Source organism: Triturus cristatus, chromosome 12 (genome assembly GCF_964204655.1).
Source record: "Triturus cristatus chromosome 12, aTriCri1.1, whole genome shotgun sequence".
Taxonomy (NCBI): domain Eukaryota; kingdom Metazoa; phylum Chordata; class Amphibia; order Caudata; family Salamandridae; genus Triturus; species Triturus cristatus.
In genome coordinates, this window is record NC_140595.1 from 730,809,347 (window position 1) to 730,881,435 (window position 72,089).

The 72,089-nt window shown below is 47.9% G+C and overlaps 1 protein-coding gene across 1 annotated transcript; it reads right to left on the bottom strand.

Annotated features, from left to right (window-relative positions):
• Positions 1 to 15,175: 15,175 nt before the first annotated feature.
• Positions 15,176 to 47,304, bottom strand: LOC146782614 (lysophosphatidic acid receptor 6-like). Its single transcript, XM_085638008.1, has 2 exons — positions 46,833 to 47,304; positions 15,176 to 17,078 (listed from the first exon to the last, which is right to left on the bottom strand). Exons 1-2 carry the CDS (start codon positions 46,851 to 46,853, stop codon positions 15,981 to 15,983), a joined length of 1,119 nt encoding a protein of 372 aa, XP_085494134.1. The 5' UTR covers positions 46,854 to 47,304; the 3' UTR covers positions 15,176 to 15,980.
• Between the last annotated feature and the right edge of the window lie 24,785 nt (positions 47,305 to 72,089).

A 72,089-nucleotide genomic window follows, 5' to 3' on the forward strand; every position in this document is an offset into this window, starting at 1 on the left:
TGCTCCCATAGGTTTCAATGGGTGCGTAAAAAGTACAAAGTTACTGCAAAGGAGATCTTCCGGGTTAACTAGGAACTTAAGATTTGGAACACAGGCACTAGAGATGTATTACGACACTTGGGCACCGGAGTACCAGCTTTACCTCACCCACAGGAAGCGGGTGCATAGGCCTCAAAGTGCGTCGGGTTTCTTCTATCTGTTCCGTTGAGCCTGGGACAAAGATGCTGCAGGCGGTCGGTCCGGGAGAGATGCGGTGGATCCAAGGGTGGATCGGAGTTGCAGAAGACCTGAAAGCAGAGGGGACAGTGTTCACAGTCACTAGCCAGTGACCGGCGTGGCACCAGGTAGGTGCCAGGCGATGTCGGGTGCAAACAGGTGATGAGGGGTAGCTTGTCTCCGCAGCCACGTGGTCCCTGAAGGTCGACGACGTCCAGGAGTCGGCTCACGAGCTGTCCCACGCAGGCTCTCGCTGTCGGCGGTGTCGGCGACTTGGTCGAAGCAAACAAGCCTTGGCAAAAGCAATTGTAGGAGGATTCGGAAATCAGCTGTTGGTTCTGACCAGCAAGGTCAGAGGGATTGCTCCTTTGGAGAGGAGCAAGGGCCAGTCTGGAGCAACCAGACCAGTGGTGTTTTTCGTAGAGTTCGTCGCCAAGATGGCCACTAGCCAGCGGGCCAGCAACCGGTTAGGCGCGTCGAGTGGCAAAATGCAGAAGGGCCCCACGCAGATCGTGGAGATGCTGGAGGGCTCACCTTTGGTGCAAATGCTGCTCGAGAGTTGGGCTTCTCAGCTCCCAAAGCACAACTTGGAGGGAGCCTCGGTTGTTGCACTTGTCAGCTTGTCGTAGTCGATCCAAGATGGCTGGCTCCACTTGTCTCGGTGCCTCCACGGGTCTCCTCTTTTCAGGGACTGTGGATCGGGCGGTGAGAGGTCTGGAGGTCCAGGTCTTGTCAGTCTCTGGGCTCGGGCTCCGGCGGGAGGCGGCGGCAAAGCAGACGTTGATTCGCTGGATGGTGCTTGCGTTAGCAAGGTGGTCACTCCCTGACCACAGGGGAGATTGGCTTCAGTCCTCTGTGCAGCAGAGCGTCGAAGTTCCCGTCTTCTTCTTAGTGTTAAGTTGATTCCAGGATGTCTGAAGTCTTAGGACACAGCTCCTACCTTTAAGCGGATTCTAGGGGCCGGACTACCTGCTAGGTCCCTCCCTATGGGTGGGACCAGGAAGGGGGGTGGTTACACCCCCAATCCTTTGTCCAGCTCGCCCCAGGCCCGGGACTGGTGTGCCCCAGGACCGGTTTGAACTGGCATATGCACCGAGGCTCCTTGTGAGCCACAGGCATGTCTGGTTTCTTTCAAGCCCTACCTGACCAATACACAAAATCCTGTCTGGGGTGGTGCACGCACCTCCCCTGGCAGGAAACCCTTTGTCCACACCTCCCAAGCTGGAAGGACTCCCAGCAGCAGGAGGGCAGACTTGTGTCTGTGGTGGCAGCATCCATTTTGTGGAGCTGAGGCTATGTCGGATTTTACCCGGGTTTCAGGTACTGTACATGTCGTGTCCCTCTAGAAGGGTGGAATGCTAACCCCGTCGCCAGAATTGGCGAGGGGTTAGTATTCCAATTCGTATGACACCTTACTCGACATGTTTTGATAAAGCCAAACCAAAGATAGCATTTAACCGCGAGGTTCATAATGCACTTAAGAGTATATGGTATGACGATATCTGGAAACAGTAGAAGGAAGTTGTTCCGACCACTGCAGACAGGCTCAGCTCATGCCAGAGCACCATCTCACATGGAACCAAGCACTCTGCCTTCAGGATTGTTAAGGCCTGCCATAGGAGTGACTTATAGGTTACCAGGTGTCCCATTTAAGGTTAGGCATAGGTATACTACACCTAAGTAAGAGGTGATTACACCAACTTACCCCAGCTGAGTGATCAGCCAGTTGTGTCAAATTGTTAGGCCAAGCCTGGGGTGGCATAAGACATGCTTCAGCCCTTGGCAGGCCTTGGGTACACCAATGCCCTGGGTACCTAGTGTACACTGGTACAGGGGCTGACAGGGTGATCCACTTCCAATTGGTTATGCACCTAGGGTGCATAGTTTTAATTTAGTAGAGAGAACAGCAGGCTGGGGGTCTGATTGGCAGGCCCACAGCCTCAATATGTCAAAAACCAGTGAAGCAAAAAGCAAAAATTTGGGGTGACCATAGGATAGCAGACCCTACTCTCCTACACAACCCCCCCCCCCCAAACGCTGGGACATTAAACTAGCCTTGACCAGTCTCGTCTTCATGTCCTAAGTGGAAGTACCTGGAGAGACCATCTGCATTCCCATGGTCAGTACCTGGCCGGTGCTCCACTGTAAAGTCCATCCCCTGTAGGGAAATGGACCACCTAAGCAGTTTGGGGTTTTCACCCTTCATCTGATTTAGCCACAAGAGGGGCTTATGGTCGGTCTGAATCTTGAAGTGAGTGCCAAACAAGTATGGCCTCAGCTTCTTCAGGGCCCACACCACAGCAAAGGCCTCCCTCTCAATAGCTGACCAATTCTTCTCTCTGGGGGTCAACCTTCTGCTAATAAAAGCAATGGGTTGGTCTTGACCATCTACATTAAGTTGTGACAGCACAGCTCCCACACCCAACTCAGAAGCATCTGTTTGGACAATAAACTCTTTGGAGTAGTCAGGACTTTTCAGGATAGGTGCAGAGCACATGGCCTCCTTCAGGTCATCAAATGCCTTTTGACAGCTTACTGTCCACTGAACCTTTTTGGGCATCTTCTTGGATGTCAGATCATTAAGAGGAGTCACAATGGACCCATAGTTCTTAACAAACTTCCTGTAGTACCCAGTCAAGCCCAAGAAAGCTCGAACTTGAGTCTGGGTGGTTGGAGGGGACCAGTCCTTGATGGATTGTATCTTACTCTCCAGTGGTTGAACTTGGCCTCCACCTACAAGGTGGCCCAAATATACAACCTTACTCTGCCCTATCTGGCACTTTGTAGCCTTGATAGTGAGGCCTGCCTTTTGCAGAGCCTCAAGAGCCTTCTTCAGGTGGATCAGGTGATCCTCCCAGGTGGAGCTAAAGACAGCAATGTCATCAAGATATGCTGCGCAAAAGTCATCCAACCCAGTAAGGACTTGGTTCACCAGCCTTTGGAAGGTGGCAGGTGCATTCTTCAGACCAAAGGGCATCACCACAAACTGGTAGTGCCCACCTGGGGTTGAGAATGCTGTTTTGGCCTTAGACTCCTCAGCTAATCTGATTTGCCAATAGCCAACTGTTAAGTCAAATGTGCTCAAAAACTTTGCAGAAGCTAGTTTGTCTATGAGCTCATCTGCCCTTGGAATAGGGTGTGCATCTGTCCTGGTGACAGCATTGAGTCCTCTGTAATCCACACAGAACCTCATCTCTCTCTTGCCATCTTTGGTGTGAGGTTTGGGGACCAGAACCACTGGGCTAGCCCAGGGGCTCTCTGAGGGTTCAATGACACCTAATTCCAGCATTTTATGTACCTCAGCCTTTATACAGTCCCTGACGTGGTCAGGTTGTCTGTAAAGCTTGTTCTTTACAGGCAGACTGTCACCAGTGTCCACCACATGGGTACACCAGTCAGTTTGACTAGGTATCAAGGAAAACATATGTGAAAATGATTGTAGAACCTGTCTACATTCAGTCTGCTGATGGGCAGTGAGGTTGCCTCCAAGGGTCACTCCTTCAACTGAGCCATCTTCAGGGTTCTGAGACAACAGGTCTGGGAGAGGGTCACTCTCTTCCTCCTGTCCCTCATCTGTAGCCATGAGCAAGCCCATGTCTGCCCTGTCAGCATATGCTTTAAGCCTGTTAACATGGAGTACCCTGTGGGGACTCCTGGGAGTTCCTAGGTCGACCAAGTAGGTGACCTCTCCCTTCTTTTCCAGGATTGTATGGGGTCCAGACCATTTGTCTTGGAGTGCTGCTGGGGCCACTGGCTCCAACACCCATACCTTCTGTCCTGGCTGAAACTCAACCAAGACAGCCTTTTGGTCATGCCAAGCTTTCTGTAAGGCCTGGCTTGCCTCAAGGTTTTTGGATGCCTTCTCCATATACTCAGCCATCCTGGAGCGGAGACCAAGTACATAGTCCACTATGTCTAGCTTAGGCTTTTTGAGAGGTAACTCCCAGCCTTCCTTCACCAAACACAGTGGGCCTCTCACAGGGTGCCCAAACAACAATTCAAAGGGGCTGTAGCCAACTCCTTTTTGTGGGACCTCTCTGTAAGCAAACAGAAGGCAGGGTAGAAGGATGTCCCATCTTCGCCTGAGCTTTTCAGGTAATCCTTTGATCATACCCTTTAGGGTCTTGTTGAATCTCTCAACAAGCCCATTGCATTGTGGGTGATAAGGGGTGGTGAACTTGTAGTTGACACCACATTCCTTCCACATAGCTGTCAAGTATCCTAACATAAAGTTGGTACCTCTGTCAGATACTACCTCCTTAGGAAACCCCACTCTGGAGAATACTCCCAGCAGGGCCCTGGCCACAACAGGTGCTGTAGTGGTCCTAAGGGGAATTGCCTCTGGATACCTGGTGGCATGATCCACTACCACCAGTATAAATCTGTGCCCAGATGCAGTGGGAGGATCCATGGGACCCACTATGTCTATTCCCACTCTTTCAAAGGGGACCCCCACCACAGGTAGTGGTATTAGGGGGGCCTTTGTTGTGCCACCTGATTTGCCACTGGCTTGGCAGGTAACACAGGAGCGACAAAACTCCTTTGTATCTTCATTCATGTGAGGCCAGTGAAAGTGAGGGACAAGTCTGTCCCAAGTCTTGTTCTGGCCTAAGTGTCCTGCTAAAGGAATGTCATGGGCCAAGGTAAGAAGGAAGCCCCTAAATTGCAGAGGTATAACCAACCTCCTGGTAGCACCAGGCTTGGGGTCTCTAGCCTCTGAATAAAGGAGCCCTTCATCCCAATACACTTTATGGGTACCTTGAGCATTCCCAGCAGCCTCAGCAGCAGCCAGCTGTCTGAGGGGTTCAAGAGAGGGACAGGATAACTGAGCCTGCCTCAAGTCAGCCCTTGAAGGTCCCCCTGTCCCCAGAAACTCAACCTGATCAGGTTCAAGCTCTTCAGGGACAGTTCCTTCAGGGTCCTCTAGATCAGCTTCCTGGGAAGGCTGATCATCACTCTGAGGAAGGGGGGAAGGCACAGCCTTGACCCTCCTGTTCGTCTTCTTGGTAGGTGCTTGGTCCATTGTCCCAGGATCCAAGACCTGAGGTTCAGTGAGGCACTTTTTGGCCTGTGACCTGGTCACAGCAAGGACATGTGATGATATACCTAACATCTCTGCATGAGTCCTGTACTCCACTTCTGACCATAGAGAACTCTCTAGGTCATTGCCCAACAAACATTCTACTGGGAGGTCTGCACTAACCACAACCCTTTTGAGGCCAGTTACCCCTCCCCATGAGAAGTTAACAACTGCCACACTATGTGAAGTAGTGGCATTGCTGGCATTGGTCACCAGGTAGTTCTCACCTGGTATGTACTGTCCAGGGTCCACAAAGCCTGGTGTCACCATAGTGACACTGGCACATGTGTCCCTGTAGGCTTGAGCCACTTTGTCATTAATTAAAGGAGTCTGCCTGTACTTGCCCAGGTTACTGGGGCTCACAGTCAGGGACAAATCAATGTCCCCATCACAGATCAAGACTGCCTGTGTCAGGGTTCTGTCTAAGTCAGAATCTCCTTCAGTTCCCATAGTGATTCCCACTACACCCTTTGTCTGGGGACCAACACTGCTAACAGTAGTACTGGGAGCAGGTGCCTTAGGGGCAACAGTGTTGGGGGCTCCACCCTTTTTGCAATCACTAGTCCAGTGAGTTGTATTTTTGCAATGATTGCACCAGGGTTTCTTTTGACCTTCTTTCTTCTTTTTGGACTGTTGTTGGGACCCACCCTCCTTAGCAGTAGTTTGGGGCCCTGTTGAAGACTTCTGGTCTTTAGGTTTCTGATCTCCACCCTTTTGGTCTGTTTTCTTCTGATCACCCCCTTGGCCCTGGTTCTGGTTCTTTTGCTTAACCCTGGTTCTGTCCCATTTGTCTGCCTTCTTTCCCAATTCTTGGGGAGAGGTCTGATCTGAGTCAACCAAGTGTTGATGCAGTTGCTGGTTTTGACAGTTATTTAAAATCTGTTCTCTCATCATCAAATTATACAATCCTGTAAAATCAGATACCTTACTTCCCAGCAACCAACCCTCCAAAGCCTTAGTGGCACATTCAACATATTCAGACCAGTCCTGAGTCTGTGTCTTTTGGGTGTCTCTGAACATTAACCTGTACTGTTCAGTGGTTAAGCCTAACCCATCTACCAGAACACTCTTCAGGACTCTGTAGTTTCTGACATCCTCTTCTCTAACAGTGAGGAGTCGGTCTCTGCCTCTTCCTTCAAAGGAGAGCCAGAGGATTGCTGCCCACTGGTCTTCAGGAACCTGCTGTACTTTGCAGGCTCTCTCAAGAGCAGTTATCCATCTGTGGATGTCATCCCCACTTTTGTAGGGGGGCACAACCTTAGACAGGTTCCTATTGTCAAAGACCCTATCTTTGTCCTTAGAGACAATGCTGCCACCAGTGGGTATAGACCCACTCTCTCTAGGTTGCCTAGCCTTGTTCAGTTTTTCTTCCATCAGGGCTACTTCTAGCTCCTGCTTCCTGATCCTCAGCTGGGCTTCCTGCATTCTGGCCTCATGTTCCCTCCTCTGAGGGGTGGTCATCCTTTTCCTGGAGTGACCTTGAGAGCCTCTAGAGCCATGAGAAGCATTGGAGTCACCTGAGCGATTCCTTTGCCTCCCAAGCCCTGTGTTAAGTCCACTGGGGAGATCCAATGGGGTGAACCCATTGTCAGTCCCCAATAGCCTTAGTTTAGCTGGGCCAAGTATAATACTTGGCACTGGGCTAGTTCTCCCTTCATCATCACTACTTTCTGTATCCTCACCACTTTCCTCCCCTGTAGTATGATTCTCATCTAAGGGATGGCTATTGGAACTGGGTACCTCTGTAGTATCTTCAGAAGGGGGGCCTCCTGTTCCTGACCCTAAGGGGGCTAACTGGGAAGCTTTCTTGAGTTCTCTCTGATTCTCATCATTTTGTAAGAGTTCTCTGAGCTCAGCAGAGTTAGGGTTCTTGGGCTGTTTAAGGCCCCTAAGAGTTGCCAAATGCCTGAGCTCATTCTGATTAAGGGTAGCAAAGCTGGATGGTGCCCTCTGGGGGTCACTCTCAACAGAGATGGGTACAGTGGACCCCTCTGCCCCGGCCATTGCTCTTAAGTGTGGGTGGATGTGTTGCAATCTACCTACACTTGGGTTTACCTACTAAACCTATCTAGTAGTTGTAGTCAGGGTATGCTACTCCCTTTGCTCTACAACAACTAAGTTCAGTAGAACTTATGTATATCTAATCTTGTTTTATATGTACCTACAGGTACCTATGTGATCTTTCAATTGGTAACCAAGAGATTACAATGGTAAAACACAGCAAGCTCAAATCCAACCGCTGCTCACCAATGTGAGAAGTTGGCCTGGTATATGATGCTCACTAGTTAAAGTGATCACCTTGTACCATGCCAAGCAACCCTTATGGTGTGGTTGTAAGTCAACCTTTTCGGACTAGCTGCCCTAGTGGTAGCGTAGGCTAAGCAGTCTTTGAGGCTAAACTCGTGAAGCGTGTTAAGCCAGCTGTTTTACCAAATGCAACCCCCTTTTATACCAATGAAAGGACACCACACAGATATATATTCAAAATATATATGTATTTATTTCTCAAAGTGACCCCTAGTCTCTTTATGAGCACAGGAGCACAAATCGTCAAACAAGATTATCACAGAATACACAGAAGTTGCACTTTATATGGATAGGCCCTGGTGGCCACTCGAACCATATACTAAAATAGTGGTATAAGTACCACGAACAGAAAAGGGAAAAGGCCTAAGGCCTCTAGAATCGCTGGGCCTACAAGGAGCTAACGTCAGTTAGTGACCAGGAGGTCCACGGGTGGCGTGTGCAGAGCAAATAGTCACACGCGTGCTCCCATAGGTTTCAATGGGTGCGTAAAAAGTACTAAGTTACTGCAAAGGAGATCTTCCGGGTTAACTAGGAACTTAAGATTTGGAACACAGGCACTAGAGATGTATTACGACACTTGGGCACCGGAGTACCAGCTTTACCTCACCCACAGGAAGCGGGTGCATAGGCCTCAAAGTGCGTCGGGTTTCTTCTATCTGTTCCGTTGAGCCTGGGACAAAGATGCTGCAGGCGGTCGGTCCGGGAGAGAAGCGGTGGATCCAAGGGTGGATCGGAGTTGCAGAAGACCTGAAAGCAGAGGGGACAGTGTTCACAGTCACTAGCCAGTGACCGGCGTGGCACCAGGTAGGTGCCAGGCGATGTCGGGTGCAAACAGGTGATGAGGGGTAGCTTGTCTCCGCAGCCACGTGGTCCCTGAAGGTCGACGACGTCCAGGAGTCGGCTCACGAGCTGTCCCACGCAGGCTCTCGCTGTCGGCGGTGTCGGCGACTTGGTCGAAGCAAACAAGCCTTGGCAAAAGCAATTGTAGGAGGATTCGGAAATCAGCTGTTGGTTCTGACCAGCAAGGTCAGAAGGATTGCTCCTTTGGAGAGGAGCAAGGGCCAGTCTGGAGCAACCAGACCAGCGGTGTTTTTCGTAGAGTTCGTCGCCAAGATGGCCACTAGCCAGCGGGCCAGCAACCGGTTAGGCGCGTCGAGTGGCAAAATGCAGAAGGGCCCCACGCAGATCGTGGAGATGCTGGAGGGCTCACCTTTGGTGCAAATGCTGCTCGAGAGTTGGGCTTCTCAGCTCCCAAAGCACAACTTGGAGGGAGCCTCGGTTGTTGCACTTGTCAGCTTGTCGTAGTCGATCCAAGATGGCTGGCTCCACGTGTCTCGGTGCCTCCACGGGTCTCCTCTTTTCAGGGACTGTGGATCGGGCGGTGAGAGGTCTGGAGGTCCAGGTCTTGTCAGTCTCTGGGCTCGGGCTCCGGCGGCGGCAAAGCAGACGTTGATTCACTGGATGGTGCTTGCGTTAGCAAGGTGGTCACTCCCTGACCACAGGGGAGATTGGCTTCAGTCCTCTGTGCAGCAGAGCGTCGAAGTTCCCGTCTTCTTCTTAGTGTTAAGTTGATTCCAGGATGTCTGAAGTCTTAGGACACAGCTCCTACCTTTAAGCGGATTCTAGGGGCCGGACTACCTGCTAGGTCCCTCCCTATGGGTGGGACCAGGAAGGGGGGTGGTTACACCCCCAATCCTTTGTCCAGCTCGCCCCAGGCCCGGGACTGGTGTGCCCCAGGACCGGTTTGAACTGGCATATGCACCGAGGCTCCTTGTGAGCCACAGGCATGTCTGGTTTCTTTCAAGCCCTACCTGACCAATACACAAAATCCTGTCTGGGGTGGTGCACGCACCTCCCCTGGCAGGAAACCCTTTGTCCACACCTCCCAAGCTGGAAGGACTCCCAGCAGCAGGAGGGCAGACTTGTGTCTGTGGTGGCAGCATCCATTTTGTGGAGCTGAGGCTATGTCGGATTTTACCCGGGTTTCAGGTACTGTACATGTCGTGTCCCTCTAGAAGGGTGGAATGCTAACCCCGTCACCAGAATTGGCGAGGGGTTAGTATTCCAATTCGTATGACACCTTACTCGACATGTTTTGATAAAGCCAAACCAAAGATAGCATTTAACCGCGAGGTTCATAATGCACTTAAGAGTATATGGTATGACGATATCTGGAAACAGTAGAAGGAAGTTGTTCCGACCACTGCAGACAGGCTCAGCTCATGCCAGAGCACCATCTCACATGGAACCAAGCACTCTGCCTTCAGGATTGTTAAGGCCTGCCATAGGAGTGACTTATAGGTTACCAGGTGTCCCATTTAAGGTTAGGTATAGGTATACTACACCTAAGTAAGAGGTGATTACACCAACTTACCCCAGCTGAGTGATCAGCCAGTTGTGTCAAATTGTTAGGCCAAGCCTGGGGTGGCATAAGACATGCTTCAGCCCTTGGCAGGCCTTGGGTACACCAATGCCCTGGGTACCTAGTGTACACTGGTACAGGGGCTGACAGGGTGATCCACTTCCAATTGGTTATGCACCTAGGGTGCATAGTTTTAATTTAGTAGAGAGAACAGCAGGCTGGGGGTCTGATTGGCAGGCCCACAGCCTCAATATGTCAAAAACCAGTGAAGCAAAAAGCAAAAATTTGGGGTGACCATAGGATAGCAGACCCTACTCTCCTACACTGAGGACCCAGTGATGTGTATGAAACCATGATGAGGAGTACATGGGGACAAATTGAAGTGTATTGGACCTTGATGAGGAGTACCTGAGGCCACAGTTATGTGTATGGGACCTTGATGAGGAGTGCCTGAGGACCTATTGATGTGTGTGAGACCATAATGAGGAGTACCTGATGCCCCAGTGATGTGTATGAAACGATGATGTGGAGTACCTGAGGCCCCATTGATGTGTATGAAACCATGATGAGGAGTACCTGAGGCCCCAGTGATGTGTATGGGACCTTGATGAGGAGTTCCTGAGGACCCATTGATATAATGAGACCATGATGAGGAGTACCTGACGCCCCAGTGATTTGTATGAAACCATGATGAGGAGTACATGAGGACCCGTTGATGTGTATGAGACCATGATAGAGAGTACCTGAGGCCCCAGTGATGTGTATGGGACGATGATGAGGAGTACCTGATGCCTCAGTGATTTGTATGAGACCATGCTAGAGAGTACTGAGGACCCATTGATGTGTATGAGACCATGAGAGGGAGTACCTGAGGCCCCAGTGATGTGTATGGGACCTTGATGAGGAGTACCTGAGGACCCATTGATGTGTATGAGACCATGATGAGGAGTACCTGATGCCCCAATGATGTGTATGAAACCATGATGAGGAGTACATGAGGACCCATTGATATGTATGAGACCATGATAGGGAGTTCCTGAGGCCCCAGTGATGTGTATGGGACCATGATGAGGAGTACCTGAGGCCCCATTGATATGTATGAGATCGTGATGAGGAGTACCTGATGCCCCAGTGATGTTTATGAAAGCATTATGAGAAGTACCTGATGCCCCAGTGATGTGTATGGGACCATGATGAGGAGTACCTGAGGACCCATTGATGTGTATGAGACCATGATAGAGAGGGCCGGAAGACCCATTGATGTGTATGAGACCATGATGAGGAGTACCTGACACTCCAGTGATGTGTATGAAACCATGATGAGGAGTACCTGACACCCCAGTGATGTGTATGAAACCATGATGAGGAGTACCTGACGCCCCAGTGATGTGTATGAAACCATGATGAGGAGTACACGAAGACCCATTGATGTGTATGAGATCATGATGAGGAGTACCTGACACCCCAGTGATGTGTATGAAACCATGATGAGGAGTACCTGACGCCCCAGTGATGTGTATGAGACCATGATAGGGAGTAATGAGGCCACAGTGATGTGTATGGGGCCATGATAGGGGGTACCTGAGGCCCCAGTGATGTGTACGGGACCATGATGAGGAGTACCTGAGGCCCCATTGATGTGTATGAGATTATGATGAGGAGTTCCTGATGCCCCAGTGATGTGTATGAAAGCATGATGAGTAGTACCTGACGCCCCAGTGATGTGTATGGGACCTTGGTAAGGCGTACCTAAGGACCCATTGATGTTTATGAGACCACGATGAGGAGTGCCCGAGGACCCATTGATGTGTATGAGACCATGATGAGAAGTACCTGACGCTCGAGTGATGTGTATGAAACCATGATGATGAGTACCTGACACCCCAGTGATGTGTATGAAACCATGATGAGGAGTACCTGACACTAGGCCTGGGCGGTTAATTCCGTGCCGCTCGCGGAATTTGCGGAATTTAGGTAATTTCGCGCTCCGCGGAGAACGCGGAATTGACCAAAATTCTGCTTTCCGCGGCTTCGCAGAATTTTTGCTTGTTTGCGATCTCAAAATGCGTGTTCGCGAGATATTTCCCCCGAGCACGCAAACAGCGGTCGCGAACAGGAAAAAAGCATCGCGAACAAGCAATTCCGCGTGTTCGCAGAATTTCGGCGTGTTCGCGGAGATTTTAAACCATTTCGCGGAGATTTGCGTAACGCGGCTACGCAAATTCCACCCACCCCTACCTGACACCCCATTGATGTGTATGAGACCATGATGAGGAGTACCTGACACCCCAATGATGTGCATGAAACCATGATGAGGAGCACATGAGGACCCATTGATGTGTTTGAGACCATGATAGGGAGTACCTGAGGACCCAGTGATGTGTATGGGACCATGATGAGGAGTACCTGAGGACCCATTGATGTGTATGAGACCATGATGAGGAGTACCTGATGCTCCAGTGATGTACATGAAACCATGATGAGGAGTACCTGACACCCTAGTGATATGTATGAAACCATGATGAGGAGTACCTGACGCCCCAGTGATGTGTATGAAACCATGATGAGGAGTACATGAGGACCCATTGATGTGTATGAGACCATGAGTAGGAGTACGTGACACCCCAGTGATGTGTATGAAACCATGATAAGGAATACCTGATGCCCCAGTGATGTGTATGGGACCATGATGAGGAGTACCTGAGGGCCCATTGATATGTATGAGATCGTGATGAGGAGTACCTGATGCCCCAGTGATGTGTATCAAAGCATGATGAGAAGTACCTGATGCCCCAGTGATGTGTATGGGACCATGATGAGGAGTACCTGAGGACCCATTGATGTGTATGAGACCATGATAGAGAGGGCCGGAAGACCCATTGATGTGTATGAGACCATGATGAGGAGTACCTGACACTCCAGTGATGTGTATGAAACCATGATGAGGAGTACCTGACACCCCAGTGATGTGTATGAAACCATGATGAGGAGTACCTGACGCCCCAGTGATGTGTATGAAACCATGATGAGGAGTACATGAAGACCCATTGATGTGTATGAGATCATGATGAGGAGTACCTGACACCCCAGTGATCTGTATGAAACCATGATGAGGAGTACCTGACGCCCCAGTGATGTGTATGAGACCATGATAGGGAGTACTGAGGCCACAGTGATGTGTATGGGGCCATGATAGGGGGTACCTGAGGCCCCAGTGATGTGTATGGGACCATGATGAGGAGTACCTGAGGCCCCATTGATGTGTATGAGATTATGATGAGGAGTTCCTGACGCCCCAGTGATGTGTATGAAAGCATGATGAGTAGTACCTGACGCCCCAGTGATGTGTATGGGACCTTGGTAAGGTGTACCTAAGGACCCATTGATGTTTATGAGACCATGATGAGGAGTGCCCGAGGACCCATTGATGTGTATGAGACCATGATGAGAAGTACCTGACGCTCCAGTGATGTGTATGAAACCATGATGATGAGTACCTGACACCCCAGTGATGTGTATGAAACCATGATGAGGAGTACCTGACACCCCATTGATGTGTATGAGACCATGATGAGGAGTACCTGACACCCCAATGATGTGCATGAAACCATGATGAGGAGCACATGAGGACCCATTGATGTGTTTGAGACCATGATATGGAGTACCTGAGGACCCAGTGATGTGTATGGGACCATGATGAGGAGTACCTGAGGACCCATTGATGTGTATGAGACCATGATGAGGATTACCTGATGCTCCAGTGATGTACATGAAACCATGATGGGGAGTACCTGACACCCTAGTGATATGTATGAAACCATGATGAGGAGTACCTGATGCCCCAGTGATGTGTATGAAACCATGATGAGGAGTACATGAGGACCCATTGATGTGTATGAGACCATGATGAGGAGTACCTGACACCCCGGTGATGTGTATGAAACCATGATGAGGAGTACCTGACGCCCCAGTGATGTGTGTGGACCTTGATGAGGAGTACCTGAGGACCTATTGATGTGTATGAGACCATGAGAGAGAGTGCCCGAGGACCCATTGATGTGTATGAGACCATGATGAGGAGTACCTGACACTCCAGTGATGTCTATGAAGCCATAATGAGGAGTACCTAACGCCCCAGTGATGTGTGTGGGACCTTGATGAGGAGTACCTAAGGACCCATTGATGTGTATGAGACCATGATGTGTAGTACTTGGTGCCCCAGTGATGTGTATGAAACCATGATGAGGAGTACCTGACACCCCAGTGATGTGTATGGGACCTTGATGAGGAGTACCAGAGGACCCAGTGATGTGTATGTGACCATGATGAGGAGTACCTGATGCCCCAGTGATGTATATGGGACCATGATAGGGAGTACTAAGGCCCCAGTGATGTGTATGAGAAGATGATGAGGAGTACCTGAGACCCCAGTGATGTGTATGGGAACATGGTAGGGAGTACCTGAGATTCCAACACTGTGTTTGAGATTATGATGAGACTCCATTCAACTGCATGACACAATGATGTTGAAAGAGTGAAACTCCACAGATGTGTTGGGACCTTGGTGAGCAGTAGGCGATGTTCCATGGATATAAATGAGGCCATTAGAGGGGTAGGTGAGACTCCTTTGACGTACATAGGACAATGGCGGGAGGAGTGAAACTCCATAGAAGTAAATAGGACCATGGTGGGGAATGATTAAGACTCCATTGAAGAGCATAAGACCATGGTGGGGAATGAGTGAGACTCCATGGAAGTATGTAAGACAATGGTGGGGAATCAGTGAGACTCCATTGATATGTATTGAGTATTTAAAACTTCATTTAAGTACATGACACAATGATGTGAAAAGAGTGAGACTCCATTGACGTGTATGAGCCTCTAACAGGGAGTAGGTGAGACTCTATTGATGTGTAGGAAGCCATGACAGGGAGTGGGTGAGACTCCGTGGATGTGTATGGCGCCGTGAAAGGGTATAGGTGAGACTCCGTTGATGAGTATGAAGCCATGACAGGGAGTAGGTGAGACTCTGTGGATGTCCATGAAGGGAGTAAGTGAGTCTCCATTGAAAAGAGGATACCACAGAAAGGGGGAACAAATTGCCACCTGCCAATGACTTATGTAAAAATTGAAATATCTCGCTATAATTTAATGGATTCAACCAAGTCTGGCATGGATCAAGAATTAAAAAAATTAATTTGATCATACTATTTGTCTTTTTACAATTTATTGGATCATTGAAATATCGTATCAAAAATGCAATATATAATAAATAGTCAATATAATTGTAAGTGTGCCGAAAACATATAAGAGAATTCTTCTTTTTTTCTTTTTCTTTTTTCTCTCTTTACCCCTTAATATTCTCTCTTTCACCCCACAACATTCATGTTCAGTCACTCAAACCTCAGTCAAGAAACTCACTCATCCCACACTATATTCAAACCACTTAAGGTGAAAGTTCATATGTACATCAATATGGACAACAGGAATAAAGACAGAAGTGACACATGGCAGTATTGATGCAGAACTGGGGAATGAGTAAATGTCTTTTACAGCGTATGCGGCCAGTGCTGTGGGCAATGGATGCGACTCAATTACATCACATGAGAGGCGCAGGCAGGAATACGTCTCAATCCAAGTGCTTCAGTCAAGAGATGGGAGCTGGAGTGAGACCCCCATCAATGCCCTGAAGTCCAGAGCTGTGGCCATTGTGACACTTAGTTCATGCTCCATTGAGGCAGACCCAGTGCCCTTCTCAAGAACATCAAAGGTGAGGTAGAGGAGTGCTGCCCCCTTATGGTGAGTCCTGCCCTCCCCTTTATCCAGTGCTTGGGAGGGGTCTGTGGCTTTTTCTTGGTGACCACCGAAGGCGCAGTAGAGGAGTCATATTGGTTGGTTTCATCATGCAACCAACCCTATCAGACTGCTTGGCAGGAGTCTTGCCATTTGTTGGATGACCACCAAAGATGCGGTACAGGAGTCCTATTGGTCGGTGGCACCATGCCTGCTACCCTATCAGATTGCTTGGCAAGAGTCTGGCTCTTTGCTGGAGGAGTTCGACCGCAGACCTGGTGTTAACCGAGTCAAGGAGGTTATGGTCTTGCTAAGCTGGGATGACGTTAGCCTTTTTCCACAACACGAAGGCCTCCACTTGAACTTCTCAGCACCGAAGTAGTAGACTAGAGGGTCCAGGCAGGAGTTGAGGCTGGTCAGTGCCATGGTGACGCGACGTGCCTTGTAGGTGAATTGGATGAGTCCGCAGCTGGAGAAGACATTGATGCGCCGCAAGGTGTGGATTAGCTGGATCACGTGATACGGGACAAAGCAGATGAGAAACACAGCGAGCACAACCAGGATGGTGCGTAGCGCCTTCTTCTTGGCCAACTGAGAGCTGTTCCGTGGCCCGGAGGTATCCAAAAGTTTCCGGGCAATCAAAGGGTAGCAGATGCCGATTACCAGGAGGGGCAGAATAAAGCCCACCACAGCAGCGAAGAGGCTGACACCGGAGATACGCCCCTTCCAGGAGTCTGAGGAGAAGTTCTCCAAGCAGGCAATGTTGCCATTCTCGAACTTGCTTGTGAGTGGACCTTTGAGAGTCAAGTACAAGATGGCTCCCCCCAGAATGACCCAGATGACCACAGAGGCAATAATTCGGTAGAGCGGCTTCTTGAGAGAAAGGGCCTTGATTGGATGCACCACGGCCAGGTACCGATCCAAGCAGATACAGGTCAAGAACAGTGTGCTGCCATAGAGGTTGGCAAAGAAGAGGGAGCCAGTGATCTTGCAGAGGGCCTCTCCAAAGATCCAGTTGTTGTCCAGGGCATGGTAGACGATTTTACATGGAAGGGTCAGGACAAAGATGAGGTCAATGGTGGCCAGGTTGACCATGAAGACGTTAGCCGGGGAGGTGGTGGTCTTGGTGCTGATGAAGTACCACAGAGCGATGATGTTTCCGACCAGTCCCAGGATGAACACCACGCTATAGATGATAGGGTACATGAGATACTGGAAGTCGGCGCTCTCCACACATGCCGTTTCATTGGTGGTGGTGTTTAGGCTGTCAGACGTGAACCAGCTCTCGGAGTAGGGCATTGCGGACCAGTCTGAGGGATCCTGGAAAGGAGAGACAAATAGAAGATTACACAGTGGAACATCTCCCTTCAGCATCAATGACAGGGCATCTTCCATGGTAACCCATGGTCAACAGTGCTTAATTTGTTTTAAAAAAAAGTAGGGCCCTTGTCAGGAAGCCACTGCAGCTTGCACCACCCATTGCCCCAACCAGGGCTGCCAATGACAAGACCAGCTCAACTACTAACCATCACACTCCTATAAGTGACAGCTCAGACTATTCCAGGCCCCCAAAGCTATATGAAAGACTTGGACAGTAGATATTTAGTAATTGTGCTGTATTTTTTTTATTATTAAACAACTGTTGGTGTGCTCATCCCTAAATTAGCTAAACAGCACCACCATGTGGCAGATTGTAATAAACGCTGGTTTTGACAATAAAGTGCCAGTGCTAAGCACAGGAAATCACTGGCTCAAATTAGGCACTTGTGGAATAAACCAATCAGATCACACAAGGCAAGCAGAGGATTTTTTTTTTTACCTCATGGACTCTATACTTCTTCTTTTCCTTTGCTTGGTGTATAATCTCTACTTATATATATATGTCTGATTAAAAAGAGCTTGTTATGTCTACCAAGCAACAACTTTTTACTAATACAGTAACATGAGGAGGGCTTTGGCTATGCTAGTTGCATTTCAGCTGCCATGTTTCTGTCCATCAAATGTGTCACTTCCTGCTGTGTGCTCTCTGTCTACAGGGGAAAGGGAGAGAGCCTGTGAAAGAGAAACAAAGGGGCAGATGTACAAGCACCTTGCGCCACTTTTGCGTCACTTTTAACATGGGAAAAGTGACGCAAAAGTGGCGCAAGGGGCTTGTAAATCTGCCCCAAAGAGTGCAGCCAGGAGCAGTGGAAAGCAGTGTGCAGCAGCGTGGTTTCTTTCAATATAATTTAGGAAAATCTTGAAAGAGTACATTTGTGGGAACGATGGCAAGGAAGCAGTTGTTTCACTGCAAAATAGACACAGCAAAATAGTTCCACTAAGCCCATCTACTCTGCCAGTTCATCAGAGAGTGACAACGCCATAGATTGTAATGAAACGCCTGATATATGTCTGCTGGTCCACAATGAATCAAATGGCTACCTTTGAAACTAACATTATTTATTAAATGTTCCGTGGCAACACAAAGCGCAGTAAGCATGCCCTGTACCTTCTGGAATACACACAACATCCTTAAAAATGTTGCTCTTCACAAATAATTCCCTTACACAAACAAAACATGAATACATTGAAATTCTCAACATAAAACGCCTTTCTAATGTACTGAGAGAGCCTGGCCTGCAACCGTGGTGAGCGCGCGTGCTGAGGCAGCTCAGGTGAACGAGTTTTGGAGTTCCAAGTAAAATTACATTTTGCTGCTCAGGTGCTCGTTTCCCCATCCCCACACAAAGCCTTTCAATTGCTGCCATCTGGGGCCTTTGTGGGACACTGATCCCTGGCACCCCAACACTGGCAGCGCACAGACTTGGAGCTGTGAAAAGGGTTTCTGGACTATAACGTTTGGTTCCTCTCGGCGGCTTCACCCGCAGCCTCTTAGTCCGGTGCACATATGAGTGAAATGAGGCCCCTGCCCTTGCCAATAAGTAAGAAAATGCCATGAAACATGTCGGCCGTTCTGTGTAAAATGGTCTAACACATGGCATGGTTTTTAATATCATGAATGTGGGCATTATCAATTAAAGACTAGTCACTAGAGGGCCTGCACAACTCATTTTTAACATTTGTTCTTGTGAGGAAGACGCTTCTCCTCCCTCTTAGGGATAATATTTTTATCGCCTCCTTGTAAATATGCCCCTAAGTTTTGGTTTTTTTTGCTTGGGTGCATTTCCAATACAACTTGGGGTGGGATTCCATACATTGCACCAATACTAGTGCAATTTTGAACCGTCACTTTGGGGATGTATATGCTACACTCGTATATTGGTGCAGTTCTGTGCTGACTTTGGCATCACATCGACGTGTTAAATAAACAGACATTTGCACTGACTAACCAGGGCAAAAGACGGTGCCCGGTTGCTCAAGCACCAGTGCAATGTATATAACTAGCGCCTGGGGTCTAGCTTCTTGTGCGCCAACCATAATGTCCCTTGTGGTGATGGGAGTCACGGTCTACGCTTTATGTGGGAGGCGCGAGGGCATCCTGAAGACGTCACAGAGCAAGCATGCAGGCGTGGAGTTGAAACTGTGCTCGAGGGTGCCTATCAGCGGGGTTTCTATGCACTTCGGGAGGTGAGAGGTCATGTCTCTGCTGAGAGCCAGATGTGGTCTAGCCTACCGGGAGACGAGGATATTTCACGACGACAGATGCTTGTCTCAGAAAGGTGGGGTGGGCTGGGACAGAGTCAGTCACGGGCACTCACGGTTGCCTCACGAGTAAAGTGCCGCGGCTGGCATCTGGGCATGACTTGCATGTCACATGCTTCGATCCCAGCAGAGTGGGTTCAACCCTTTTTCCTCACGAGGTAAATATAGTGGGTGATATCAATACCTCTTATGTGCAGTGCTATGAAAGCGCCATATTGAGCCAGCAAACACTTAATAAAACAGGTTCTTTTGCAATTCTTTGGTTGCACAAGAGCACAGAACCGCATGAGCAGGCCTCGTCACGTGCACAGTGGCTGGCGAGGGCTGGCACTGTACAGACCCAGTGGTGGAAAGACGTGCCTGCGGGGGCTGGGTGTGCCCACCTTCCAGAGGGTACCGCGGGCGCCTCCGAAGCAGAACTGGCTCAGTGCGAGTCTGTGCAACCCCCGTGCCTGCTCAGAGCCTGGCAAGCTGCGGGCAATGTGGGGTGCGGCCCTATATGTACAATCGTTACAAGTTGTTGGATTTAATAGAAGCCGCCTCTGGCTTCCTCCCTGCGCGAGGCCAGGTGCGAAGGCGCTGTCCTTCATCCTTCCCGCCATCATGTGTGTTAGAGGGTGGTTTCCATCGCAGTGGGAGGCTGGGAGTCCATGCCAGCTTTTCAAGGTGACCTCGAGTGACAAATGAGTGACTGTCGTTCATTTCTTGAATGCAAATATCTCATGGATTTCCTGCAAATCGGGCATGGATCCCACTGTCCTGGACTTTCGTTGGACCCCGCCATAGAGATCTGTTTGATGTAAGGCTCACCGGTATTAATGTTTTTTTAACCATTTTCACGCTTTCCCCAATCGCAGGAGCATGACTTCGGGTAACACGCCTACATCTTCACCACACACTCCCTCTCATTCTTACCTTGATCACACAACGCTTTTCACTGTTTCACTGCACATCTTTCAGCATTCTGGCCGACATATTTATTGGGATTGTTTTAACATTTTTTTGGGGCATATTAACAAGGGCCGGCGATAAATATCGCAAAGCGCGCTTAGCGCTTGCATATTTATCGCCGGCTATCTCTGGAATTTTTCGCCCTGTTAGAGCGTTATTAACAACGCGCATCGCCGAGACGATAAAAATTCCAGAGATAGTGTGGATATCGCCGTTTTCCATGGTGGAAAACGGCGATACCCTTGATAATAGGTGCCTGTGGTCTTAGCCACAGAATCCACCCCCCCATGTAAAGTATGCCTTAGTCAGGAATTTAACAGACGTTAAACTCCTGCGTTAAGGCATACTTAACGTGCTTTAAAAAATCGCTACCCTTCCTTGTTAATATCGCGAAGCTGCCTTCGCGATATTTTCCCTGGTTGGTTTCACAGCCACGCCTACTTTGCATCTCATTAGCGATGCAAAGTTAGGCGTGCTGGAAACGGGTGCTAAGTCAGCAAGACATGCTGATAAGGCGATGAAATTATCGCCGCTTTTCACCCGAAAACGGACGCTTAAGCGGCGATAATTTTATATCGCCCCTTTATTAATATGCCCCATAATTTCCTGAACGGCGCTTTTCTCAAGCAAGTTAGGGGCATATTTACAAAGGCATTATCGGCGCTTTAGCGGCACTTTTTGCCACTAAAGCGGCGATAATTTCATCACCCTATTAACAAGGCGGCGCTAACATGGATTAGCGCATGTTAGCTGCCGTTTTTGTAACGCCACGCATCTTAGCGATATACATCGCTAATGAGATGCACTGTAGGCGTACCTTCCCGTAACACCATAACATAAGGTGGAGAACAAGACATCACCTTATTTACAACGTGGCCCCGGAACCACGAAGCAATGATGAAAGCCGCGCTAACCACGGTTTACGCCGGATCCTTACGCCTAGTCAAAACTTGATTTAGGCATGTTTTGAATGGGAGGTGGATTCTTTGGTTACGTCCACACTCTCCAATTATCAAGCTTTTCATTAGCGTGATTTCACACGCTAATGATGAATATCGCCGTCTAGCGCAGGTTTGTACATCGCCTGTGAGCAAGGCATTGTAAATATGCCGCTAACACGGCGATGTAAACCAGCGATAGGCGACGATATTCCAAATCACGGTAAGCGTGATTTGCAATGTTTAAAGCGAAGCGTTGTTAATATCCCCCTTAGTTCCTTTTATTTTTAATAAACTGTTGAGGCTGCTGAGAAATCCCTTTCTGTGTATGGGACAAGACACACTTATTTATTTTAATGAACAGCAAGTAAACTAAAGGTAATCAAGATGGAGAGACAATGGTTGTATGACTTGAAAAGAAGCCCGTGCCCTCACGCCTGCTGCTGAAATATTGAGATATTAGAAAAGCGTTGAAAATGGGCATCACTACAGAGGCGCGTGTTTTACAGAGTACGCAAATCAACAGGGAAAGGACTTCTTGCCAATAAAAACTCCTGCAGTTTTTCCAAAAGGCGCTCAACGTTGGCGCAGTGAAAAGCGATGGCTTTAGGTTGGCATTAGTTTATTGGGAGGTGGTGGCTGAGGGGTGTGCTCTGGTGGCCGAGTTACATTCTAGTCCGTGGCCCTAAAACATAAATTATGCAAAAGTTGGTCGCACACTGCTCGTCACACCAGCAAGTTGCCCCAAAGGACTGTGGTAAATGTAGTGGCGACGGCGGGTACGCCTATGCCACGATGTGTAAAAAGAACAGTATGTGTTGCGTTAGCCATCCCTGGACACGTGTTTCGAGGTAGTTGCCTCTCGTCAGCAGGGAGCAGGTCAGTGTAAAGGGGTGCCGTGTGGACTGCCAAAATGTAATTAAAACAGGTCAAGTACCTCTCATGGCGCGCAGGTGCAGATCCAAGGCTCGTCAGCCCGTTGGCTCAAGGGAGCCGTAATAAATTATGCAAAAGTTGGTCGCACACTGCTCGTCACACCAGCAAGTTGCCCCAAAGGACTGTGGTAAATGTAGTGGCGACGGCGGGTACGCCTATGCCACGATGTGTAAAAAGAACAGTATGTGTTGCGTTAGCCATCCCTGGACACGTGTTTCGAGGTAGTTGCCTCTCGTCAGCAGGGAGCAGGTCAGTGTAAAGGGGTGCCGTGTGGACTGCCAAAATGTAATTAAAACAGGTCAAGTACCTCTCATGGCGCGCAGGTGCAGATCCAAGGCTCGTCAGCCCGTTGGCTCAAGGGAGCCGTAATAAATTATGCAAAAGTTGGTCGCACACTGCTCGTCACACCAGCAAGTTGCCCCAAAGGACTGTGGTAAATGTAGTGGCGACGGCGGGTACGCCTATGCCACGATGTGTAAAAAGAACAGTATGTGTTGCGTTAGCCATCCCTGGACACGTGTTTCGAGGTAGTTGCCTCTCGTCAGCAGGGAGCAGGTCAGTGTAAAGGGGTGCCGTGTGGACTGCCAAAATGTAATTAAAACAGGTCAAGTACCTCTCATGGCGCGCAGGTGCAGATCCAAGGCTCGTCAGCCCGTTGGCTCAAGGGAGCCGTAATAAATTATGCAAAAGTTGGTCGCACACTGCTCGTCACACCAGCAAGTTGCCCCAAAGGACTGTGGTAAATGTAGTGGCGACGGCGGGTACGCCTATGCCACGATGTGTAAAAAGAACAGTATGTGTTGCGTTAGCCATCCCTGGACACGTGTTTCGAGGTAGTTGCCTCTCGTCAGCAGGGAGCAGGTCAGTGTAAAGGGGTGCCGTGTGGACTGCCAAAATGTAATTAAAACAGGTCAAGTACCTCTCATGGCGCGCAGGTGCAGATCCAAGGCTCGTCAGCCCGTTGGCTCAAGGGAGCCGTAATAAATTATGCAAAAGTTGGTCGCACACTGCTCGTCACACCAGCAAGTTGCCCCAAAGGACTGTGGTAAATGTAGTGGCGACGGCGGGTACGCCTATGCCACGATGTGTAAAAAGAACAGTATGTGTTGCGTTAGCCATCCCTGGACACGTGTTTCGAGGTAGTTGCCTCTCGTCAGCAGGGAGCAGGTCAGTGTAAAGGGGTGCCGTGTGGACTGCCAAAATGTAATTAAAACAGGTCAAGTACCTCTCATGGCGCGCAGGTGCAGATCCAAGGCTCGTCAGCCCGTTGGCTCAAGGGAGCCGTAATAAATTATGCAAAAGTTGGTCGCACACTGCTCGTCACACCAGCAAGTTGCCCCAAAGGACTCCCTGCTGACGAGAGGCAACTACCTCGAAACACGTGTCCAGGGATGGCACACGCCACGCATACTTGCATTCACACTCGAGCATAGGTGTATCCGCCGACGCTGACCTTCAGGGACCATTTTCATTGGGGGAACACGCCTGGTAGGTGTAGCAGTGTGCGACCAATCTGGTTTAACTTTATATTCAGGCTCCCTTGAGCCGGTGGAGTCGACGGACTCATGGTTACGCACCTGCGCGCTACGAGAGGTACTAGACCTGATAACGATTTTAGCAGCTTACACAGCAACCCCACACATTTTCCTACTCCCTGCTGACGAGAGGCAACTACCTCGAAACACGTGTCCAGGGATGGCACACGCCACGCATACTTGCATTCACACTCGAGCATAGGTGTATCCGCCGACGCTGACCTTCAGGGACCATTTTCATTGGGGGAACACGCCTGGTAGGTGTAGCAGTGTGCGACCAATCTGGTTTAACTTTATATTCAGGCTCCCTTGAGCCGGTGGAGTCGACGGACTCATGGTTACGCACCTGCGCGCTACGAGAGGTACTAGACCTGATAACGATTTTAGCAGCTTACACAGCAACCCCACACATTTTCCTACTCCCTGCTGACGAGAGGCAACTACCTCGAAACACGTGTCCAGGGATGGCACACGCCACGCATACTTGCATTCACACTCGAGCATAGGTGTATCCGCCGACGCTGACCTTCAGGGACCATTTTCATTGGGGGAACACGCCTGGTAGGTGTAGCAGTGTGCGACCAATCTGGTTTAACTTTATATTCAGGCTCCCTTGAGCCGGTGGAGTCGACGGACTCATGGTTACGCACCTGCGCGCTACGAGAGGTACTAGACCTGATAACGATTTTAGCAGCTTACACAGCAACCCCACACATTTTCCTACTCCCTGCTGACGAGAGGCAACTACCTCGAAACACGTGTCCAGGGATGGCACACGCCACGCATACTTGCATTCACACTCGAGCATAGGTGTATCCGCCGACGCTGACCTTCAGGGACCATTTTCATTGGGGGAACACGCCTGGTAGGTGTAGCAGTGTGCGACCAATCTGGTTTAACTTTATATTCAGGCTCCCTTGAGCCGGTGGAGTCGACGGACTCATGGTTACGCACCTGCGCGCTACGAGAGGTACTAGACCTGATAACGATTTTAGCAGCTTACACAGCAACCCCACACATTTTCCTACTCCCTGCTGACGAGAGGCAACTACCTCGAAACACGTGTCCAGGGATGGCACACGCCACGCATACTTGCATTCACACTCGAGCATAGGTGTATCCGCCGACGCTGACCTTCAGGGACCATTTTCATTGGGGGAACACGCCTGGTAGGTGTAGCAGTGTGCGACCAATCTGGTTTAACTTTATATTCAGGCTCCCTTGAGCCGGTGGAGTCGACGGACTCATGGTTACGCACCTGCGCGCTACGAGAGGTACTAGACCTGATAACGATTTTAGCAGCTTACACAGCAACCCCACACATTTTCCTACTCCCTGCTGACGAGAGGCAACTACCTCGAAACACGTGTCCAGGGATGGCACACGCCACGCATACTTGCATTCACACTCGAGCATAGGTGTATCCGCCGACGCTGACCTTCAGGGACCATTTTCATTGGGGGAACACGCCTGGTAGGTGTAGCAGTGTGCGACCAATCTGGTTTAACTTTATATTCAGGCTCCCTTGAGCCGGTGGAGTCGACGGACTCATGGTTACGCACCTGCGCGCTACGAGAGGTACTAGACCTGATAACGATTTTAGCAGCTTACACAGCAACCCCACACATTTTCCTACTCCCTGCTGACGAGAGGCAACTACCTCGAAACACGTGTCCAGGGATGGCACACGCCACGCATACTTGCATTCACACTCGAGCATAGGTGTATCCGCCGACGCTGACCTTCAGGGACCATTTTCATTGGGGGAACACGCCTGGTAGGTGTAGCAGTGTGCGACCAATCTGGTTTAACTTTATATTCAGGCTCCCTTGAGCCGGTGGAGTCGACGGACTCATGGTTACGCACCTGCGCGCTACGAGAGGTACTAGACCTGATAACGATTTTAGCAGCTTACACAGCAACCCCACACATTTTCCTACTCCCTGCTGACGAGAGGCAACTACCTCGAAACACGTGTCCAGGGATGGCACACGCCACGCATACTTGCATTCACACTCGAGCATAGGTGTATCCGCCGACGCTGACCTTCAGGGACCATTTTCATTGGGGGAACACGCCTGGTAGGTGTAGCAGTGTGCGACCAATCTGGTTTAACTTTATATTCAGGCTCCCTTGAGCCGGTGGAGTCGACGGACTCATGGTTACGCACCTGCGCGCTACGAGAGGTACTAGACCTGATAACGATTTTAGCAGCTTACACAGCAACCCCACACATTTTCCTACTCCCTGCTGACGAGAGGCAACTACCTCGAAACACGTGTCCAGGGATGGCACACGCCACGCATACTTGCATTCACACTCGAGCATAGGTGTATCCGCCGACGCTGACCTTCAGGGACCATTTTCATTGGGGGAACACGCCTGGTAGGTGTAGCAGTGTGCGACCAATCTGGTTTAACTTTATATTCAGGCTCCCTTGAGCCGGTGGAGTCGACGGACTCATGGTTACGCACCTGCGCGCTACGAGAGGTACTAGACCTGATAACGATTTTAGCAGCTTACACAGCAACCCCACACATTTTCCTACTCCCTGCTGACGAGAGGCAACTACCTCGAAACACGTGTCCAGGGATGGCACACGCCACGCATACTTGCATTCACACTCGAGCATAGGTGTATCCGCCGACGCTGACCTTCAGGGACCATTTTCATTGGGGGAACACGCCTGGTAGGTGTATCAGTGTGCGACCAATCTGGTTTAACTTTATATTCAGGCTCCCTTGAGCCGGTGGAGTCGACGGACTCATGGTTACGCACCTGCGCGCTACGAGAGGTACTAGACCTGATAACGATTTTAGCAGCTTACACAGCAACCCCACACATTTTCCTACTCCCTGCTGACGAGAGGCAACTACCTCGAAACACGTGTCCAGGGATGGCACACGCCACGCATACTTGCATTCACACTCGAGCATAGGTGTATCCGCCGACGCTGACCTTCAGGGACCATTTTCATTGGGGGAACACGCCTGGTAGGTGTAGCAGTGTGCGACCAATCTGGTTTAACTTTATATTCAGGCTCCCTTGAGCCGGTGGAGTCGACGGACTCATGGTTACGCACCTGCGTGCTACGAGAGGTACTAGACCTGATAACGATTTTAGCAGCTTACACAGCAACCCCACACATTTTCCTACTCCCTGCTGACGAGAGGCAACTACCTCGAAACACGTGTCCAGGGATTGCACACGCCACGCATACTTGCATTCACACTCGAGCATAGGTGTATCCGCCGCCGCTGACCTTCAGGGACCATTTTCATTGGGGGAACACGCCTGGTAGGTGTAGCAGTGTGCGACCAATCTGGTTTAACTTTATATTCAGGCTCCCTTGAGCCGGTGGAGTCGACGGACTCATGGTTACGCACCTGCGCGCTACGAGAGGTACTAGACCTGATAACGATTTTAGCAGCTTACACAGCAACCCCACACATTTTCCTACTCCCTGCTGACGAGAGGCAACTACCTCGAAACACGTGTCCAGGGATGGCACACGCCACGCATACTTGCATTCACACTCGAGCATAGGTGTATCCGCCGACGCTGACCTTCAGGGACCATTTTCATTGGGGGAACACGCCTGGTAGGTGTAGCAGTGTGCGACCAATCTGGTTTAACTTTATATTCAGGCTCCCTTGAGCCGGTGGAGTCGACGGACTCATGGTTACGCACCTGCGCGCTACGAGAGGTACTAGACCTGATAACGATTTTAGCAGCTTACACAGCAACCCCACACATTTTCCTACTCCCTGCTGACGAGAGGCAACTACCTCGAAACACGTGTCCAGGGATGGCACACGCCACGCATACTTGCATTCACACTCGAGCATAGGTGTATCCGCCGCCGCTGACCTTCAGGGACCATTTTCATTGGGGGAACACGCCTGGTAGGTGTAGCAGTGTGCGACCAATCTGGTTTAACTTTATATTCAGGCTCCCTTGAGCCGGTGGAGTCGACGGACTCATGGTTACGCACCTGCGCGCTACGAGAGGTACTAGACCTGATAACGATTTTAGCAGCTTACACAGCAACCCCACACATTTTCCTACTCCCTGCTGACGAGAGGCAACTACCTCGAAACACGTGTCCAGGGATGGCACACGCCACGCATACTTGCATTCACACTCGAGCATAGGTGTATCCGCCGACGCTGACCTTCAGGGACCATTTTCATTGGGGGAACACGCCTGGTAGGTGTAGCAGTGTGCGACCAATCTGGTTTAACTTTATATTCAGGCTCCCTTGAGCCGGTGGAGTCGACGGACTCATGGTTACGCACCTGCGCGCTACGAGAGGTACTAGACCTGATAACGATTTTAGCAGCTTACACAGCAACCCCACACATTTTCCTACTCCCTGCTGACGAGAGGCAACTACCTCGAAACACGTGTCCAGGGATGGCACACGCCACGCATACTTGCATTCACACTCGAGCATAGGTGTATCCGCCGACGCTGACCTTCAGGGACCATTTTCATTGGGGGAACACGCCTGGTAGGTGTAGCAGTGTGCGACCAATCTGGTTTAACTTTATATTCAGGCTCCCTTGAGCCGGTGGAGTCGACGGACTCATGGTTACGCACCTGCGCGCTACGAGAGGTACTAGACCTGATAACGATTTTAGCAGCTTACACAGCAACCCCACACATTTTCCTACTCCCTGCTGACGAGAGGCAACTACCTCGAAACACGTGTCCAGGGATGGCACACGCCACGCATACTTGCATTCACACTCGAGCATAGGTGTATCCGCCGACGCTGACCTTCAGGGACCATTTTCATTGGGGGAACACGCCTGGTAGGTGTAGCAGTGTGCGACCAATCTGGTTTAACTTTATATTCAGGCTCCCTTGAGCCGGTGGAGTCGACGGACTCATGGTTACGCACCTGCGCGCTACGAGAGGTACTAGACCTGATAACGATTTTAGCAGCTTACACAGCAACCCCACACATTTTCCTACTCCCTGCTGACGAGAGGCAACTACCTCGAAACACGTGTCCAGGGATGGCACACGCCACGCATACTTGCATTCACACTCGAGCATAGGTGTATCCGCCGACGCTGACCTTCAGGGACCATTTTCATTGGGGGAACACGCCTGGTAGGTGTAGCAGTGTGCGACCAATCTGGTTTAACTTTATATTCAGGCTCCCTTGAGCCGGTGGAGTCGACGGACTCATGGTTACGCACCTGCGCGCTACGAGAGGTACTAGACCTGATAACGATTTTAGCAGCTTACACAGCAACCCCACACATTTTCCTACTCCCTGCTGACGAGAGGCAACTACCTCGAAACACGTGTCCAGGGATGGCACACGCCACGCATACTTGCATTCACACTCGAGCATAGGTGTATCCGCCGACGCTGACCTTCAGGGACCATTTTCATTGGGGGAACACGCCTGGTAGGTGTAGCAGTGTGCGACCAATCTGGTTTAACTTTATATTCAGGCTCCCTTGAGCCGGTGGAGTCGACGGACTCATGGTTACGCACCTGCGCGCTACGAGAGGTACTAGACCTGATAACGATTTTAGCAGCTTACACAGCAACCCCACACATTTTCCTACTCCCTGCTGACGAGAGGCAACTACCTCGAAACACGTGTCCAGGGATGGCACACGCCACGCATACTTGCATTCACACTCGAGCATAGGTGTATCCGCCGACGCTGACCTTCAGGGACCATTTTCATTGGGGGAACACGCCTGGTAGGTGTAGCAGTGTGCGACCAATCTGGTTTGGCCCTAAAACATAAGTTCAAACTCCATCTTGCCACGTCAACAAGTTGTGTGATCCTGAGCAAATCACTTTATTTCTATCTACCCCAACTTACTTCTCTGCTAAAAAATAGTTTGCCTAGAGACATTTAATGGTATTTATTTTGTTTAACTTAACTGTTGGACTTGCAGAAGCATATCTTCATACATGATTAGACAATGTGATGCCACAGTCTGCCCCTAGGGTGCGGATGTTTGTCTATTTGGCACAGTAATCTGTGGGCGGGGCCTTGGCACGTGAAGAGGCTGCTGCAGGCCAAGCCTTCCACTGAAAGCCACGGGCTAGGGTGAAGGGGATGGCCCCTGACAGCCGCACACATGCTGGGTTTCAGTACTCCTGGGTCCGCCTGGTACTGGCACACCCCAGCCCTGCAACCCAGCACTGCTCGGGGAGCGACAGAACACACATGACGTACAGCTACAAAAGATATTAAAGGCTCCTGGCATCGCTCCACTATAAGAACGACGGGGCATATCAACAAGGCGGCGCTATAAAATTATCGCCACCTTTGCATCCGTTTTCGGACGAAAAGCGGAGATAATTTTATCACTTTATCAGCAAGGTCACGCCATCGTGTAATTTCTTGCCTTAGCGCCCTTTCCCGTAACGCCCACCTTTGCATCTCTAATGATATGCAAAGTGGGCGTTCCGTCCCAAAATAACTGGAGAAATGTCGCTAACCGACATTTCTCCAATTAACAATGGGCACGCTAACAAGCATAGCGATAAGAAAAGTAGCGCTAACCTTGGTTATCACTACTTCCCTTATGCCTGCTTTTCCTTTGACTAAACAATGTTAGCCAATGGGTGGTGGATTATAAGGCTGAGACCACCCAGCACTTTCAACAAGGATATCGCCGTTTTCCATGGAACATCGCTGGAAAACCAGCGATGTTCCATGGAAAACATCGCTATCACAGGAATAATTATCGCCATTGCACTATGCGTTGGTAATACAGCGCTAGCATGGCGATAATTATCTGCGATAGCCGGCGATAAAATTCCTCACGTTAAGGGCGGCCAGTGATAATTATTGCTACCGCTTGTTGATATGCCTCGACATTCCTCGTTCCAAATTTTTTTTAAAAACTGCAGAATAATTTAACTTTAGTCTGATTATTGAATAAAACCGAAAAAAGAACGATCTGGGAAAAAAATCCTAATTTTCCCTGGTGTAATTATAACTACACCAGCGATATTCGCAAAATTCCAGAATTTTGAGTTCTGGGAAAAGTCAGGTGCACCTCTCGCGAGATATGTCATCGAGACTGCTTTAGTCTAAAAAAAGGCCCGGCTGAGCCATTTTCTGCGTAAACCGGGCTCCCGCCAGTATCTCGCTCGACCTTTTTTAACGCAAGTGCTGTGCTCGCTGAAGTAAAGTCTTGCGAGATACCAGCAAACTACTGTACTGTCACCGGGGCACCTTTCGGCACAGACGGGGGCGTAGGGTAGGGGGAGGTGCATTGTCACTACCCACAGCTACTCAGACCCCACCTGGTATTTAACATTTTCCATTGTGCACCTTATTTACTCAGCGCGGCCCTTTATTTTATCCCCCTTTCCCCTTTCAGTTTTAGCAACTCAAAAGATATTATCAAGACGACCCCTCCCACCCCCGCTTCTAATCCATGCAGTCAAAGACTACTGCATTTTCCATTCCGCCAACTCTGATATGATGGGCCTTGAGTGATATGTCAATCTGAAGATTTTGAATGTATAACAAGGGCGATAAACAAAGCTGGGAGCAGACCTCTGGAGCTGAGGTTGAAAGGAAAACTGAGGGGCATATCAGCAACAACCGGCGATAATTATCGCCAAGCGCACTTAGCACTAGGATAATTATCGACGGCTAACGTGGATTTTTATCGCTGAGATAGCGTGCTATTAGCAACGCTTATCTCAAAAGCGATAAAAATCCTAGCGCTAACTGCCAAACGTGAGATTATTGCTGGAAACCCAACGATAATCTCACAAAATGTGGTGTTAGCTTGTTGATAGGGCCTCACAAACTTAGCCATGATATCCTCCTTCCATAGGATATCATGGCTAAGTCAGTCCTGAAGCAGGCGTAAGGAAAGTTGCGATAACAGGGGTTATCGTTACTTTTCTTGCCGCTATGCTTCATAGCGTGGGGCTTGATGATAGGAGAAATGTCGCTTAGCAACATTTCTCCTGTCATGTCAGGTCAGGAACGCCCACTTTGCATCTCATTAGAGATGCAAAGCTGGGCGTTAAGAATTTGTGCACTGAAGCAAGGTTTCACGTGTTAGCATGACCTTGCTAATTAGGCGATAAAATTATCGCCGCTTTTTGGCCGAAAACGGCCACAAAAGAGGCGATAATTTTCTATCGCCGCCTTGTAGATATGCCCCTGAGTTAGTAGAAATGTAATATTTAAAATGTCTTAAGTTCCACACAGGAACCAAAAAGCATCACACTTTCCCATAGGAAAATGAGCAGGGATGCACACAATTATGTGAAACTTCGGGGAAATTACTCGAAATGATGCGAAATTACATAAAATGCCAATCTGGCGCTCAGCCCTATATTTTTGCGTGGAATGGGTCAACGCATCCATTTTCACATAATTAAATAAATACAGCGCAATTACACGATATGACTAATATCGGGAAGTTTGCGTAATGACTGTGACACAACTGTCTGAATTTACTCAAATTACGCTTCCTACTCTTGATTTCGTCCAGGCCCAAAAATAACCTGAATAGTCTGATGTTCGCGAATGGCAAGACCAACAAAGATCATGAAAGGACATATTTGTCATCCGCATCATTAAACCGACCTATTCTGCAAGAAATAAGCAAAGTTTGGTAAACCTTGGAGGCCATCGGTGTTCCATGTACCCAGATCTTTAAGTGGGATGAAAAAAACTTTGTGGGGGGGGGGGGGTCTCTCAAAGGGGCGTGGCCAATGTAATTAAGGGCGTGGCTTAAAAACACATAATCTAAAAAATAAAAATATGTGCTTATCAATATCATAGGGTGCCGCCCGACTTGTGTTTTGCGGTTTCTGTCGTTGCATCCAGATATATCATATAAGTAACATCATACCTACAACAAGGCAGGACTATTGGCTTTGTCAATGGTTGTTAGTTGCATAAGACAAATAAGCAGCAACTATGGCTTGTATATAATATTAAAAACACTTCCACTTAAAGCCCTGCTGACACCACAACCGTGTTGCTGCGCCTGAGTTTCAAAAAGAGAAGGGAAATTGAGAGAGAAAATGACTCTCTTTAAAGGATTCCCTTCCCCTACATGGCTCACCTGGCATGACGTCATGGTAACTTCTCCACGAGTGAGAAGTGAGCAGTGTGAGCACCGCACATCGATGTGCCTGCTGCCACTGCGCATGGATGTGCTTGTGGTCACTGCAGTCCGGAAAAAAACGGACTGCCTGTCATGGCACAAAACAGAGCCCGATAGAGACCCGTTTTGAGGCCCCCTTAAAAAAAACTGCCGGTGCTCAGACCCGGTGAGACCCGGCCCACTTAAAGCCGTGCATGTACCTAACCCCAGATTTCATGCCAGGCTTTCACAGGGCAGAGGATGTCACAATCTTGCTGCCACTTGACATTCAACCGAGGATTTGGCTGACACCGGCTCAGAGGAAGGCACAATGGGTGAAAACACATTACACAACATTATCCGTACAGTGCCAGGGAGCACACAATGAAAGCAGCAACCCCAGGGAGGGGGCTGAAGAAAGCCGAAAACAGGTTTGTGTTACCGCAGATGCGGTGCGATACAAAAAGCGCCTAACAAAGCACGCCGATCTGTTACTCACGTGCAGGCCATGCTCGTGTGTGTGTGTAAGTGTGCCACTCGGACAGAACCGGACTGAAGGTCTGGCCACGGCTACTGACAGGGCGGAGAAGCAGGCCTCTCATGCCAGCACTTAACGCCTGCACCTCCACAGTAGCGGCATCACCTGGGTAGACATTTAAGCCCTGGGGTGAGATCTCCCAACCCCACATCATGCACAACACATTCAAACCCAACCTCAACATCACACCACATCAGTGAGAGCACTGCCATCAGGAATGCAAAGATAATAGCGTGCACACAACATCCTAACAACAAACAAATACCACCGCAGGCTTCGCTCCTCTCCACATAGTCTCAGGGATTGGAAGACCTCAACCCAAGGAGACCTCCAGGATGAAAATCACAACCAGATGTTAACAGACACACAACATCCAAAGAATCAAATATATACCACAGCAGGCATCACTCCTCTCCACATAGTCTCAGGGGTTGGAAGACCTCAAGCCAAGGAGACTACCAGGATGAAAATCACAACCAGAAGTTAACAGAAACACAACATCCAAAGAAGCAAAGAAATACCACAGCAGGCATCACTCCTCTCCTCATAGTCTCAGGCGTTGGAAGACCTCAAACATGGAGACTACCAGGATGAAAATCACAACCAGAAGTTAACAGACACACAACATCCAAAGAACCAAAGAAACACCACAGCAGGCATCACTCCTCTCCTCATAGTCTCAGGGGTTGGAAGACCTCAACCCAAGGAGACTATCAGGATGAAAATCACAACCGGAAGTTAACAGAAACACAACATCTAAAGAACCAAAGAAATACCACAGCAGGCATCACTCCTCTCCTCATAGTCTCAGGCGTTGGAAGACCTCAACCCAAGGAGACTACCAGGATGAAAATCACAACCAGAAGTTAACAGACACACAACATCCAAAGAACCAAAGAAACACCACAGCAGGCATCACTCCTCTCCTCAAAGTCTCAGGGGTTGGAAGACCTCAACCCAAGGAGACTATCAGGATGAAAATCACAACCGGAAGTTAACAGAAACACAACATCTAAAGAACCAAAGAAATACCACAGCAGGCATCACTCCTCTCCACATAGTCTCAGGGGTTGGAAGACCTCAACCCAAGGAGACCTCCAGGATGAAAATCACAACCAGATGTTAACAGACACACAACATCCAAAGAATCAAATATATACCACAGCAGGCATCACTCCTCTCCACATAGTCTCTGGGGTTGGAAGACCTCAACCCAAGGAGACTACCAGGATGAAAATCACAACCAGAAGTTAACAGACACACAACATCCAAAGAACCAAAGAAACACCACAGCAGGAATCACTCCTCTCCACATAGTCTCAGGCGTTGGAAGACCTCAACCCAAGGAGACTATCGGGATGAAAATCACAACCAGAAGTTAACAAAAACACAACATCCAAAGAAGCAAAGAAATACCACAGCAGGCATCACTCCTCTCCACATAGTCTCAGGGGTTGGAAGACCACAACCCAAGGAGACCTCCAGGATGAAAATCACAACCAGAAGTTGGCACCCAGGGGAGCAAGGAACGCATGGAGATCCAGAGCGACAGCACAAGCGACCACCTACCATAGGAGCATAAAATAAACACTACCACCTACCTAACCTCAAACAATAGCAACATGAAATACACACAACCACCTGATTAAACGCAAACAAGAGGAACATATAATAAACACAACTCTCTCCCCAACTTTAAAGAATATGAGCATGATATACGCACAACCACTTACTGAACCTCAAACAATAGGAGAGTGAACTGCACACAACCAACTGATGAAACGCAAACAAGAGAAACATAAAATATACACAACTCTCTCCTCAACTTCAAAGAATATGAGCATCGAATGCGCACAACCACTTACCGAACCTCAAATAGGAGCGTGAACTGCACACACCCACCTGATAAAACTTTACGAATAGAAGCATGAACTGCATGCAACCACCTACCGAACCTCAAACAATAGGAATGTGAACTATTCACAACTATCTCCCAAACTTTGAAGAATATGAGCATGAAATACACACAGCCACTTGCCAAACCTCCCACAATAGAAACTGAAACACACACAACCATGTCCCGACCATTAAAGAATAGGAGCATGAAATACACCCAACCACTTCCCAAGCCTCACACAATCGAAACATGAAACACACACAACCATGTCGCGACCATCAAAGAATAGGAGCGTGAAATACACACAACCACTTCCCAAGCCTCACACAATCGAAACATGAAACACACACAACCATGTCCCGACCATTAAAGAATAGGAGCATGAAATACACACAACCACTTCCCAAGCCTCACACAATCGAAACATGAAACACACACAACCATGTCCCGACCATTAAAGAATAGGAGCGTGAAATAAATACAATTAGTTACCATGCTTCAAACAACAGGGGCATGAATACACACAACCCGCTACCAGACTGCAAACAACAGGAACACAAAATACACTGAATCATCTGACAGACCCCAAACAGCAGGACAGTGAAATACACAAAACCACCGGTTGAGCCTCAAAAAGAAGAACCTCAAAATACGACCACCTACCGAACCTCAAACAGCAGGAACACGTAATACACACAACTACCTCCTGTACCTCAAACCATAGGAGCACCAAGTGCACACAACCACCTGACGAGCCTCAAAGATAAGTAGCACGAAATGTACACAGCTACCTCCTGAACTTCAAACAATAGGAGACGAAATTCACAGAACCAACTGGAGCTTAAAATACACACAACCATCTGCTGGCTCCAACAGCAGGAGTGCGAAATACATCCAATCAACGCCCGAATCTCAAACAGTCTGAGAATAAAATAAACACAACCACCTACCGCATCTCAAACAATAGGACACAAAATGACCACCAATGAGCATGAAATACACGCACCCACCTAGCACGTCCAAAACCCTAATGGGCACGACGACCATTTACTGAACCTCAAACAATAGGGGCACGAAATGGAAACAACCATCTACCAAATCAAACCCCTATAGAAGTAAGCAATCTTCAACCGGTAGGAGCATTAAATGTACACTAGACTGATGGGGGGAAACGCTTCCAAGACCAGACAGAGCAATTCACCACACAGGCCCTTCCATTCCATAGGAAAGGGCTACTTTCTGGCCTACACTTTGCCAGGCTTGAAACAGTCAAAAAGACACAAGTGTCCGTTAAACACAATAGACTTGTTTTTCTGAAGGCATTGTAACATAACGCATTTCATCCGCAGATTGAATGCATTTCCCAGTGGTCTTTACAAATCTTCAGAACCTGCTAACAGTAAGAAGACGCGCTATAATATGATTTAAACCCCCCGATTCTCTGTTCCTTTTACGGGCGGGAAGCAGGAAGGGAAATACAACACAGCACTCTGAATTTGGCTGTTTTTTTGCGTGTGGTATACAGCACTACCAAGTGCTTCTTTACGCTTTTTGGATTCGTACGTATTTGGCAACACTTTGAGTTCCAGGCACTTTGCACAACCCGCACGGGTGTAGCACAGATGTTTACATTTGATGCACTGCCTTGTGAAGCATGTGCAACTCTTAAGATCCTTAGAATCGTCGTAGGGGTCTTATAAGTAACTTGTGAAAAGGGGAAGTTTGCGAAAGCCGAAAACGGCCAGTGCTCTGTCCTATGTTATTGATGCGCGTCTATTACATGAAGCACGGTTCTGTGTGCAGCCAGTGCAACGGTGAAGGATGGCTCTACACTTTATAGGTGTGCTGTGGGCAATGCATTGGACTGTGTGCAATGTCCCCACCACAGCTCCACACCAGTATCCACAGCTGCTGCCCACCCTTGTTCTAAGCAGTCCCCAGCTCTGTCTGTGCTCTCACACACTGATGGCATTGGCGTATGTGGTAAGGCCGCCTCCCACTGGCAGGTGTAAGGCGCTTTCAAGAGATTTGTTCAACGTCCAGATGGATGAGTGACCTGCGATGACTGAAAAGAAGGGCAAGTCTGTGGTATCACCCGTCCCACATATGTGGTATTCCTGGCCACATTTCTGTGGCATCCTTGGCCACACAGCTGTGGTATCCCTGGCCACATAGCTGTGGTTTCACAGGCCACATATCTGTGGTATCGTTGGCAACATAACTGAGGTATCGTTGACCCCATAGCCACATAGCTGTAGAATCTCTGGCCACATATCTGTGGTATCACTGGCCACATACTGTGGTATCCTAGGCCACATAGCTGTGGTATCGTTGACCCCATAGCCACATATCTGTGGTATCCCTGGCCACATAGTTGTGGTATCCTTGGCCACACAGCTGTGGTATCATTGACCCCAGAGCCACATAGCTGTGGTATCCCTGGCCACATAGCTGTGGTATCGTTGACCCCCATAGCCACATAGCTGTGGAATCTCTGGCCTCATATCTGTGGTATCACTGGCCACTTATCTGTGGTTTCACTGGCAACATAGCTGTTGTATCCTTGGCCACATAGCTGTGGTATCGTTGACCCCATAGCCACATAGCTGTGGTATCGTTGACCCCATAGCCACATAGCTGTGGTATTCCTGGCCACATAGCTGTGGTATTCCTGGCCACATTGCTGTGGTATCACTGGCCACCTATCAGTGGTATCACTGGCCAGATATCTGTAGTACAGCTGGCCCCGTATCTGTGGTAACACTGGCCGCATAGCTGTGGTATCACTAGTCACATAACTGTGGTATTATTGGCCACATATCTGTGGTATCACTGGCCACGTATACGTGGTATTGCTGCCCATGTATCCATGGTATCACTGGGCACATATCTATGGCATCGCTGGCCATGTAGCCACATTTGATAAATTAGAATTCTTCAAAATCTTGGCCAGCTCAGCACCCATTTTCAACCCTAATGTTAACTCTATGGAAGAGAACATATCGGACTGGCTATTGCTGGCTTCTAATGTCCATGCACCACTCACCAAATTTTCTTGTGCTCGCCATTCAGATGCACACAAATGGTTTACCGCTGAGCTAAAAAAACTAAAACTTGAGCTCCGTCAAAAAGAGAGAAAATGGAGGTTAAGATACTCCATTGAAGGTAAACTGCAGTTTGTGCTAGCCCGTACAGAGTATAAAAAGCCATACTGGACACCAAAGCAGCCTATTTCTCAGCCAGAATATTAAATGCTCATAATAAGTCAAAAGAAATCTTCATGATAGTTAATGACCTCTGTAATGGTGAGAGAATACTCCCCAGTCAGACGCCTACCCAAGAGCTATGCAACTCCTTGAACGATTTCTTCCTGGACAAAATTTCCATTATCAAAGCTAGCATTCCCACCAGCGTCAGTACGGAACACTTGGACAACATGCCAACTAATTCTGCCACCATGGCTCATTTCCCAGTCATATGTCCTCAGATATTATCTGATTTAATGACCCGTGTAAAATCCGGGTCCCCTAATGACTGCTGTCCTCCTCAGGTTCTGAGGGTTGTCTTTTCTGACCTACCTCATAACGTGCTTCCCTTTCTGAACGAGTCTCTTGTTCAGGGCAAGGTCCCCAGAGCCTTCAAGAACGCAATTGTGGTCCCTCTATTAAAAAAGCCAGGGGCTGACCCTCTGAATCCTTCTAACTATCGTCCTATTTCTCTCCTTCCCTTCTTGGCCAAGATCCTAGAGGCCCACGTGGCCAGGTGCCTTTCTAATTTTATTGAAGAAACAGATCACCTAGAGCCACACCAAGCTGGCTTTCGGCCCGCTCATTCAACTGAGTCTGTGATCCTTGCAGTATTGGACACTCTGAGAGCTAATTCAGACAAGGGCATCCCCCAGGCCTTGGTGCTCCTGGATCTGTCGGCTGCGTTTGACACGGTCGATCATAGAATCTTGATGGACCGTGTCGAGCAGGCCGACATACAGGGCCCCGCATATAACTGGATTAAGTCCTTTCTTGAAGGCAGGACACAAGCGGTCCGATTTGGCCCTTTTACCGCCTCTAAGCTTGCTACCACATGCGGGTGCCACAGGGCTCGTCCCTATCCCCACTTCTATTTAATCTCTATCTCATGCCCCTGATCCATTCATAAAAAAATAGAAAGATAACTACCTTTAATTATGCTGATGATCTTCAGCTTGTCTTCAACTTGGATTCTCCTGACTCTGTCCTTGAATTTCAAGCTACCATGCTTCACATTCAGCGTTGAATGGACCTCAACCATCTCAAACGCAACCCGGGCAAGACGGAACTAGTATTGCCTGGGAAGAGCGAGATCTTTTGGGGCCCACATTATTGGCCGATAGAATTAGGTTCCCCCTCCATTCCCTCTCCCTCTGTGAAAAGTTTGGGGGTCACCATAAATGCAGATCTTTCACTTAAAGGACAAGTGGGAGCAGTGGTCTCCACCTGTTTTCTCCAATTGCGTAAAATCCGGAAGATCGCCCATTTGCTGACCCACTCGGCACTCATACAGCTTGTGATAGCCCTGGTTCTCTCGAGTCTTGACTTCTCAAACTCTATTTATCTTGGCCTGCCCCTGTTTCTACTCAAATGCCTACAATTAGTACAGAATCAGGCTGCAAGATTAATTTACAAACAACTTAAATGGCAATCTGCCAGACCATGGCTATCCAAACTTCACTGGCTTCCAATTGCCCAACGTGCAGCTTTTAAGACAGGGTGCTTGATCTTTAAGGCATTGCATGGCAGGAGCCCCACATTCATTAGTTATATGATTGTAAAGCACACCCCACTTCGTAACTTACGGTCTGCTCATCTTCAACTACTGACTACCCCTGCCATTAAACTCAAACGTCAGGGATGCTGTAGGTTTTCCTTCCTCGCCCCTAAATTCTGGAACTCTTTACCTCTAGCAATCAGGATGCGCGACAACCTGCTGGGGTCAGAAAGGCACTTAAGACCTGGTTGTTTGAGCAAGCTTATGCATAGTCCTTGCTCCGCAACACTATCCAAGATTAGCCCCATGAAACCTCCTGGTGACCGTGCGCTCTACAAGTTTCTGATAACATAACATCTGTGGTCGCTGGCCACATATCAGTGGTATCACTGGTCACATACCTGTGGTATCACTGGCCACATACCTGTGGTTTCAAAGGCCACATATCTGTAGTATTGTTGGCCACATAGCTGTGGTATCGTTGACCCCATAGCCACATAGCTGTGGTATCGTTGATCCCATTGGCCCATAGCTGTGGAATCCCTGGCCACATAGATGTGTTATCACTGGCCACATGTCTGCGGTATCACTGCCCACATATCTGTGGTATCACTGCCCACATGTCTGGGGTCTCACTGCCCACATATTTGTGGTATCACTGCCCACATATTTGTGGTATCACTGCCCACATATCTGTGGTATCACTGCCACATTTCTGTGGTATCACTGCCTGCAGATCTGTGGTATCGCTGGCCACATATCTGTGGTATGGTATCAATGGCCACATATGGAGGAGTGGTATGGCTCACTGGTTAGAGGCAGCAGACCCGGAAGCAGAGGACGGCCCGGGACCAGGGTTCAATTCTCGACGCGGCAGGGTCGTGGACCATGGCCAGCGGACTCGATAATTCTCGCCTCGGTGCCAACTCTAACCAGGGATCACACTCGGCAACTCTGGGCATTAGCTTGCCTCATCTCCACAACGGCCCCCCACATTCGCCAGGGATGCCTGGTTTCACCTTGGAGATACCCTGGAGGGACCATCTCACAGGGATAACCAGGACGGGTTCCCCAGCGGTCTAGAGCGCCACTACGCCTCAGGGCAGCAGTGCGCTTTACAAAAACACATCACATCACACATCACATATCTGTGGTATCACTGCCCACATGTCTGTGGTATCACTGCACACATATCTGTGGTATCACTGCCCACATATCTGTGGTATCACTGCCCACATATCTGTGGTGCCACTGCCCACATATCTGTGGTATCACTGACCACATATCTGTGGTATCACTGACCACATGTCTGTGGTATCACTGCCCACATGTCTGTGGTATCACTGCCCACATATCTGTGGTATCAGTTTCCACATATCTGTGGTATCACTGCCCACATATCTGTGGTAACACTGACCACATATCTGTGGTATTACTGCCCACATATCTGTGGTATCAATGGCCACATGTCTGTGGTATCACTGCCCACATATCTGTGGTACCACTGGCCACACGTCTGTGGTATCACTGCCCACATATCTGTGGTATCAATGGCCACATGTCAGCGGTATCACTGCCCACATGTCTGTGGTATCACTGCCCACATGTCTGTGGTATCACTGCCCACATGTCTGTGGTATCACTGCCCACATGTCTGTGGTATCACTGCCCACATGTCTGTGGTATCACTGCCCACATGTCTGTGGTTTCGCTGTCGTAACCTTGTGGTGACCCGTGATATTCTTATTTGAGGTTGAGTTTGGATTCAGCAAAGAACGTGTCGTTGCCTCGTTTTGGAGAAGTGGAGTGCGTCAGCCAGAACCAATGCAATGTTGTAATGACGTTACAAGAACACGGCTTTGGGACCGGAAGTTAGATAAACCTCGACGTCCTTTCTGTGGCCCGGATTTCTTCCCTTGTGTTGCGTGCTCCTCGGTGCAAGCTCGGTGCAATGGTTCCTCTCAGCAGATTCTAAAAAGTATTGGGAAACAGCAACTAACCAGAGACAATTTCTATAGCGTCAGCACCAAGAACGCCCTTTTCTCATCAGCACCAAGACAGCAGGTAACAAACTGGAGGGGTGTGTGCACCTCATCAGAGCCTGGCTGCCCTCTGAAAGAAAGGAGGCATCAAAGAATGATATCCATATATATTGCATATACTCGGAACCCCAAATACCCCTACTTCAACCCACACACTAGCTACTCGTGAACATCTGTCTATGCTGCAGCAGAGCCTCCACAATATGAGAGCTCAAGAACAGACACCATCCTCAACTGGACACAATGCACCAGACGATCACTCCTCAACTGGACACAATGCACCAGACGTTCACTCCTCAACTGAACACAATACACCAGACGATGACTCCTCAACTGGACACAATGCACCAGACGATCACTCCTCAACTGAACACAATGCACCAGACGTTCACTCCTCAGTTGGACACAATGCAACTGACGTCCAGTCCTCAGTTGGACACACTGCACCAGATGTTCACTCCTCAACTGGACACAATGCACCAGACGTTCACTCCTAAACTGGACACAATGCACCAGACGTTCACTCATCAACTGGACACAATGCACCAGACATTCACTCCCCAACTTGACACAATGCACCAGACGTTCACTGCTCAACTGGACACAATGAACCAGACGTTCACTCCTCACCTGGAAACAAAGCACCAGATGTTCACTCCCCAACTGGGCACAATGCACCAGATGTTCACTCCTCAGTTGGACACACTGCACCAGACCTTCACTCCTCAACTGGACACAATGCACTAGATGTTCACTCCTCAGTTTGACACACTGTACCAGACTTCCACTCCTCAGTTGTACACAATACACCAGGCATTCACTCCTACACCGAACACAATGCAGCAGACGTTCACTCCTCAACTGGACACAATGCACCAGAGGTTCACTCCTCAACTTGACACAATGCACCAGACGTTCACTCCTCAACTGCACACAATGCACCAGACGTTCACTCCCCAACTGGACACAGTGCACCAGACATTCACTCCTCAACTGGACACAATGCACCAGACATTCACTCCTCAACTTGACACAATGCACCATATGTTCACTTCCCAACTGGACACCATGCACCTGACTTTCACTCCTCAACTGGACACAATGCACCAGACGTTTACTCTTCAACTGGATGCAATGCACCAGACGGTCACTCCTCAACTGGACACAATGCACCAGACGTTCACTCCTCAGTTGGACACAATGCACCAGACGTTCACTCCTCAGTTGGACACACTGCACCAGACGTTCCCTCCTCAGTTGGACACACTGCACCAGATGTTCAATCCTCAACTGGGCACAAGGCACCAGACGTTCACTCCTCAACTGGACACAATGCACCAGACATTCACTCCTCAGTTGGACACACTACACCAAACGTTCACTCCTTAGTTAGACACACTGCACCAGACGTTCACTCCTCAGTTGGACACAATGCACCAGACGTTCATTCCTCAACTAGACACAATGCACCAGACGTTCACTCCTCAGTTGGACACACTGCACCAGACATCCACTCCTCAGTTGGACACAATGCACCATTCACTCCTCAACTGGACACAATGCACCAGACATCCACTCCTCAGTTGGACACACTGCACCAGACGTTCACTCCTCAACTGGACACGATGCACCAGACGTTCACTCCTCAACTGGACACAATGCACCAGACGTTCAATCTTCAGTTGGACACACTGCACCAGATGTTCACTCCTCAGCTGGACACACTGCACCAGATGTTCACTCCTCAACTGGACACAAGACACCAGACGTTCACTCCTCAACTAGACACACTGCACCAGACTTTCACTCCTCAGTTGGACACACTGCACCAGACGTCCACTCCTCAGTTGGACACACTGCACCAGACGTCCACTCCTCAGTTGGACACAGTGCACCATTCACTCCTCAACTGGACACAATGCACCAGACATCCACTCTTCAGTTGGAGACACTGCACCAGACATTCACTCCTCAACTGGACACAAGGCACTAGACGTTCACTCCTCAACTGAACACAATGCACCAGACGTTCACCCCTCAGTTGGACACAATGCACCAGATGTTCACTCCTCAACTGGACACAAGGCACCAGACATTCACTCCTCAAATGGACACACTGCACCAGATGTTCACTCCTCAACTGGACACAATGCACCAAACGTTCACTCATCAGTTGGACACAATGCACCCGAAGTTCAGACCTCAATTGGACACACTGCACCAGATGTTCACTCCTCAACTGGACACAATGCACCAGACGTTCACTCCTCATCTGGACACAATGCACCAGACGTCCACTCCTCAGTTAGACACACTGCACCAGACATTCACTCCTCAACTGGACACAATGCACCAGACGATCATTCCTTAAACTGGACACAATCCCCCAGACGTTCTCTCCTCAACTGGTCACAATGCACCAGACGTTCACTCCTCAACTGGACACAATGCACAATGCACCAGACGTTCACTCCTCAACTGGACACAATGCACCAGATGTTCACTCCTCAGTTGGACACACTGCACCAGACGATCACTCCTAAAATGGACACAATGCACCAGACGTTCACTCAGTTTGACACACTGTACAAGACTTCCACTCCTCAGTTGGACACACTGCACCAGACCTTCACTCCTCAACTGGACACAATGCACTAGACGTTCACTCCTCAGTTTGACACACTGTACCAGACTTCCACTCCTCAGTTGTACACAATACACCAGACATTCACTCCTAAACCGGACACAATGCAGCGGACATTCACTCCTCAACTGGACACAATGCACCAGATGTTCACTCCCCAACTGGACACAATGCACCAGATGTTCACTCCTCAACTGGACACAATGCACCACACGTTCACTCCCCAACTGGACACAATGCACCAGACGTTCACTCCTCAACTGGACTCAATGCACCAGATGTTCACTCCTCAACTGGACACAATGCACCAGATGTTCACTCCTCAGTTGGACACAATGCACCAGACTTCCACTCCTCATTTGGACACACTGCATCAGACGTTCACTCCTCAACTGGACACAATGCACCAGAGGATCACTCCTCAACTGGACACACTGCACCAGATGTTCACTCCTCCACTGGACACAATGCACAATGCACCAGACGTTCACTCCTCAACTGGACACAATGCACCAGAGAGAGTGCACTGTGATATAACACTCCAGGTGAGCCCTCAATGCACCAGCAATGGTGATCTGAGATACAACACTTCAGATGAGAACTCAAGAACTAGACAGAGCGCTGCAGATATAGCCTCCAGATCCGGACACAATGCACCAGAGAGGGTTTGCTGCGACATAACACTACAGATGAGCCCCTCAGAATATCATCAGTGGTGCTGCCCATTGTCCGTGCGTCCTATTCCCAAGTACGTACTGCGCATGCCGCATGTGATCAATAAAAAAGCATACCCAGAGGTCATGCAAATAATGCCCTATGCATGTCTTGCCTTGCACATGATAAAATCATGTCTGCTTGTGATCTCTGTGTGAACCACAGCATGCCACCTGCTAACCATGTCCTATAGGTTCTGCGCCTCTGTAGGTTCTGGTCACAGAACATGTGTGAAGGCCTTGTCCCGTGTGACCTACATGCAGATGGGCCTGCGTCCATGTGCAGTGTGACAGGACATACCCTCTGCACACAGCATACAAAGCATGGTATGCATAACTTAAACCGCTCTATGTAACCCTCTGTGTTTGCTAGTCTGTCTACACAGTTAAAAACTGATTCATGCCCGTCCTACCTGGCTGTTAAGCTATCCATTCACCCCCTACCCATCCATCCATTCCTCCATCCACCCCCTCCCACACACACACACACCCATCCACCCACGTGTCCACCCCCGCTGTTCTTCCCATGCACGTGGTACCAGTGACAGCTAGTGGTGTGTCCTGCATGTAAATAATACAAGAGCTGATACAAATATCAGAGCGGGTGTGGAACAAAACCTCGTTTTAAATGCTACAATTCTGAACACCTTATAACATCTTTAATTTACAGCGTTTACAATACATAAATGAATCCCCTATTGTAAGACGAGAAATTGTGAAACATATCATAGCGTTGCACACAAACGGCCTCTGATGCCGCACATCAAGCATTGCTAATTACCGTCTCTATAATCTAGAGGGTTTTAGCGCTTTTAGGAGCGCGCCGTCCCTTAAGCACTATGGTGCATATCATGTCCCTGCGCTGCCGCCCCACAGAACCCAGTGAACCCAAGCGAAGGGAACCCCAAGTCCAGAAACGGTAGAAAGCCAGGTAGGGATGTTTCCAGAAACCCTAAGCCACGCATCAGGGGACCACGAGACAGAGCTGTGCAGGGAACCACTGGAAGCGAAAGTTGAGGACACAGGGTAGGACATTATGGGATTCCAAGAAAGAAGAACGAAGGGGACGCCGGGAAGAGCAGTCTGGGAGACTCCAGGAGTGTGAGGAAACAAGGCAAGAGGAATTTAGGACATTTCGGATGAAGGTGAGTGAATCGAGGAGTCTGAAGAAACGGGGAGAGGGGCGTTTGGAGAACAGGGGAAGTCGTTTGTACTACAGGCTGAAGAGCTTTGGAAAGTATAAGGCAGAGGAGTTTGGGAGAGGAGAGCCCAGGTACAGTGGTAGGGGGGTGGGGTCCGTTGTGTCAGTGTGGGGGCTGAACCCAAAGGACAGCACAGACCCCCTTCATGAACTGAGCATCAGAGGTCGAGAGATGCAGTGACAGACTCACCCTGGTTGTGAGATGTGCCATGGTACCCAAGGGTGGAAGTGGTGGCACTGGCTCAACCGGGCCCTTGATTAGACGTGCCAGTGGATGCTGTGATTTTTGTCCAGCCTCGCCAGTCGTAGACGGGGTCGTTGGTCAGGATTGCCACGGAGGCAGTGGTCCCTTGGTGAGAATGACCAGCCGTGGTTTTTGGCCCCCCCTTCAGCTGCCTCAACGGGGCAAGTCGTGGTCTCTGGTCACTGGCACGCACGCTGGCCAGTGGGGACTGGTGTGTAGCCTGGTACCAAGAAGACTTTCTTTTATAGCTCAGTGGACAGGCGGGCCAGTTGGTACTACTGGGCAGCCTCGTCGCAGTCGGTGGACAGGCTAGCCACTACTGGGGTGGCTCGCAGTGAGAGCAGCCGTCGCCGATAGTCGCGCTCTGTCGCCCTCGGCTCTCCTCTCCCTCTGGCCCTCGCTCGGTGAAGGGAGCTCTGAGGAGCGCGGGCTGGAGGGAGGTTTAAAGAGCTGGCAGAGGCCGCAGCCTCCTCCCCCGCACCGCCCGCTGGGCGGAGGGGCCGGGCCTGCCAGGGCTCCCTCCTCACCTCTCGCATCACCCTCACCCCAGCCCTCCTGACAGGAGGGGCGCCCCCTACGTCCGCACTCTCGGAATGTGTGTGACCCGGAGCGGAGGCTTGGAATTCCCCCAGTGATGCATGGTGGCTCCCCCAGACATGGGGCCGGTCCCTCGCCGACCCTTCCCGGCAAGAGGGACGGAGGGGAGGGACGCTTGAGAGTGAAAGGGGGCAGCGAGCAGGCAGAGGGGCAGTGTGGGGGAGAATACAAGTCCGAGGTGAGGGAGGAAGGACAGGGGAGACAAAACAGGGGACAGACAGAGCAGGGACCTAGCAACAATGGGTGCTGTTCGTGAAGCGCGCGAGCTGCCTCGCTTCGAGGCGCTTGCGGTGGGCTTTAACATGTAAACATAGCGTAAAAGTGCAGACTTGGCTTAACAAGTCACTATTAAAGATTCAGTTTAGCGCCGTTGTCGACTAGTAGCGCTGTCGGACTGTGCACCAGGTTCAGACAGACACGACATTCACAATAGACCACGTGGGACTTTCCCCAACTAGTTGGAGTGGAAAGCGAGCAGACAAGACCCACGCACGTGCGCGCTTCCCTGTGCGAGACATGCACCCGAGTGTGCGCCTCATTTGATGCTCTCAGCTGTTTGTGTACTGTGATTTAAGAAGATTCCCTTCTCGGCCTGGGGAAAGAAGATTTGGGACATCAGAAGCCCTGGGCGAGGACATCGGGAGGTGAAGAGAGGGATGCACGATCACTGCCTACTCTCAAACAAGCATTGGCATAGCCAATAAGTCTCGCCTTTGGGTCCTTATAAGTGTTTAGCCGTGCAACAGTTGATGTTGTTACACCAAGGGTATTGTGCTGCATAACTAAACACTTATAAGGTCCCAAAGGCGAGACCTATTGGCTATGCCAATGCTTGTTATTAATGCACCCGATTCCTGCTTTTGCTGATTTGTTTTTACAGATACAGTCCGAACAACACCTGTTTCTCTGTATGTCTTTCTTTGTAAATAATGTAAAGTAATTGATAATGAGCCTTCTTTCGGGTCATTTCCAATGCGGTAAGTCATCACTGCGAGACCAAAGGCTGTGCCCACTGTCCGAGAAGGGACTTTAAAAGGTTTCCTAGTGAAGCTTTACACAGCTGCAGACATACATATGTTTACACTGTACTGCATTTTTTTTATACCCGGGATGCACCGTGATTTGGCTTCTTCTAACACTAAAGCCCAAAGGGTACCCTCTGGCACAGGTGCCATCACAAGCTAAATCGAAGTGTAAATATACTAACTGCTGTTTCACTTTTTCTTAAAACATGAATTAACTATGGATCAATGTACGTTAAACATTAAACAATAAATATGGATTACTGCCGATGGAAAAGTTTAAAGAGTAAATCCCTTAAAACCGTGAATCCTACTAATAATGTACTATGGTGGTGTATTGTTCTATTTTATAGCTGTAAACAACTTCTGATAATGGTGAAAATAAATGAATGCGCAGAGCGCTTCGTGTAGTGTTTATTCCTTCCAATATCCTCAGTGGACAACCAGAGATTGCTACTCAGTGCTGAAATCGCTCAAGCTTTAAGAAGCTATTAGGAGGGGCTCTAGCGCGAAACTCCAAAGGAGGCCAGCAGCAGGACTGTTACCTCCCTCCCTGCAGCGTCAGAGAAGCTGCAATGACTTTCAATCTGTTTGACAAATCCTGCGCCGTTCTCCCTTCTTTGCCATGTGCCTGCAGTGCCAGCTGCTGATTGAGGCATCCAGTACACGGTGGCAGTACTACCTTCATGGCACATCGAGTGCCACGGGGTATGATTAACTAGTATGTTAACCACCACGCCACATAGAAAAGATTCTATTTCCAGAGTGCTGCCGATCGTGTGCACGCGGGGCCTCTTTTTCTCTAATGCAGCCCTGCCGCTAATCAAGGTGTGGATGCAATTCCTTGCAAACTTACCCCTGGTTGTTTTTACTGCGACACGTACAAAAGTGTGAAATGAAATAATATATGAGTCTGGGTCTAAATGTGGGTTATTGGCTCCGAGTGACAATAAACAAATGAAGTACAGGAAAGACGGGGAGGCGAAACCACTGAAGAAATATACAAAGGCATGTAATGTACGTTTGGAAGTACACTTTTAGTAAACCAACCAGCTACCATATTCCTCATTTTGTTCTGTACTTAAATGAAGGAGCATGGTCCCAACGCTTCTATCGGTTAAGTTGCATTGTAAGACAACACCTTAATTTGTGGCAGTGCTGCGAAAGCATTGCATTTTGACCCGGGCGAGTTATCCTAAATTTAATTGAATGAAGGTGGGGATGAGGGGTCGACTGTTAGAGCTGCCTTTAGACAAATACCTAAAGATAGGGGGGTTAGGGTGCGCCCAGAGGATGAGCTGGTGGAAATCTGTGTCTGCTGCTGAGACGTGACCGGTGGGGCTTACATTTGGTCTCCTTGTTTTGATGCAAATGTAGGATCAGTGTCCCGAGTGTCTTAGGCTTAAAGCTGCCTTTAATTTACGCATTTTACAGCTCCCATGAGGTGCGTGAGAGGAGCATTTTGACCGTGGTGATTGGAGTTAATAATCACTTTATGTAGGTTTTGAGGGTCCGACCGCAAGAGCGGCGTTTCTAACACGATGCGGCTGTTGAAGTTGCATTATATTTGAAGGAGATCGTGCCGTTCGGAGATGTGCATAAAGAGTGTTTCTAATCTTCTGAGCTACATGTAATTAAAGTGAACATGTATTCCTTAGAGGGACGGAAGCTGCTTATGAGTTTGCTTTTGTTGAAGGGGCGTGACGGGAGACGCTTGAACCTGGCTGCACACTTTCTTCTGTACTGAAGCGGAGCAGCACGAGCATTGCATTTTGAACCGGGTGAGTTCTTTTTATTAAAAATGAATGAAGCTGGGGAGTAGGGGCCGACCGTAGGAGTTGCATTTTGGGTAAAAACGGAAGATAGGGGGTTGGGGTGCAGCCAGAGGATCAGCTTGTGTAAATGTGTGTGTGCTGCTGACACGTGACCGGCGGGGCTTGCATTTGCTCTCTTTGTTTTGCGAAAAATGTCGGAGCAGTGTCCCGAGTGGCTTAGGCTCCAAGCTGCCTTGAAAGTACGCATTGTACAGCTTGCGGAGATGCGTGAGCGGAGTATTTATAACGTGGTGATTGGAGTTAATAATAACTTTCGGTAGGTTTGGAGGGTTCGACTGGAAGCGCTGCGTTTTTAATACGATGCGGACTGCTGAAGTTGCATTATATTTTAAGGAGATCGTGGCGTTTGGAGGTGTGCAGAGAGAGTGTTTCAAAAAAGCCCCTTTTCCAACAAGCAGGAAGTGGGATAAGGGAGGGGGTGGCAAATGGTGTGCACTTTCGCAGCCGCTTTGATGTTCTCAGTGGCCGCGCGGCTCACTGAGAACATCAAAGCGGCCAAGAATTGATCACGCAGGCTGCCAAATTGTGCGCGCGCCCGGCGCACATGCACTGTAGTTGGCAGCCTGAAAGCACTAGTTTGCACTTCCAAAACCCCCGTTTACAAAAGCTCTCGCGAGGACAGCGCTAAAGCGCTGGCTCAGGCGAGACCTAAAAATGAAACGGAAACGTTTAATTTTCCTTTTTGAAACGCAGCCCGTTTTTCCCCTTAGGAAAAAGGGTGCATTAAAAAAAAGAAAAGTTACTTTATTTAATAGCAAACACAGACATGGTGGGCTGCTGTCCCCAGCAGGCCACCATCCCTGTGTTTTTAGCGATTCCCAATGTGTCACAAATTGCGACCTACCTCATGAATATTGATAAGCTCGGTCAATTCTGACCCCATTTGGAATCAATAAATGTGTCTGAAACACATTGGTACATCACATTTTTCAACTTCCTAATTGCAAGTCGAAAAAAAAAATTCGCTATTAGGAACTTGCAAAATCTGAATGTGGCCCTCAGTTACCTTAATGAAGAGCCCCATCAGTGATTTCGAGGTAATACCTGGGACCACCGCATCCTATGAAATCTAACATCATTTTCAGCATACATTTGATAAAACATCGGGAAGCATAGTCCCCACAACGTTGCTATGAGTGCACCGAGAATAATGGATACATCATATTTAGTCTTCAATTTATACATGGCCAACCTATTATTATATATGGTACAACATTCTACTCTATGAAACCATGTACAAATGACATTTTTTTTCTCTACTGCTCACTATGGTCTGATTGACTTGTAGGTGTTTACACATTTGGGGTGATGAAAAATGCAACATGTTGTCGTAAAATAATTTGGACATGATCAAATAGTTTTACCCCGCTAGCAAGGTTGGATCTGTGCTCATGCTTCAGTTCGGCCACATGTGATATCTTCTTCTCTTTCTAGCTTTGCAGGAATAGCCAATAGTTGGCCAAAACATATTCTTCCACTTTTCTGTGTGATAATATTTATTTATTTTGAAAAGAGCGCATTGGAGTGGGGAGGCTCCCTTTTGGGTATGTTGATCAGGTTGTCCTGGAGACACAACCTTTGTGTAAAGTGATGTTTCTCACAGCTGGAAGCACTGGGACTTACTCCAAGCTGCAGCGCCCACAACAATGGCACAATGAACTGTGAGATCTCCATGGAACAGCAAATCATGGACAAACAAAGGGCAGGCCTAGAAATTGCCTTTCCTTGGAAAAAAACAGAAACTACAATCCCTCACCGCTGCCATCCACCTAATAAAAGCGCATCAGAAAACACGTCTACATCTCTTTGGTAAACAAAAGGCCTCTTGGAATTTCTAAAGTTTGCCTGTTCTCGTCCTCCTCACGTCAATCTCTCGGTCTCCTCCCTCCAGCTTTAGGAATATAGGCAGGAAACGTCCACTGTCTGAAAAGCTCTCCTCCCTCCCATCCTGTGGCAATCTACACAAGGGGGCTTCCAGAAGGAACCCTCTTTGCTTCGGTAATTAATACTGTGAGATAAACTTTATTGGCAAGCATCAAAAGACATCAGATCCAGTATTCTCAGATTCTCCCTTTCGATGTTTGCATTCAGTGCTTGCATGCCTTACCCTGGATATTCCCTTGTGTTGCTTTTATCAGCCTGAAGCTGATAATTTCCTATATATACGTCCAGCCATAACTTTATATTACCAATCCCTGAGCTGAGCAGATGTCCTTGCTGAGGCTGTGGTCTAATAGCGGTCTGTCAGCGGACAGAATGTTCGCCTGATTGCAGGGCCATCTAAGAGTACATTAATAGAGCACTATTTCACATGTAATAATGTTTCTTACTACAAGTTTGCATCCTTTGAGTGCCCGCTGTCTCAAAAAACTACTCTGTGCCAATAAAACCCTGCATGGAACTTTTGACCTTGACTAAAAAGTTTTGATTGTCCCCTCTCCTTTCTATTGAACTGACCCTCGCCTTGATTTCCATCTTCTGCATGCCTCTTCCTTCTCGGTACAGCCTACTCTAAGTCATGTGCATGTTTGCATTAATCTATAATATTGCATTTCTGCAAATTGCCCTCACCTCACCTCAAAGAACACAACCTGTCCCCTTTTGAAAGTCATACCCTTCAATCTAGCAGTTTATAATCTCCTCTAGCTCATTTACTAATAAAACTAACCATTTGCATGACCTCACATAACCCCCATGTATGGCCACACGTAGCTCCTAGGAATTTAATCCATCGCAAAGACATGGCAGTAACGTATGGAGGGCAGTGCTTACTTTGAGCCAGTGGTTTCCGATGCTCGGCACCAGAACTTAATTATCAACCCCGGCACTTGTGACAGTGTGCCACATGGTGGCACTGTCTGCCTAATTTAGAGATGACCTCACTAACAGTTAATTATTTATCCAATATGCACTAAAAATGACTTTTACCTGCTGCCTAAGACATTCTTATTGCTTTGGAGGCCTGGAATAGTCTGAATTGTCACACGTGTAGGAGTGTGATGGTAAGTAGTTGTGTTGTTACTATCAGTGGATGCGCTGTCAGGGGCTAAGGGTGGTGCAAGCTGCAGTGGCCTCCTAACCAGAGCCAAGGAGCCTATTTTTTCTTTACAAGTTAAGCACTGTGGGTCTCTTTCTGAGCACAAGACTAATCCCAGTAATCAGCAACAACCCACAGGCGCTGGACTAATCACTAACCTTGAGTCCCAGAGCACCATGCTGCCCGGCGTAAAGTACTTCAATGCCTTGTCAGAGATAGTAAGCTTTATAGAAGGAAATAAGGAAGTAGAGAGAAAGTATTAGGTACGAGGAAGAGATAAGGGTAGGTAAAGAGGTATGAGAAAGAGAAGAAGTTTGTAGGTAAAGAAGTAGGGGAAAAGGGAGAGCAACAGGAAAGAAGAAGGTGTGAGAAAAAGCACGGAGCAAGATGAATTATTAACAGCTATAAGAAAGAGACAGGAGAAGACAAGATTTGATGAAGTATGAGAGAGAGCGAGACAGACAGAAGAGATATGGAAGTTTGGGAGTGGCTGGCAAGGAAGAGCTAAGAAAGAGACAGAGTTAAGTACTGAAAGAAGTAGGAGGAATGAGAAAGTCAGAGAGGAGGTGTGATGGGAACAAGTTAAAAAGGAAGAGAGGAAGTATGAGAAAGAGAGGTAGAGAATGTAGCGACAGGACACACATTCAAGTGAGGTAAGATGCTCTATTCACACAGTAACCCCAGGACGCAGCCGCGATCCCCAATGTTCTACAGTCTCTTGCGCAACAAATCTAAAACAGGAACAAAGAGCAAGAACACCTTGTACTCAAGCATACACTACATATGCCCTTCCCTTAACACTGAAAAAACACAATGATAAGAATATAATTTACTAAGCAAAAGCATAAAACACGTGTACAGTGGAAGGGCGTGGCTTGACGAGCCAAGATGGCAGTCGCACCTTGAGTGCGCTCCCGGACCCCTCCGCCATCCGCCCGTGATCCGCCCAACATGAAAGTCATCTGACCTTATTTTCGCTGACTAGGTGGTCGTCACACCTCCGGCTGCACCCCTGGCTGTTCGAATTAGTCTGTGGGGTGCTTCCATGAAGAAGATTGATCGTTCAGCAGCGATCGGCCACTAAGATGGCAGAGCGCTCGCGCTGACTGGCGCGTTCTGCGGTCCCCGGACCTCTTGGGCTGTTCTGTGGCCTGTGCTGAGTGGATGAGCCGTGGGGGGCTCCCCGAGATTAGGGAGGCCTGAAGGTGGGCCGCGAACCCCGAAGCGCTGTCCGCGCTCCCTCTCACTGTGGTGCCTGTCTGTGGGCGTGCGGCTTTGTGGGCCTGGCAGGTCTATCGATCAAGCGGAGCCGCGAGGAGCCTCTTGGTAGGCCCTCCTTGCTGGAGACTGCTGCTGCCACTCCCCGGGGTTCCACAGCGGAGTGCAAAATTCGACCACGATTTCCCTTGTTCCCTGTACCACCACTTGAAACTGTAGTAAGGGGAGCAGTTGCCTTAGGAGCAGTGGTGGTTAGAGTTGAATTCTTGGCCTTCGGACAATTGGCATCTTTTGTTCAATGGGTCTTTTCTTTACATAAGTAACACCAAGGTTTCTTTTTGCCTTTTCCCTTGTTGGATTGTGACAGCTCCCTCCCCTTCCCGAATGCAGGTTTATGGGGCCCTGATGAAGACTTGTCATCTTTACCCTTGTCCCCACCCTGATCTGAAGTTTTAGCATCTTGCTTCTTTTGGTCACCACCATGGTTCTGGTTTCTCCGCTTCACCCTGGTTCTTACCCATCTATCTACCTTCTTGCCCAATTCTTGGGGAGAAGTCAGATCAGAGTCAACCAGGAATTGATGCAACAACTGATTTTGGCAATTAATAAGGATCTGCTCCCTTATAATCAAATTGTACAATCCCTTGAAATCATTCACTTTGCTGCCAAACCACCAGCCTTCTAGAGCCTTAATGGCATTATCCACAAAGTCTACCCAGTCCTGATTCTGTGTCCTCTCAGTGTCTTTGAACTTAATCCTGTATTGTTCAGTGGTTAAGCCAAACCCATCAATGGGAGCACGCTTCTGGACTGAATAATTGTCGGCATCCTCTTCTCTAACAGTGAGGAGCTTATATCTATCTTTGACAGCAAAGGAGAGCCACAAGATAGCTGCCCACTGCTCTTGAGGGACCCTCTGAACTTTACAGGCCCTCTCTAAAGCAGTTATCCATTTATGGATGTCATCCCCAACATGGTAGGGAGGGACAATCTTGCTCAGGTTTCTATTGGCAAAAGAATGTTCTTTAACTCTGGGGACTTTGTTGCTGCCATCATGGGACTCTAGTCCCAACTTTGTTCCAGCTCTCTGGACTTCTAGGGACTCTTTGTCCAGGGCCAATTGCTGTTGCCTGAGCCTAAGCTTAGCTTTCTCAGGTTCCAGAAATAGGTACTACATGTCATAAGAGTGTTCCCTCTTGCTAGATACATAGGTCCCTACAGACTGTCCGGAACGATTGGACTCTGCAGAGGGAGATCTAGATCTCATTGGTAAATTCTGCACTCTTCCAGAAGGGGTGAAGAGGGTACCTTCTAGGCCTTCTTCAAAATCTCCCTGAAGATCTGAGTTGTCCAGGTGGGAACCAACTTGTTCCTCCTGGCCAGGGTTTGAGTCTAGGTCATAAAAGGTGTCACCTCCTGACCTGACCTCATTCCCTGTCCCACCCACACTCTGCTGTTCATCTGACCCAGGGGTCTTCCTAAGGTTATCAAGAAGTAATGTCTCTATAAGACGTGGATTGTTGGCACTTCTCCCTGTCTTCAGCCTTCTAGAGGCACACAGGGCTTTCAATTCTTGGAATAAAAGCTCACTGTACCTAGAGGGCAGAGAGCCACTGGCATCTCCTTTAGAAGACATACTAAGTGTGGTGAGGTGTTGCACCTACCTAACCTAGTGGGAACTAAACTCTCTGAGGTTGAAGAAAGGGTGTCCTAGACCATTGACTTACCCAACCTTAAGCTCAGTAGAACTTACTTAGTCTTAGCTAGTATTATATGTACCCAGTACTTAGTGGTTTTCAATACAAAGATTTATCTGGGAAAACAATGCAGGCTTGAATCCCGACCACTGCACACCAATGTGAGAAGTTGGCCTGGTATATGATGTTCACTAATTAAAGTGGGCACCTTGCATTAGTCCAAACAATCCTTATGGTGATTGAAGAGGTCAAAGATAGCCTTAGAAAGAATCCAAATGGTAGCTGTGGAGAGCAACCTTCAGGCTTAGTCTTGAAGGAATGTTAAGCAGCTTGTTTGACCAGAATGCAACCTTATTGTATTGGTTAAATGTAAGGAGAACCACACAGTCGTTATAAAAATATGTATTTATTATTATGACACCTTAAATACCTCACAGTATCTGCTCCATGCAAATAAACACAAAGCACACAATACTGTAGCATAGAAACAATCGTAAGTAGCACTAATACACAGTGGGCACCAGGGGAGACCAAACCATATACTAAAATAGTGGTATATGAACCACGACGCAAGTCAAGACAATGTCTAGAGGATTTAGAATTGCTGGGACCCCAAGGAACCACCCAAGGTGAGTAAGTAGGGACCCCACGGAGGATGGATGCAGTGTGGGAACACAACAGCGTGCAACGTACAATTCAATGGGAGAGTCGTGGTTGCAGTTTTACAGTTTAAGGACCCTTCCCAGTGGATTACAAAGAAACCCTTTGGAACCTAGAAGGTTGGAGAGCCACCCTACTCGGGGATACCAGAGTTACGTATCCCAGGGAAGCCGGGTGCATAGGGTCGAAGTGGTGTCGGAAACCACTGTCGATTTCAATAGGAAGCTTCAAAGAAATGACACTGCTGGAAAGAAGAAAAGTGTCCGGTGGAACCCACAGGTGGATTCTTGATGGAAGGAACCTGAAAGCAGAGGGGACAGAGTCTGGGTCACTCAGGAGTGACCAGGGGCTCGGTAGACGAATGCCCACCAATGTCGGGTGCTTCAGGTGTGATGATGGAGACCTTGACTCTATAGCTGCAGGGACCAGGAGATGTCGAGGACATCCAGGAGACAGATACGAGCTCTCCCATAAAGTATGTTGAGTGCTGAGGGGTCGGTGTCCGGCGTTAGCACCAACAAGCCTTGGCAGTGGCAACTCACAAAGAAGGTCAAAGAAGGTTACGGTCTGGCCCAGCAAGGACCAGGGGACTCACCACAGCAAGGGGAGTCGGGGCAGGCCTGGAGCAACTAGGGGAGCCCAAGAAAAGCAGTGTTGTCCCTCAAATGGATCCACAGGCCAAAGGCACAGGAGTCACAAGGCGACCTCTAGCAGTTTCACAATCTAACAGCTTCCAGGGCACAGAGTGCAAGGAGGTCAAAGCCCTTTTTACAAAATATGCGCACTGGTTGGGGCTATTGATAGTCCAATGCACTTCCTTGGAGAACACCAACAAGTATATGCACTTGCAAAAGTACACGGTGCACAGGGGTTCAAGTTATGCAGTCCCCATGAGGGATGCTGGCCTCAGACTTGATGAGAGGGTAGCTCAACCTCAAGGAACATTGGACCCCACCTCATGTGTTGCTTGACCCTTCAGAGTCTGCAGGAGCTCAGGATCAGCAGACCAGTCAGTTGCATTACTGTGCCTGCAAATGCAGGGGAGTGACTCCTTCACCCCAAGGGAGATACCTTCAGTTGTCCTTGATGCTCCATAGGTCCTGCTCAGAGCCTGTATAGAGCACAGGCACAGACAATGCTTTAGACGGAGAGGGAGACGTAGTCGGGCCCAGTTGAAGTCCAGAGTGTCCAGATGGTCGAAGGTCAGTAGTTTTATGACCAGAACCTTGTCCTTGTCAAATCTAAGGTCCTACAACCAGGTAAGCCCTTTTGTACCCACGGGAGAGGGTTGGACAGATTCAGGGGACCCTCCCAGGAGAGGGTCAGGACAGTGGGGAGGATACGCCCATGTCTTTTGTCCAGTTTTGCGCCAGAGCAGGAGCCAACAGCTCCCAGGGCTGGTTTGAACTGGACTATGTACAGGGACATCAAATCTGCACCCTCGTGCAGATTTTTAAGCACTTTGTAAATGCACCCTATGAGCCCCAATACACTAAATCCTGTCTGGGAGGTGGTCACACCTCCTTGTGACAGGATGCCTATTGTGCTTCCTTCCCCTGCTCATGCTTGGCTCAGCAGCAGGAGGGCAGAAATATGTCTCTGGTCGGCAGCAACCATTTTGTGCTGTCTCGCTCGAGAAGGCTGGTACTGGGAAGACCAGAGACCCCACAAAGCTTACTTCAGAAGGGTGGAATCATCCTTCCCATACCAGTTACCGGTGTGGAGGTATGATTCCAAGGTGTTTGATACCAAACACGACATGGTTTGTTGCAGCCATTTTCGAGATAGCGTGTTATGCGAGCATATAATGCACCTCTACCTATATGTCTGGCTGCGTCACCGACAACCCCAGAGAATGGTCTCCGAAGGCTGCAGGGGCGCTCTGCTCATGCAGGGGCACTCTCTCACATAACACCCAGCACCCTGCCTTCAGGATTGTCGAGGTTTGCAAGAGGGGAGACTGATAGGTTTTAAGTGTAATGACCTATAGATCTAGAGTAAACCTATATCTAAAGTAAATAGTGCATGCACCATCTTACAAAGGCTGCAATGTCAGGCCTGTAATTCCATTTTGCACGGCCTCTCATGGGTGGGCAAAATACATGCTACAGCCCATGGGAGATCTCTGGGGTACCTATGCCCTGGGTACATGTGTACCATATACTAGGGACTAACAAGGGTACCCCCAGTATCCAATCTGGAGTGTACCTAAGTACATGGCATAACATTCTAAGGAGACAGCAGATAGACTGAGGTCCTGATTAGCAGGATCCTAGTCAGACTAGTCAAAAATAGTGTAACATCAAGCAAAATGTTGGGGTAACCATAAGAAGCAGATCTTACTTTCCAACATCATCATATTGGCATCCCTCCTGCTTTGGGTCAGTGTGCGGAGTGACATTGAGGCAAGTTTAAACAGGGCAGTAATAGTGGACTGCCGTAGCCAGGATAAGGAGCTCTCTGGCCCTTGGCTGATGTATATCAGCAAAGCTTTTGCTGACATCGGTCTCGCTGAATTGTTTAGTCCCCTGATTCAATTATTAAATCCGATTAGAGAGCGGTTACGTTTAGGTACGCTGAATGTACTTCCTTGCATAGAATCCAAGAAGCTACTATTAAACAAAGTGATTGTAATTACTATTGTACTCTTGTGACAGGAGACCCTTCACTGTATCTTACTCTGAGGCTTAAGCATTGGGAGAGGTCTCTTCTTTTCAGATTTAGATCTGGAACAGTCTTGCCTTTTACAAGCTTTTCTGAGGAGGCCAAGGTGTGGGATAGCTGATTGCCCCCTTACCCTTGTAATGGTATGCCAGAGGAATCCCTGTGGCATTTTACACTTTTTAGCAGCTTTTATCACAAATTTGTTCAGCTGTATGTTAAACCCACACTGCAAAAGTTAGCCTTTCAGAAATGTGGAGAGGCTTTTATCTAGCTTCAAACGCTACACAGCCCGGACATTTGTTATAGTGTGTGCTGTTTTCTGAAAATGCCCATATGTTTCAGAAAGTGTACGGAGGAGAGTTAGGTGGGCAAACCTGATTTTTGCTGGGTTATGTATTTTATCTGTAGTTCATCATCATGCATGAATTGTTGGATTTTTTCATTGACTTATTTGGGTTTTTAATATGAGCATAATGATAATGTTATTTAATGGAATAGCTGTTGTTCATGACAATTGTTTTAAAGCTATAATGTACTGTTGTGTTTTATCTTGTATTTTTATGATTTTTTTCTAAAAATTGAATAAAGATTTAGAACTGAACGGAACTGACTTGTTTAAAATTTTGTGGCAGTAAAGAAAATGTGTGCTATCAAAAACTTTTTCTTTCTCAGCAAAGCGTTATGTAAGAAATATAGTTTATCATTATGCAAGATGGTCAAGGATGAATGTTCATGAATTGGAGTGTGAGCGTTCCTTCTGGTTGATGAATGGATTGTATGTTATAAACAGTAATATTGGTCAATCATTAGAAGTAATTTTAGACTTGTATGGATTACATTGTAATTGTATAATGATTTGTAAAATTAGATTTTTGTTCGTAAATATATTTAAGCAATTTTGGAAAAAAGTTTTAAAAAGAAAACATTTTCTAAAATATTTTATTGTTTTTTTGGAGCCCTGATGAAGCTCTCAGTGTCAGAGAGTGAAACATGTTGCGTGCTAGCTGTTTTTCGCAAAGAAGATAAATAAAGGATTTCACCAACACTGTGAGTTGGGTATTTCTGGAAGAGTTGGCTCATTGAATTTATGAATGGACTGATTATTATGAAATTTAATACAGGGTTGTTGCCTCTCCATTAGTGAAATACATATGATGTTTTGGGACTGGGACAGTTGATTCTGGAAAGTGGGCAATCATTTCATTTACGGATTGAGAACTTATTAGGGGATGCAGCTGTTCTGCCCTAACTGTCCATTTATTTGTGACATTGCATAAACTATCAACGACATTATCCCCCAATTACCAGAGATATATATCCACCTAACTAGACTTAATGACTTGAACTTAATGACTTGATTCCATGCCTCCTCATAACTCCCCCTCCTTTCAGAACTTCCAGAAGAACAAGCAACACATGTTCCATAGATGCAACAGTTACCAAACCTTGATCATCACTGCCATGAGCTGGAAACTGAGGACCAGGGCTCCCAACCACTCTTACTCTGGAAGAGGCTGCACAATGAGTGGCAACTTGTAACCGTGGTCCCATCCTCCTCCATCCACAAACATGTAGGCAAACAAGAATTCTCCCCAGCTTCACCTACTTTCCCCTTGCACTTAGACAATCTGCTCAGGTGCCATAATTTCCCATCACTTAGTTTGCACCCGTCATGAAGTTTACAACTTTCAGTTGCTTCGATCACTGCGGAAAATTATGCCTCTTCTCCCGGCACAAGCCAGGGCGTCGATAGTCAGGTGCACGATACTCAGTCGCCTTGACTATTGCAACGCCCTGCTCCTGGAGTCTCCAGTCACGATGATGGACCGACTACAGCGAATTCAGTCTGCCGCCGCCAAGCTGGCTCTTGGCTGGACGAGGAGGGCCTCGGCCACAGCGGCTCTGGCTGAGCTACACTGGCTACCCTTAAAACAACGAGTGGCCTTCAAGTCCCTCTGCATTGTCTTTAAGGCTCTGCATGGACTTGGACCCAAACCTCTGCAAGCCCTGTTTCTGTGGTACACTCCTGCCAGAGACCTACGTTCATCCTCTGCCTGTCTGGTAAAGGTGCCCAGATTCAACAGAACCAGAACAGGGGGCAGATCCTTCAGTGTTGCAGCGGCCAAGCTGTGGAACAGCCTGCCCACTGACATACGTCAGATATCACAGCTTCTTCCATTCAGGAGACGTATCAAGACCTGGCTCTTCCCCAAATAAATTGTCCGTCTGACTGTTCTCCCGGTTATCCGTTAACAGAGTAATTTCCAGCGCCAGGAAGCCTGCAAGGTGTCAGTCGCGCTTTACAAATTCTCAAAATAAATAAATAAATAAGTTGTTTAGAAAACCTGCTGCCCCTTTCTCAGATTCACTGCCTCCTTCACACAAACCAAATCTCCTGTTTCCAACTTAATCTCCTTCATGTCGTAAAATTCTTTGAGCTTTCCTGATGTTCTCCTTAACAACGTCTGAGAACCAGTCTTTCTGCCTTTACACAGTCTTCCAATAGACATTGTACTTTGCATAAAGCACCCTTCCGTCTACCACCTGGTAAGTACTGTAAAATCAGTTACAGGACACGCTTGCAGGGCATAGTGTGCTTTACAAATACACATAACATAATATGTAAGAGCAGGGGGTCACACAGTTGGCTTGAATTTTTTCCTCGCTTCATTCTTCCAAGACTTCCCACACTTGTTGGCCAGTTAGATAACCCCCATGATTATTCTGTTTAAATCTCTGTACAGCACCATTCCCAGCCGAATGTTAGAGTGAGGTATTTTTTGTGTTTACTACCATTCCGAGCAGAGAACTTACTGGTCACCTCTGAATTGAAACATGGTCAAATGTCACTTAGAAACAACTTAGTCAACTCTTCCCGTTTAAACACCTCATTCAAAAATAATTTAAGACTGTTCCTAAATTAACGTTCTTCATAATACAGATTTATGGCAATTTTTAGAAACATCTAATAACACGATAATATACTTAGGAACTCCACGAATAGCTATCTAGGCCCAAAGATGTTCACCTCCAACGCTTCCTTAGGGGTATCAGGAGCCTCAATAAGGCATGAGGGGGTCTGAATGCGACATGGGACTTGTCTGTCCCATTGCACTCCATTCAGTTGTGCTCAAAATCCTTAATATTTGTGCCTATCCCTGGTCACTGATATTGCTCATTGACCATTTTCTTGTTCTTGTCTACGTCTAGCTGTCCTAAGTGGTTGATTTTCAAAATCTTTTTTTCTTAAATTCAAGGAGAAACAACTCTACAACCTCTGTAGGAATCCTTAACCACCCTGAGCCAACTCCTACCTAATCTCCCAACATCTTTTCAACCTTAACCCAGTGCTTAATTTGGGACAGAGCTTTCATTGCTCAGCACTGCCACTTTATTGGCAAAATTGGCATTTATCACAGCCTGCCACATGGTGGAGCTGTTTGTTTAATTTTATGAACAGCACAACCACAGTTGTTGAATAATTCAATGTACATTAAAATGCCTAATACCTCCCTCCAAAAGCTATAAGAACAGCTTAGGTGGCAGGTATTAATAATTTTTAATGTATATTAGAAGTCTGAATTGCTACAATTGTAGGAGTGTGATGGTTAGCAGTTGTGATGGTAGTGTCATTGGCATTGCTGGCAGGGGCCATGGGGTAGTGCAAGCTGCAGTGGCCTCCTGACAGGGCCCGGGTACTTATGTCTTTACAAATTAAGGACTGCGGCTTAGCCCACGTGCACGGACAGCTTCTCGTCCATATTGAATCGATCTTTGAACTGACACGTCACCGTCTTTCACAATGAAGGTGAAACTACATCCTGGAGTGCAGTCTCATCATCTTTATGGCGGATGCGACTTACGTTACGGGCCCCGGCCTTCAGACTGCATCAGAATGAGCACCGAGAGGTGGATGAGGAGATGCTGAGGCAGAGACTGGTGATGACATACATATAAAATGACCCCTGCTGAGGATAGGGTGACCAACCGTCCATAAATTTCAAAGACCGTCCGTTATTTTGGTGTCTAGTCCGTTATCCGTTATAATTCTTTTTACGGACGCATTTCGTCCGTAATTCTGGGGTTTGCAAGAATCTGCGATGCCCGCTGTGAGAAGCCTCAGAGGTTTTCCAGCAGTTACTGTTGGGGGCCAGCCCACATTTCTTTCTAGTGAAGAGGCTTCGACAGCTCCTCCCGGCCTTCAAAGACTTGTCAATTAGTCCCATTGTCATAACAACGGGTCCTGCTGCAGTTACGGCATGTGGTGTGTCTGTGCCTGCATCAGCCGAGGGCACCACGGCAGGAATGCATAAGCTTTAGGAGATACACAGACCATAAACTTTGAAAAGAAGTGCATACAATATACCTAGCCCATATTAATAACAAAATATATATTTTAAAAAGTACACTTTTAACCTACTTTGCAGTTTAAGAGAAAATAACTATTTTTAGGCAAATATGAACAGTGGCTGTGACTTTGTGCCCGTCGCTCACATTGAAAGGCGCAATGATAAAGTGGGTTGACCTATAGCCCCTTGCTGTGGTTGTCTATTTACTTAATTATATACTATTGCGTGGCTTCCTCTGATGTGCCTGTGAAAAGTACCCTTTGTCCCAAAGTTTTGTCCTGAATTTTGACCTTCTGTCCTGAATATTTGTCCTGAATTTTGACCCTTTGTCTTGAATTTCTACACTCACTGTCCTGAATTTGCACCCATGTCAGTTGGTCACCCTAGCTGAGGAAGCTGAACCGGAAGGGGCGCGTGCACAGGGCGATGGAAGACGCTGAGTTAGGGCAAACTCCTGCTCGCTCTCTCCGATTGGGGAAGGGGCTACCTTTATAATAGGCAAGCACACCGTGAACGCGTATTTGGTGGACGGCACATTCTTGTTGCTCAGAAGCATTAACAGTTGGATGGATATAAACAATGACAGAAGCATTGGGAATATACAACAAAGAAGTGAAAAAGCTGTTTGATGGACAGTGGGACGCGGGCTCTTTGGAACAAGACGGACAGCAGCAGAGCCCACGAAACGGACAATATTCAATCAACAAAACAGTGATCGTTCCACGTAAAGAAGATACAGTGCAAAGAAATCAGCAAATGGTGGGAAATTTCTACACTAGAAACTAAGTACAAGTCTATAGGGTCCCTTGGGGACTAAGGATCTTTTTACTTCCTACTGGAGGGGTGCAAGCCAAACAGGGCTGGACTGGGAACAGAAACCGGCCGTGGCAAACTGCTCACCCGCCCCCCCCTGCGGTGAGGGGGAGTGCAGCCGAGCAGTTTGCGAGGGCCGGTTTCGGACGATTTTGTTACCGGGGGCCGATATTGCTGACCCCTGGTAACACAAGCATTTGCAATGCAACAGGTCTCGCATTTGCGAGAGTTTAAGCTATTAGTATTGAAATGGCAATGCCTTTTATTTACGTTTTTAAACCCAAAACATAAATAAAAGGCATTGTCATTTACAATGTCAATAGCTCATACTCGCGTGAATGCGAGACCTATTGCATTGCAAATGCTTGTTAGTTTGTTTTATGGACAAGGCCAAGTCACCAGAGGGATGGAAGGAACTTGAGCAGGCACTGCTTTAATGACTGGATGCAACTGCTCGTGCCCAGCGAATGGCTCGTAAGGGCAAGCAGAGCCTGTCTGGCTATCGCTAGCCACAGGCGCTAGTTGGACGGCTCACTGAGAACATCAAAGCGCCCGCGAAATGTACACGCAGGCTGCCAAATGGTGCGTGCGCCCGGCACACATGCACTGTAGTTGGGGGCCTGAAAAGCACTCATTTGCACTTCCAAATCCCCGTTTTCTATAGCTCTCACCAGAGCAGCGCTAAAGCGCTGGCTCAGGCGAGACATAAAAAACCGCCTCCAGGGGCCCAAAACCAGCCCCCACCCTAGTGGCCTACCAGAAAAACGCCCAGTGCCTACTATGGCCAGTCTGGCCCTAGAGACAACAAATGATCAGGGAGAGGCAAACCAAGGGTCTAGCTTGGCTCCTAGAGCCCGTGCGCGAGCCGAGCCCTGGGGCTGAATGCCATGTAAATCATGCCATAAACATCACATAAAATAAAAGTCGCTTCAACATAAAGCAACACATTTCTTTAACATGCAGAGTATTTCACATTATTAAGTCACAATATAAGTTGATTGAAAATCAACTTGAAGAAAATGGGAGCTTGGTAAAACAAAATATATGGCTAAGATCATAGAGTTTGGTTAAGCAGGGAAGCCGGGATTAATCCCCGATTTTTTGTTTCACTTTGTACAAATCAGCCACTAAATGGGTATCTATTTGTCTCTCCATTTTACCTCAAAAGTTAATGCTTTGATTTAACTTTGTTAGTGAGGGTAGCCCAAGGGTGGCAGGCAGAAGCCACGTGAAAACTTGGCTCGTTTTAGGCTCAAGGATCCAAGAGGACTTCAAGCTGAGCAAGAGCCTAGTATCTGGCTCAAGCTTTACATGGCTCGCCCACCTCTAGTTCCTACATATGAAAACCAGGATCCAAAACTCTTTGAAGATTTGGCTGCAATAATGGCGGATACAGGCAAATCGATTCAGGCCCTCTTAATGAAATATGCGAAGCCTGAGTTAGAGAAAATCAGTGGAGAAATACAGAAAATGTAGTCTGGATTGAATACTGAGGGCCAGATGTACGACCCTAATTTGCGGTCGCAAATGGGCAATCGGCCCGTTTGCGACCGCAATTTAGGGCATGGCCATGTACAAACCTCATTTTGCGAAACGGTACATTTTACAGATTCGCAAAATGACGTTAGCGACTCACTATTAGGAAGGGGCGTGACAAGGGCGTTCCTTCCTAATAGCAACTCGCATTTTTCTGTACGAATGTTTTGCGACCTCAATTGCGGTCGCAAAACACTACTTCAAGTAGGCGGTAAACCATTCGCAAACGGGAAGGGGTCCCCAGGGACCACTGCCTGCTCTTAAAAAATGAAACTGAAAAGTTTCAGTTTTCTTTTTTTTAAATGTATCCCGTTTTCCTTTAAGGAAAATGGGCTGCATTTACAAAAAATACAGCTTTATTTAAAATCAGTCACAGACATGATGATCTGCTGACCCCAGCAGGCCACCATCCCTGTGAGTGCTAGCCATTCCCAATGGGGTCGCACATTGCGCCTGCCTCATTACTATTAATGAGGCATGCAATTTGCGACCCCATTAGGAATCGCAAACAGTGTCTGAGACACTGTTGTACATTCCAATTTGCGAGCTCGCAAATTGTGACTCGCAAATGCGACACAATTTGCGAGTCGCCAATTGGTGGGTTGTACATCTGGCCCTAAGTCAGTAATGAGATGGCAATGAAATTCATGACAGAAATGAAAATAAGAGTCAATAAATTTGAAGAGAAGATCAACGCAAATTTCTACGTGACAAAAATTATTATATCATAGGAAGAGTTTGAATATTTGAAAAACAAATATGATGATCTCTGGAGGGATGTCAGGAGAGTAACAACCCAACAGCAACACGAGTTGTTAACAGCAGAGCCAAGCTGTGACACAAACTCCGATTCGGATGATCAACCCTTTCCAGGGTTTTCTACTTAGATTATGAAGACTCTCTAGGGAAAGGTTAGTCTCATCTTCTTTTATTTAGGGAGGGAACGTGTAAGAAAGTGCCTTTTTTGACATTGTTAGCCCCCACTTTGTGCCTGGAATATGATGTGATTTCGGATTGAAAGCGCACTGGGTACCTGCTAACCAGGTTCCCAGTGCCAGATCTCTTTCCCTAAAACTGTACCACAATTGGCATAACTTCAGCAACCCCCATGAGTCCCTAGTAAATGGTACTTCTGGTACCTAGGGCATTTGGACTGAAGAGGGTCCGCTGGGGCCGCAACACAAATTGTGCCACCTCAAATACCCCTCACCAAGACCATGCAAACTGCCATTGCAGGCTGTGTGTCTTGGTGCAGAGAAAACAAAAGAGTCGACATGGCTCACAGCTCCGTGTGCCATGCCCCCATACACTGCATGAGGTATAGGTAAGTCACCCCTACAGCACCCCTTACAGCCATAAGGCAGGGTGCACAATATCCCATGAGTGGACATATCTGCATAAGCAGATATAACCCTGCAATATCTGAGCCAAGTTCCATGTGCTGTGGGTTTTCAGGTGGCCCCTTCGTAGTTCACCAACTACCAACAAACTCAGCGCCCTGCTTTTGGCCGAATCCAGGATGCTCCAGAGAATCTGCTGGTGAAGTTTTCAGCCTGGCCTTACTTCTTACTTAAATCCCGAAGCTGAACCTTGAAATCCAACCATATGATTTTATATGCATTTTTTCGATTTCTCCCATTGACTTTAATGGTGAGTAATTGTGCACAAAAATGATTTATTTTGCAAAATTGATAAATTCATATCTCATAGAATGAAGTTCTCGGCCTAAAAAATTACATAAAAATCTGTGTTATTTTTATAAATTGTTTTGGGATTTTTTCTTGAGTGTGTGTATCATTTATTGTCTCTGTGAGTAAAACAAAAACTGAGCACTACGCTCTGATAAGCCTTACTGCTCACCCACACTACCACATATAGAGTGTTAGTATTATCTACTTTTGTCTCTTTATACCAAACTGGGTCTCACTGGACTCTTTGCACAGTGTACTTCATTTTAGTGCACTATATAGAAAACCAGCTTCCTACACAATAATAGTAGAAACCCAACTGCTAACCATCACCCTCCTACACTTGTGTGACAATCCAGACTAATCCAGGCCCCCAACATTATGAGGATAGTTTGGGCTGCAGGTAATAGTCATTTTTAATGTTCATTGAATTAATAAACATCTGATGTTCTGCTTATCTCTAAAGTAGACAAACAGCGCCACCATGTGTCACACTGTCATAAGTGCCAGTGTTGATAATTAAGTGCCAGTGCCAAACACTAGAAACCACCATCTCAAATTAAGCACTGCCCTCAAATGTTCATTGCTGAGCCTGGTGAGCAAGCACTCGTGCCCCACCGCTTACCTCCTTTAAGATCCACCCATCCCCTTGTCCATGGCCCAGCATAGCATCAACCATGGACTCCCACTCCAGGCATGAATAAAGGGCACTTTGAAGATAATCCTCAAAACAATCTTTGAGACCTTCTGACACTGCCGGGCTATCAAGGGGATCAGCAATGAACCTGTGCCTATGGCACCCAGCCTGATTGCTAGTTCATAGGGGTCTGAAATACTCATAAACACCTTCATATGCAAGATGGACTCATTGAGGCCCAGAACTTTAGGACAATTGTTGACTTTTGTCTTTTGTTTTGACAATATAATGATTACAGGTCTCTGCTGTCTTTTGGCTCGCACTATAGTAATGCCATGTAGAAACCTAAATACATATGAAGCTCCCCAATACTAATAGAATTATGGAAGCTTCCTTGATGCCTAGTTACACCTTTTGGGGTTTGACGTTAGACCCATCTTATTTCAGATGGAGTTGGTGACTGTTTCAGTTTCTTTTCTGAGTAACGTGTGCTAGTTCATTAATTATGTCAGTCACTGGATTATGCTCAGAAGTCCTGATAATGTTTACATCCTCACCTTCTTCCTTCACTGCCAGATACAATGGTCCAATGATCCTAGTGGGTCAAACTTGTCTATGTCCATGTGTTTTATGTAGCTCGCAGGGGCAGATTCTCCATTAGGGCTCTGTGGCTGCACACCCCTGAAATTATTTCCTTCACATTCCTGTACAAATATTAACTATATTGATTTTTTAAGTCTGGGCTGTCTGTCCCAGGCTGCCTGCCCCGCCTCACTCTGAATCAGGCGACGGAAGCCAGGCAGTAAATCAACTTTCTGAACTGTGACGCACGATGCATGGCTTACTGTTCTAAAGCCCTTCATAATGAATCATTGCCATTGTATTCTATGGCAGTATTCTCTATAGGCCAGTGACGGTCTCAGCGTCATGGTGTGGGGCTTTGGAGACTCCGTCCCTGTGTGAGAGCATCTATCAGTCCTTCACAGGCATAGATCCCACCCTTTCCCATTCGTCACACGTAGGAGTGAATGCAAGCACTGTGCACATGTGTTTTGGTGCACTGTCCTCGGTAATGGTAAGTGCTAGAATGCTAATCTTCTATTATGTATGTTTTTCTGAGACCCCTCGCAATACTAACCTCCCCCACTGTGACACCCCAGGTCCTGGCTGCACGTCGCTGGCTTCATTACAAGCGGAGCTGCAGCATTTGTTCCCCCGTGCAATGGATGCAAAAGACGAGCAGGCCAGTGTTCTTGTTCCCTTGTGAATTTTATACAAATATCAGAGTCAAGGACAAAGATGAGATATGTGCTTACAATAGACAGTTTACTGCTGTATGACATTGAAACTGGCCCAATCTTCATGCCCTTAACAACATTTATGCCAAAAACATGGATAGATTTATGAACAATGAGTGTCGAAAACATTAAGGCAATGAATGTCAGTGATTTAGTTCCTCTCTTATTTCAAGTTTTACCTAATCTTGCCTCCCTCCAGAGTTAGCTATTTAATCATGTTGTGTTTCTTTCTGTATTTTTCTCTGCATACTTTGAGCTATGCAGGTGTTTATGAGGGACTTTAATTAAGAGCATTTATGCTGAATACACACTAGTCCAAAAGGAGCGTTTTAGTATTGAAACAACTTATTTATATCACATTTCAAAATCATATAAAGAGTCCCAAAGAAAATCTTCCAGTAGAATGATGTGTATTTCTTTTTCTTTATTCAGTTAATTCATCAATGTCAGCCAACTCGACAAATAGTTAATACAATTAACAGCCGACGCGTTTCGTCCCCATCTGGGACATCATCAGGGCGCCAACTAAATCGAATCCGTAGGTCGATATCTGACCTTGAATCTTTATTACTGTTGCAAACAATCGGTCACAAATGTGAAAACTTTCTTAGTTATTGTTTCAATACTAAAACGCAACTTCTGGACTAGTGTGTATTTAGTGAGGAGTGGTTGGTGACGATGAACCACTAGAAGTTGAGCGTGATTACAATAATATTAAGAAGTTGTGGATTATCAATAGATAGCTTGCCAGTGCACACAGTAGTTGACCCTCATCGTCTTGTCTGGATTTTATCAGCATTTATGCTGACACTGAAGCCAAAGCAAAGGACCTGTCAGTGAATTGGCCTCTGCAGAGCACACAGAACAATGGCCATGCATTCCAGTTGTAATTGCAATTTTGTGAAAATGTGTGTGAAGGCGCCGCACAGATGGCAAAATATTTACAGGGCAAAAGTAAAATAAATTACACTAATGTGAGTGAGTGCGGTGTATGTTGGACATGGTGAAGTGAGGGAGATGCAAGGAAGTGCATTCAGGGAAGAGTGAAATGAAGGTGCGTAGGAGGAATGAGAGGTGGTTGAAGATGTGTATTTATTTTTCTATTTTTTCTTCTGGATGAGGACTCAACCTGGACCCTATGTTTGTCCATTATGCATGCCTATGTGTCTCACTACATAAAAATCATGCCAAACATTTAAGCCTCACCGCTTTCAAATGTCACCAGCCGCCGCTGGTAGCTCGCCCTTATTTCTGCTGTCCGGTTAATACCCGTTTATCAAAACTGATGGGAAGGATATCAGGCAGTTGTCTGGCCACTCATCTCTAATTAAATAGAAGGATTAAAGGACCAGAATGGATCCCCGTCACAGCTAAGCATTTGGCAGTCTAGAGATGCTTGAGGCAGTGGACACTGAAGTCACTGAGAAATATGTTTACAGTAGATTTTATCATGTCTGCCAGTTCAGTGTCACAGGCAACAACAGATCAGCTCTCATGGTAGAGGTCCACCAGCCTGATCTAGACTTTGCTCAGGGGAGTTTAGATCTTCCTAGATGGAGGATTTACAGGCAGCAGTTGTACATCCACCTTACTATGGGTTGTTTGCCTGGGCGGTGGAAGTTTCTGAAGAAATATTTCAGCGAATAATCGTCCAATCCCTGTCCATGCTGGCAGAAACACTGCAAACCAATGCGACCACTGGGCATGCCCACCAAAATAGGGGTATACAGTGACTGCGCTCACAATGGTCTTAGTCTGATGCTCGGAAGTGTATCTCAGCATGTTAGTCAGGCTATAATTACCTTTTGTAGTAAGACCACCACCATTTCCTGGCAGTCTTCCATGGATTTAACTCTACTAAACACGGCAGCAGATCAGTCACCACAAATTGGGTGGCAGAGCTGACGCCATGTTTAGTGAAAAGAACACCATACTGCGTGGAAGTAGATAGTGAAGCTGAAGGAAAAGTGTTCAATGATATGCCCATCACGTACGTCACACTAAATTGGGTTGTTACACGGCAAAAGCAGCATTACGGGATTGTGACATGTTTTGACTAACTCCTGCTTATCACCCTCCTCTAAGGTGGGCTTAAGTCTTTAGGCTGCAGGTTTCCAAGGATAACATTTGGGTGTGAGTGATATTCTACAAC

Coding starts and splice junctions, on each gene's coding strand:
- LOC146782614 (XM_085638008.1), bottom strand. CDS start 46,853: ATGGCACATCTCACAACCAGG. Junction 17,079..46,832: donor TGGCACATCTCACAACCAGG/GTGAGTCTGTCA, acceptor TCTCCTTTCCAG/GATCCCTCAGACTGGTCCGC.